The sequence below is a fragment of the Lactuca sativa genome, chromosome 5, assembly GCF_002870075.4.
Source record: "Lactuca sativa cultivar Salinas chromosome 5, Lsat_Salinas_v11, whole genome shotgun sequence".
In the NCBI taxonomy this organism is placed as follows: Eukaryota; Viridiplantae; Streptophyta; class Magnoliopsida; order Asterales; family Asteraceae; genus Lactuca; species Lactuca sativa.
In genome coordinates this window covers 149,004,639-149,076,727 of record NC_056627.2, presented here as the reverse complement: position 1 = coordinate 149,076,727, position 72,089 = coordinate 149,004,639, and positions in this window count along the sequence as shown.

The window sequence follows — 72,089 nt, the reverse complement described above, 5'->3', positions numbered from 1 at the left end:
CCACCACACTATATAAAGGAGGTCTTGGTTCTTGAAATGATACTAGTTGACACTTGTTGAGGTGAGGGCAATTTCAAGATAGTAGTGACTATTCTCTCAAAGTTCCAAGTTTGTGGTGATTTGTGACTTTCATTTGAGGCATCCACACTATTGGTGCTAGGCTCTAAAACTCCAAGCAATCAACATCAACTACAAGGTAAGTATGTCTTCTAGCTTTATTTGATTCATGTTCCCCATGCCATGCTAGTTAGGATATAAACCTTGGAAAATAATTATTTGCATGTATCTTAGACAAACATAGATCCAAGGTTTATTAGGGTTGCATGTACACTTAGGAAGTGTTAGAATGCTCAAAACCCATCATGAGGTACCTCATGGATCAGCCGAATTTGAATATGAGGCAGCGTCGGTGGTTGGACATGGTAAAGGATTATGATTGCGAGATCCTCTACCATCCGGGGAAGGCCAATGTGGTGGCTGATGCGCTTAGCCGCAAGGCGGCGCCAATCAGGGACGTTTGCATGAGGATGACTGTGGTGACTACCCTGTTGGAGCGAATTCGGGAGGCTCAATAGGAGGCTATCAAGGAGGAGCATCGGAAGAGCGAGCGTGTGGTGGGTCAGGTTTCCTCCTTTGATTATGATAGCCGAGGACTATTGACACTACACCATAGGGTGTGGGTGCCGTATCATGGAGGTGTGCACCAGATTTTGATGGAGAAGGCGCACAAGACCCGATTCTCTATTCATCCCAGGGCGACGAAGATGTATAGGGATCTTCGTCTAGATTATTGGTGGCCCTGCATGCAGCGGGATGTGGCATGGTACGTTGAGCGCTGCTTGACCTGCAGGAAGGTCAAGGCCGAACATCAGAGGCCGCATGGCAAGATGCATCCGTTGGATATTCCACTGTGGAAATGGGAAGATATCACGATGGATTTTATCACGAAGCTTCCCAGGACCGCGCGTGGAGTGGATTCGATTTGGGTCATCGTGGATCGATTGACCAAGACTGCTCACTTTATCCCGATTCAGGAGAGCTTATCGGCCGAGAAATTGGCCGACATCTATATCAGGGAGGTCGTGCCGCAGCACGGGGTGCCAGTATCGGTTATCTCGGACAGGGATGTGCGTTTTACTTCCAGATTTTGGAAGAGATTTCATGAAGAGTTGGGCACTCGTTTGCATTTTAGCACCGCCTTTCACCTGCTGACGGATGGTTAGAGCAAGCGGACCATCCAGACTCTGGAGGATAGGTTGCGGGCGTGCGTGCTAGACTTCGGTGGTAGCTGGGATACCTATCTTCCCCTGGCCGAGTTCTCCTACAACAACAGCTATCACGCGAGTATCGACCGCCCTCCCTTCGAGATGTTGTACGGACGGAGGTGCAGGACCCCGATATGCTGGAGTGAAGTTGGCCAGAGAGTCATGGGGAGCACCGAGGTGGTGCTCAAGATGACCGAGAGGATCCAGCAGGTTCGGAGCAGGCTTCAGACTGCTCAGAGTTGACAGAAGAGTTACGCCGACAAGCGTCGATCTGACTTGGAGTTCCAAGTCGGGGATATGGTCCTCTTGAAGGTGTCGCCTTGGAAAGGCGTCATTCGATTCAGGAAGCGGGGCAAGTTGGGCCCGCGATTCATCGGACCATTCAGGGTCGTAGCCCGGGTGGGCAAGGTGGCGTATAGGTTGGATCTGCCAGCCGAGCTCAGCCAGATCCACAGCACTTTCCATGTTTCCCAGCTGCGAAGGTGCCTAGTGGACGATTCAACGGTTGTGCCGTTCGAGGACATTCAGGTTGATGATAGCCTGAATTACATTGAGTGCCTAGTCGCAATCCTCGATAGGAAGTCGAAGGATTTGGGAACAAGATGGTGGAGCTAGTGAAGGTGCAATGGCAGCACCGCAAGGGTTTGGAATGGACTTGGGAGCCAGTGGACGGGATGATGGAGCATTATCCCGAGCTGTTTCAGGATCGAGCAGCAGACTTCGAGGACGAAGTCTAAAATAAGTGGGGAGATTTGTAGCACCTCGTTCCTGGTACGTAAATATTATTTGAGTATTTCTCTTCTTTTAGCCTTGGACTCGGCGAGTCACAGGTTCGACTCGCCGAGTAGATGCGGGACCCGGGACCCGTTTAAGTTGTCGACTCGGCGAGTCCATATCCTGGACTCGGCGAGTCACAGCTGTTGGGTGAAACCCTAAGTTTCAGGGGTTTGCACCCTATTTAAACAACATATCCGCCCCAACCTCGCCCCCATTCACCCTCAGAGCCCTGTATCTCTCTCTAGCCTTGCTTCCTTGTGAAGTTTGAAGTGTTTTTGTGGTGTTCTTGAAGTTGTTGAGGAAAAAGAAGAGGGAATCAAGAAGAGGAGAAGGAGGTCAAGCATCTCTGTGTCATTCCAACGTTTCCCCTAAGGTATAGCTCGTTTCCCCTCTGTTTTTAAGCTTATTGTCCCTTATAGCTCCATTAAAGTCCTTTTTAAGCCATTTCCAAGATTGTGCATGCTTGAGGGTTTGTAATAAGTTGATTAGCCTCTAGATCTAGGCAAGATTGAGCTCCAGGAGCTCAGATCTGTTAGCTTTATGGTCCCATGTTGCTTGTCCACCCTAGATCTACCCTTTTGAGGCATTTTGAGCCCTAAAATCCATATTGGTGAATATCTACACGTAAAGTTGGAAACTTTACGTGTGATTCGTGTCCTAGAAGTCCAGATCTGTGAATGGAATGGACTGGAATCGAGCAAATCTGTGTATTTAGTGGGTGCATGGCAACGACTCGGCGAGTCGTTCATGTGACTCGGCGAGTCTGTTCGCGAGTCTCCGAGTTTGTCCCCTTTTCGTAGTGTCGAGTGAGCAGTGAGTCACGGGGTGTGACTCAGTGAGTCGGAAGCTGAACTCATCTATGGAGGTACTCGGCGAGTCAATGCCCTGACTCGGCGAGTTCAAGGCAATCTCCTTAGATCAAGAACAGACTCGGCGAGTTGTTCATACAACTCGGCGAGTCGCAACATAAGTGTTCCTTGGATGAAGATGGACTCGGCGAGTTGTTCATACAACTCGGCGTGTCTTAGCATAAGTGTTCATCGGATGAAGATGAACTGGACGAGTTGTTCATACAACTCGGCGAGTAGGATGAAGGACTTGAATATCAGTTTAGAAGGTGAACTCGTCGAGTCGTCGCCTAACTCGACGAGTAGGAACGGGATTCAGGGCAATCGTTTGGGTAGGGACTCGGCGAGTTGGAAAGCCAACTCGGCGAGTCAGGTCAACTGAAAGTTGACTCTGACTTTGTTTGATGACATGATCAGGGGTAAAATGGTCATTTTACCCAAAGGACAGTTAGCAGTGTTTGATTGAGTATGTTGTGGGAATTGCAGCCGGAGGATTTCCGGAGCAGCAGCAGCAGCAGTAGACAGTCAATTCCCGATCAGATCAGCAACTACATCGAGGTGAGTTACCTTCTAGTAGCGGTGGGTCTACGGCCACAATGTCGGCCCACCAGTAGGAGTTATATGTAGATGTTTTTCTCTGTGATATTCATCTAGGAATTTCTACTACCTGTGTTATGTTATGTGCTAGTATGATATGATGCTATGTGCTAGTGACAGTAGGGGGAGATAGTCCCCGAGGTATCCGGTCAAGAGGACCGAAGGGGAGGCCAGCACCCAGATATGCTAGGCAGTATCCGGTTGAGAGGACCGAAGGGGAGGCCAGCACCCAGATATGCTAGGCAGTATCCGGTCAAGAGGACCGAAGGGGAGGCCAGCACCCAGATATGCTAGGCAATGTCCGGTCGAGAGGGCCGAAAGGGTAGGTCGGGCACCCAGATATGCCTGACAATATATGTATGTTATGAGATTATATGGTATGTGGTATGGTGGGGGAACTCACTAAGCTTTGTGCTTACAGTTTTCAGTTTTGGTTTCAGGTACCTCCTCAGCTAGGGGAAAGGAGCCGGCGCGGTAGCAGCATGTCACACACACACTCTCTGGTTTCCGTATTTACGAGATTCTCTGGGATTTATACTCTGATATTTTGATTGGTTGTATGATTTGGCTTTTAGACATGGTTTACGTTGTGTCATGGTTTGATCAAACAATGTTTTAATTATTAATGTTTTCTAAAGTAATGTTTTAAAACGAAATTTTTGGACGTGAAAATTGGGTCATTACAAGTTGGTATCAGAGCCCTGGTTTGAGGGATTCGGACACACCTTCGGGGATGTCTGAACTCAAATCGAGGGATTTAAAGATTTTCTAAAAGAAAATGTTTTCAAAAAAAAATTGAGGAAAGAGTTTCGAGAAAGAACGAAGTGTGTGATGTGCGCGACCGGCCGAGCTCAAGTAAGTATTCCCCAAAGTACCCATACAAGTTTATGTTATGTTTATCAGCTTTTGTAGAACAGCATGCTAGAATAGGACTAAGGATCTAGGAGTGATGCCTTATGTGCCTGCTTTATGTGTTTCAATTGTATGAGAATTGCATGCTAGTTATTGAGTAGACAACAAGTAGGATAGCCTGACTAGGTTATACCTGATAGTATGAGCTTAGCAATTTATGCTAGTGCAGTTCCTGAATGCAGATAGAGTTGATTGAGATTGTTACCCTTGTCTGAAGGCTGCTTGCTTCGTGCTACGTGGGACTCTGAATAATGGGAGTTAGCCATTAGGCGAATGCGTCACGTCACATGTGATCAGGGTTGAATAATCTTAAAGTGCCGGATTTGATCCTACTGCGCAACTCTTGTTTGAGTCCAACCGTTGTAGGAACGAGTCGGGTACTCGAAGGATTATCTGAGCCTTGTCACATGTGATGGTATTCGGGTAATGGCTAATTGGCATTACAAGGAGGCCTGCAGCAGCTGAGGAGTGGATAGAGTAGAATCATAGATTTCCCTAGGGCAAACCTAGGATGAGTATAGCAGTGATCAGCAGTAGTGAAAGGGATCTGGTGGAGTCGAGGCATTCCTTGAAGAAGGTACAGATAGATGTGGAAGGTAGTATGGGCCCGTACTACTGAAAGCAGAGGATCCGTACCCGAACCAAGGAAGGCCAAGATAAGACAAGGGAACTTGTAAGTAGCAGTGATCCGTCAGGAAGTATCAATATCTCTAATGTTTGTTGTGATGTATTGCAGAATGGTGGTACTTCGATCGAGGCCAGTAAATGGCGGTTTAGGAGAGGGGTCAGGTTCGGGATCAGGTTCCGAGCCGGTTGATGAGGGACTACGCGAGTTCATCGTGTCAGAAATCACCAGAGGCATCCTTGAGTCGACCCCCATTCTCTTTGGGTCGATCAAGGAAGGGATCATGGAGTTGATGGAGGATCGCCTTCGGGCATTCCGGAGTGATATGGCATCTAGCCAGTCGGGATCTCGCACACTGTCCTTCAAGGACTTCAGGGGCAGTGATGCGCCGGATTTCCATGGGGTGAAGGACCCCATTGCTGCCAGGCGATGGATTGCAGACATCGAGTCTGCACAGTTGACTAGCTTCTGCCCCGAGGGGTCGAAGGTGAGGTATGCAGCAGGGTGTTTACGGGACTGAGCCCAGGATTGGTGGGAGTCAGTGGGTGACTCGTTGGGAGCCTCAGCTATCGAGGCTGTGACCTGGTCGGACTTTGTGACCACGTTCAGGGCAAAGTTTGCGCCGGCTGTCGAGCTTCAGCAGCTGTCCAGGAAGTTTCTAGACATGAGACAAACGACAGAGACTGTGGCGGAGATCACCGCCAAGTTCCGGGAGAGGGCTTTGTTGGTGCCCTAGTATGCTGGTGACGAGGATATGAGGAGGACTCGTTATCATGATATGCTACGAGCTGACATCCGGGAGCATGTTAGCTTTTCGGCTTGCCCTATCCTGGACTCCATGATTGCCAGGGCGAGGGAAAGGGAGATAGATTTGGAGCACATCCAGAAACGGAAGGCAGAATAGGGTCACTCAGGAGGGGCTTTGGGGAAGAAGCCCAAGGGATCAGATGCGGGGCCGAAAGGCCAACAGGGACGGGGACGCTGCAGGAAATGCGGCAAGGCGCACGAGGGAGCGTGCAGGATGGGATCATCAGGCTGCTATAAGTGCGGCAAGTCTGGACACATCAGCAGGGATTGCACTGCTCCGGCAGCAGTTATTCAGACATCAGAGTTGCTATGTTTCCACTACAACCAGAGGGGCCACAAGAAGGCCAATTGCCCCCATTTGACAGTTTCAGCGCCGGTGAAGGCGCCAGCTCCAGCGACCCTGCGGATCACGGATGGCCGGCAGAACAAGGCAAAGGCTCTAGTGGTGAGGAGCCGAGAGTTTCAGCGGACTACCGAGGAGGCATGCGCCGCACCCGATGTGGTGACGGGTATGATTCTTTCCCTCTATCTTATTTTTATGATGTTATGTTATTGATATGTGCTCCGTATGTATATGTATGCATTAGGATCGTTCCATGTGAACGGCCTTCCGGTTCAGGTGTTGTTCGACTCGGGTGCGTGCCGATCATTTGTTTCCCTTGCGCTTAGCAAGAAGTTTCATGAGTCATCGGGTGAGTTAGATTGCCCTTTGGAGGTGGAGATTGCTGATGATCGATCGGTGCGAGCATTGATGGTATTTCGAGATTGCGTGCTGTGTTTGTTTTAGGAGCACTACTTGGTAGATTTGGTTCCCATTTCGTTGCGTGGGAAGAAGGTGATTATAGGCATGGATTGGATGAGCCCTAATGGGGCGGTGATAGATTGTGCACAGCAACTAGTGCGGGACAGGACCCCAGGCGGGGGAGAGGTAGTAATTCATGGCGAGAGGCCGCAGTATGAACCCGCAATATGTTCAGCGGCGAGGGCGAGGCGCTACCTTCAGTAGGGATGCACAGGATATGCCGCGTATGTGATGGATACCCGGGAGGCGGGTAAGGCGACAGTGAGCGAGGTTCCGGTGGTTCGAGACTTTGCAGATGTTTTCCCGGAGGAGCTTCCTGGGATACCTCCGGAGCAACAGGTGGAGTTCAGGATTGACCTTATTCCTGGTGTGGCTCCGATAGCCAAGGCGCCGTATCGGTTGGCTCCTCCCGAGATGCAGGAGTTGTCTACGCAGCTGCAGGAGCTGCTAGACAAGGGATTTATTCGTCCGAGCAGTTCGCCCTGGGGAGCCCCGATTCTGTTTGTGAAGAAGAAGGACGGGTCGCATCGGATGTGTATAGATTACCAGGAGCTGAACAAGGTGACGGTGAAGAACCGTTACCTGCTCCCGAGGATTGATGACCTCTTTGACTAACTTCAGGGAGCATCTTGGTTCTCCAAGATTGATTTGCGTTCGGGTTATCATCAGATGAGGGTCAGGGAGGAGGATATGCAGAAGACCGCGTTTCAGAAGCGCTATGTCCATTATGAGTTTGTGGTGATGCCGTTTGGGCTCACCAATGCTCCTGCCACGTTCATGGACCTCATGAACCGCGTATGCAGACCGATGCTGGATCGGTCTGTGATAGTCTTTATCGATGACATGTTGGTTTATTCCAAGACTCGGGAGGAACATGAGGAGCATCTGAGAGAGGTGTTGGAGACCCTGAGGAGGGAGAGCTTGTATGCCAAGTTCTCCAAGTGTGAGTTTTGGTTGCGCGAGGTGCAATTTCTCGGACACCTTGTCAACCAGGACGGGATTCTGGTCAATCCGGCCAAGGTCGAGGCCGTGATGAGATGGGAGGTTCCGAAGTATCCATATGAGATTCGGAGTTTCCTGGAATTAGCAGGCTACTATCGGAGATTTATTCAGGATTTCTCCAAGATAGTCGTACCCCTGACGCGGCTGACAAAGAAAGTCGTGGTCTTTCGGTGGGGACCCAAGCAGCAGGCTGCGTTTGAGACGCTGAGACAGAGACTGTGCGAGGCGCCGATCTTAGCCCTGCCAGAGGGCATAGAGGATTTTGTGGTATACTGCGATGCGTCCATTCCTGGGTTGGGTGCGGTACTGATGCAGAGAGGGCATGTCATTGCCTACGCTTCGAGGCAGCTCAAGCCTCACGAGGCGAACTACCCGACGCATGATTTGGAGTTGGGGGCGGTGGTTTTTGCCCTCAAGATTTGGCGGCATTACCTCTACGGGGTTCGATGTACCATCTACACGGACCACAAGAGTTTGAGGTACCTCATGGATCAGCTGAATCTGAATATGAGGCAGCGTCGGTGGTTGGACGTGGTAAAGGATTATGATTGCGATATCCTCTACCATCTGGGGAAGGCCAATGTGGTGGCTGACGCGCTTAGCCGCAAGGCGGCGCCGATCAGGGACGTTTGCATGTGGATGACTGTGGTGACTCCCCTGTTGGAGCGAATTCGGGAGGCTCAACAGGAGGCTATCAAGGAGGAGCATCGGAAGAGCGAGCATGAGGTGGGTCAGGTTTCCTCCTTTGATTATGATAGCCAAGGACTATTGACACTACACCATAGGGTGTGGGTGCCGTATCACGGAGGCGTGCGCTAGATTTTGATGGAGGAGGCGCACAAGTCCCGATTCTCTATTCATCCCGGGGCGACGAAGATGTATAGGGATCTTCATCTAGATTTTGATGGAGGAGGCGCACAATTCCCGTTTCGAGCCCCAAACTAGTAAGTAATCTATCCTAACTTGTTGTGTAGCTTAGTTAACATGCAAATACGTGTTTAAGACATCAAATAGGGGCAAAATTATGTGTTTACGGCCCAAGAACACTCTTGGACCGTGAAGACCCTTAAGTGGGGTTTTTAAGCCCCAAAACCCCTCTAAACTACCCCTAGGGCTTAGACATGACTTGTAGACTTACACCTTCGAGCTTAGAATGCCAAAACCTTACCATATGAAGAGTAAACATGAGTTTACGGCCCAAGAACACTAATGGACCATAAACCCCTCTTCATAGGCCGTGAACACCCTTTAAGGTGTTAGAAATTCCCTCAAACACCTCCTATGGCCTTGGTAAACGTCTAGGAGCAACCCCCATTGAAGTAAAGGCATTACACACCAAAGAATCATTGGACATAGGATTTTAAGGCCATAAACCCCCCAAGGATTGGTCCATGGGCCATAAACTCCCAAAGAGTGCCCAAATGATGCACTAACTTCTTCATTTGACTCGGAAAAATGCATAGAACTTTATTCTCTACCATTTAAGACCTTAATACACCAAAGGAATGTGCATATAGGAGCCTACAGCCGTAAACTCCTTGTTTAGGGCTGTAAACTCCTTAAATGGTCCATTTAGAGCCTTAAGCCCCTTCATATGCCTTATATTTGGACCTAGCCTAATTCTATGAGAGATATAAGACCGTTTAGCATCCTAGAATACCCCCACCATGAGTTTACGGCTGTAAACTCATGGGGAGTTGGTCTTAGGTCCGTGAACTCTATAAAGAGTTTACTCTTGAAGAGTAAACTCCCTATCTAAGCTATACACTCCCTTAGATGTTACCCAGGACACTCCTAGCACTTAACCAAAGTGTTTTCCGCACTTTAGGATGCGTATACTTGTTTAATTAGTATCATATTTACTAATTGTATGTAAACATATGTCATCATATGTTAATAGGTCACTAATTGTGCTCAAGTCTTTATTTGACACCGAGCACCCAACCGACACCTTCACCGGATCCACTTACAACAGGTGAGTTCATACCCCTGAATTAACCTTTAAAATGTTTTTACATGCTTTTATGGGGAGGAATACAATTTAAAACATGCCAGTTATCATATCAATCACATGTGATTGATAACCCGCATGCACAAGGATTTATTACACTATCAACTATTTTACCAAGTATGATACTGTAAATGGTTTTCTTTTTCCAAAACGTCTTTACTTGTTCAAATGTTTTCTCAAATTGTCTATCGCGCTGTATGTTTTACTTCAAATTCAGTTACAGCAGCATTTTAAACCAAGGTTTTCTTTACTTATATTGTTTTATCAAAGTTATAACCAAAACTTGTTTATGAAAGATTTTCAAGGGTTTCTAAAGGTTTTCAAACTTATTTTACCAAAAGAATAATAAGTCATGATTTTCTTAAGTAAAAAGGGGTTTCCAAAGTTTTCATCAAAGTTTTCTTCCATGTTTTTATACTCGTACTTCGTTAGATACTACTGCTTCGTTATACTTCTACTTAGTTAATGCTCCTACTTAGTTAAATGCTACTACTTTCTTAATGCTTTTACTTCATGATACGCTTCTACTTATTAACGCTTCTACTTTGCGATACGCTTCTACTTATTAACGCTTCTACTTCGTGATACGCTTCTACTTATTAACGCTTCTACTTTGTGATGCGCTTCTACTTGTTAACGCTTCTACTTCGTGAAACACTTCAACTTCGTTAAACACTTCAACTTCGTTAAATGTTTCTACTTAGTTAAATATATGTCTGTACTTGTATAGTTATATAAATAATGTTTAAAGGACTTAGGAAGGCTAATTCGCCCTATTTCCTTTTCCTCGTTTGGATGTGGTCTGGTTGGATCGGATATCCGTCCGAAGGTCATTTGATCATTAATTATATATTATGTATGCATGTATAGACATATAGGTTTACATCGATCAGTTCAGTTATGAGTCTCTACTGTTAGTCCAACTCTTACATCATAATACACTGTTCAAGATGCATCTTCAAGACATGACCTACTTCGTTGTCGAGTTGGTAACCAGAGTCTCTTGTAGGGAAAGCGGACATTGTGTGTATAGATCTATACGGGATTGACACCCCCGCACCTTGACTGCTAGCTACAGTCCACGGCCTACCAAGCCAAGGGGTGACCAATGTCATATTTACACCGACGCTTGCAGGGCGTCAAGTACTTTAGTGTCGATTAGTATAGTTACGAGTATCTCCATGTTTACCTTATAATTCATGGCCTTAAGGTAACAATGTTTAACACTATATGCTGGAAACACACTCTTAGAATTACTCTTGTTTAGACCTTGCTAGCTGTATCTTTCATTTGATATTGTCTGGGGTCTGTGTTCATTGTTTTAGACCTTGCTAGCTGTATCTTTCATTTGATACTGTCTGGGGTCTGTGTTCACTATTTTAGACCTTGCTAGCTGTATCTTTCATTTGATATTGTCTGGGGTCTGTGTTTCTTTGTTTTAGACCTTGCTAGCCGTATCATACATTGATACCGTCTGGGGTCTGTGTCTCCTTTTGTTAGACTGAGCCTGGCGTGTCGTTCATTCGATACTCTCCTGGAGTCAATGATTTCTTTTCCTTAGTCAGCAGTATCTTCTGCTGAGGCATATGTTATTTTCCCTTAGTACTTTTACTAGTAATAATCTCCTACTTTCTTTAAAGTCAAATACTGTATTTTGGTAATGATAATATTTCAGGGAAATTCTCCTTAAAACATAACACTGTCGGGTCTTAGTAGAAGACTGCTTTTATTTAGAAAATATAGGATTTTCTGGAAAGGACTCTAATACACCGTTGATTCTAAACTACTACTTTTTATAAAGTTATTTGAATAAAATGACACTAAATACTTATGAACTCAGTAGCATTTATAAAAATGCTGATACTCGTTTTCAAATAACTTGTATTCTCAGGTCAGCTATGGACAGGTACATCCCAGGAGCTTTTGGTGAAGACAGTTAGTATCAAACTGCACCTATATTATTACTTGTATTACTGTAATGTCTCTATGAAATGTAACTTATGTAAAACTATTACTATTAATGCAATGGTTGTTGTACTTTGATTACTATACTGCATATGTTGTGATACTTGACATGACGTCATCCACCCCAGAACGTTTCTGCCGTTCCGGTTTTGGGGTGTGACAGTTCATGGTTATGCGTATATGGTATGTGGTAGGTTGGGGAAGTCACTAAGCTTCGTGCCTATGGTTTTCAGTTTTGCTTTCAGGTACTTCCGGTAGTGGAGGGAAGAGCTCGGGATGATCGCATGGCACACACCAAAAAGGTTTTAGCCTGGGATGTTTTACTCTGATAAATAGAATATGTTTTGAAATGATATGTTGATTTGATATATAAACCTTTAGTTTGGTTGAAATGATTCGACACTTATGGTTTTATTAATGTTTAAAAAGAAATTTTGGTCATGATTTTTGGTATGTTACAAGTTGGTATCAGAGCCTTGGTTTGAGGGATTCGGGCACACTCTCGGGTGTGTCTGAACTCAAATTGAGGACTTGGTATGAAAATTTCCAAAAGTGAATCATTTTTATAAAAGAGCTTGGGAAAAAGGAAAAACTTTTGAGAAAAGAAAAGAACCCTGAAAAATGAAAGAAACTTTGAAAAAAGAGAAAAGGGTGTGATGCATGCAATTAGCCGAGCTCAAGTAAGTTCTCCCAAATTACCCATACAAGTTTATGTTATGTTATGATTATGTGATCAACATGCTAGACGTAGGGCTAAGGATCTAGGAGGATGCCTTATATGCTTTTTATATGTGTTTATGGAGCTGCATGCTAGTATCGATTAGACAGTGGTAGGATAGCCTGTTTAGATTATGCTTGATTATATGAGCTTAGAATCGCATGCTAGTACAGATTCTTGTTATGTGGATATAATTCCTTGATTATGTTCGGGCTATATTTCCCTTTTTTTAGAATGCTACTTGCTTTGTTCTTTTTGGGACTCTGAGTGATGGGATTTAGCCATTAGGTGAATATGTCAAGTCACATGTGATCAGGGTTGAATAATCTCAAAGTGATGGATTTGGCCCTATTGCACAGCTCTTGCCTGAGTCTAACCGTTGTAGGGACGAGTTCTTTACTTGAAGGATTATTTGAGCCTCGTCACATGTGATGGTATTCAGGTAGTGGCTAATTGGCATTATGAGGATGCCTTCAGTAGCTGAGGACTAGGTTCAAGTTAGAGGATTACCCTAGGGCAAGCCTAGGATGAGAGTAGTGTTGGGAGCAGTAGTAGTAGTAAGGGACTTGGTGGAGTCGAGGCAATTCTTGAGGAAAGTACGGATATATGTGGAAGGTAATATGGGCCCGTACTACTGAAAGCAGAGGATCTGTACTCATTTTGAAAAGGGTTAAGATAAAACCGGGGATCTTGTAGTGTGTGTGTGTGACCCTCAGTAGTGATGAGTATGTTGATGATAGTTATGTTATGTTGTAGAATGGTGACATTGCGTAAGAGACCAGTGGGCGGTTCGAGCGTCGGAGAGGGATCAGGCTCGGGTTCAGGAACTGAGCAGCTCAAGGAGCGGATGAGGGAGTTTGTATCAGCTGAGATTACGCGCAGTATTCTAGACCAGACTCTTGTGATCTTTTTTTCGGTCAAGGAGGGCATACTGGAGATTTTGGATGAGAGGCTTGGAGCCTTCCGCGCTTAGATGATGGTTATGATGGGGGCGCATACATTGACATTCCGAGAGTTCAGAGCTTGCAGAGCTCCAGATTACCATGGGGACAGGGACCCCATTGCTAGCAGCAAATGGTTGGCAGATGTCGCCAATGCTTTTCGCACTAGCCGGTGTCCCGAGGGGGACAAGGTCCGACTCGCCTCTTGTCTCCTGAAGGACAGAGCGTGTGATTGGTGGGAGGAGGTTGGACATGCTATTCGAGATGATACCGTGTTGGACGCGATGAATTGGACTGACTTCTGGGATAGGTTCAGGAGTTTGCACCTTTTATTGAGGTATAACAAGTAGCACGGGAGTTTTAGGACCTCCAGTAGACTACTGAGACAGTGGCGGAGATCACCGCCATGTTCAGAGAGAGAGAACCCTCTTGGTTCCACAGTATGTGGCAGATGAGGAGATGAAGAAGGCTCGGTACCACGAGATGCTGAGGAGCGACATCAGGCAGCTTGTGAGCCGGTCCAGTTGCAAGACACTGGAGGATATGATTGCTTGAGCCAAAGAAAGAGAGATTGATTTGGAGATAGAAAAGAAGAGGAAGCCAGCAGAGGTTCAGATATCTATGGGATTAGGCAAGAGGCCCAAGGCATCAGATTCCAAATCGAGAGGTCCTCAGGACCGGGGCCGCTATGGCAGGTGTGGCAGGACGCACGAGGGTGCGTGTAGAGGTGGCAGCGGTGGTGATTCTGGTTGCTTCAAGTGCGGCCGGATTGGTCATTTTAGCAGGGATTGTACTGCTACCACCACCCAGGGTTCAGACTTGATATGTTTCCGATGCAGTCTGAGCGTATCAGTTGGTTTCGGAGGAGGTGCGAGCAGCCCCTGATGTGTCAGGTGCGTATCTTTCTTTTTCTTTGTCAGCTTATGTTATGATTTTATTGTTATGGTTCTGCATTGGTATTGGTAAAGGTATTTCTAAATTTATGGTCTGCTTGTGATTGATTTATATGCCATCTGCATACCCTAGATTTTATAATGATAGTTGGAGGTCATTCCCTTCTAGAGCAGGTTACTTAGGATGCAGTAACTGTAGCATGCGCGTGTGGGACTCGGTAGTCTCTTGCTAGTTTTCTGGGGAAGGAATCATTTGGGAATTGGTCGTTTGGATCACCAGCAATGGTAGGCATGGATTGGCAACATATTGGCCATAGGATTATAATGAGAATTGGAAATTCTTTCCAAGCTGTGACACATGACAAGCTAGTTGAATCAAAGTGGTGGAGCCATCCAAGTAGTCAGGAACAGAAGTAGGCGTGGAGCTAGGTTGAGTTTGCAATTTGGGTAAGGAATAAAGTAGCTGGAGTGGCGGTTGAATAGAGGAGCACGAGAAATGGGAGTTTGGGAAACTTCCCGACGTTGAGTCTGTGTCTGCACGATTGGTTAATGGCTGGTTGGGAACCAGGTTGGAGAGTTTGGGGAAGGCGAGAGTCTGGGCAGAATTTAAGACTGGGGGATAGCTGCAGCATTCCCCTAGCAGTGATGCAGTGAGGGGAGTGTTGTAAGATTACGGGTAAGTCGTAGCACTCAGTAGCAGTTAGTTAGCGGAGGGTAGGCAGGGCCCGTATCTCCTAGTTAGAATGATAGAAATCAGAGAAGGATAGCAAGCTGAGTCCAGAGGAGGAATGAGCCTGCATAGTCCTAGATAGGCGAGACGCGGGAGAGGCCTCTTCGAAGCGTAGTTTGGGTGAGACCCGTAGGCGAGGCCCATGTAATTATAGCAGTAGGTGGGACTTGGTAGAGACCTTAGGTTCAGGGTAGGGGATCGTGCATCCCAGACCTTCTAGAGCCAGAGCGGCCTGGTAGATATAGCGGTTCAGGTAATTGAAGTTTTTTTCGGAAGTCGCTGAGAGCGGCTAAGGGATTGTTCTTGCATTCAGTATCCGGTGAGAGTCTAGTATTCCGGATATTGGTAGAATGGTTGGGACCAAGGTGGTCTTGGTTTCATTCAGAGGCGGATGAAATCAAGTAGGATTTCGATCAGGGGTAGTAATAAGAGAAGTCGTGCGTAGGACAGCTAGGTGATCAGAAGATGGCCAACACTGGGAGTGGCTGAGATTGCAGTTCAACTGAAGGTCTATTCTTGTTAGGAGATGTGAAAGGGTTGTGGTTACAGAAAGCTACCCTGGGAAGGCTAGTGACAGCGCAGGGAGAGGGGTGAGCCTTTTAGATGTCGAGTGTTGATGCTCAGAAAGTACCGGAAGTATTACCGGAGGAGTAAGAGTGTTGTACTCGGAAGTTGTAAAGATTGGATTATTCTCCGGATGGTGTTTTCAAGGATTGGACCAAGTAGGCAAGGTATGCGACGATTAGGAATGTCGTGAGAGGTTACGGGGTTGCGAGTCGAAGCGTACTTCAAGGGTGAAGTCTAGTTTAAGTGGGGGAGAGTTGTAACACCCCAAATTCAGAAGGTAAAGAAAGGAAAGAAAACCCCATGGTCAAAAGGTCTACTTGTCGAGTCCATGGATGAACTCGATGAGTGAGAGCAGATTCTTACGTCGCCGATTAAGTGACCTACTCGACGAGTCGATAGACTGACTCGGCAAGTCTGGCCTGGGTTTGGAAACCCTAATTTCGGGACTTGGTGTGACAACCTAAATTTATTTCCGTTACGTAATCCCGTTCTCACTAACGGAATTCGTCACTTTATGAAAAGTTCTGTAATATTTGGATTCGTCAATAAATAAATATCCATTTATTTATATTCCATGTCATTACTAATTGGGATAAGTAAATATAACTAGTTAAATGTTAATCCCGTTTAACAAAATATAGTTCTATTACTTTTCAACCACTTCACCCGGGTAAAAAGTTTTAACCCCGTTAAACTTTAGCATCAGGTAGTCATGTACCGGGTGCAATACCCGAGGCATATATAAAGGAAGTGAGTATCACTTTACACTCTTTTTACCACCCACACACACTCTCTCTCTCTACTTTCTCTCTCTAGACCCGATTCCGACTCCAAAAACTGCGAATTCCGGCTTCTTAACGTAAGATTTTCTTTCCTAACTTGTTCTAATCATACATCAAAGTGTTTATAACTAGGAAATCATAAGAATGAGGAGTAAACAAGGAGTTTACGGCCTAAGAAACTCCTTAGGCCGTAAACACCCCAAAACTTGGCCAAACCCCAATTTTTCCTTCCTTTAAGCTTGTATACTAATTAAGGGATATACCTAGATTAGTTTGGACATCAAAACCTAAGTTTTTAGAGCCTAAAAGAGGGTTTACGGCCCAAGCTTATGCTTAGGCCGTAAACACCCAATTTCCATGTTAAAATGCCCCAAAAACTCATCTAAGGCATGCTAGAATTTAGTTATGATTTTAGGAAGTGCTTAGGACAATTTAACAACACATTTTGAGGGACAAAATGGAGTTTACGGCCCAAGCATAAGCTAGGACCGTAAACTCCCCAAAACATAACCAAATGAAGGGTTTAAACCCCCAAATTGGTCCAAGGGATTCACTAGAAATATAAGGGATTGAGTTAGGGCCTTAACATCCATTTTTGGGAGGAGAACAAGAGTTCACGGCCAAGCCTAGGGGCTTACGGCCGTAAACTCCCAAGGAGTGGCCTTTGGGCCGTAAACTCCAAGGGAGTAAACTATTGGACTCCCCCGTAACCCCTATTTGGCCTTGTACGATCCCCGAGAACCACTTCTAAGCCCTAAGACCCCGAATCAATGCTTGAATATCTAAATGTTTTAATAAAAAGCATAAAATGTCTAATTTCTTGTAAAACACACATTTCATATGATATTAGGGTCTTAAAAGGTGTACAAGTCCTTATTTGGTACAAAACGCTCAACCGACACTTTCACCCGATTTACCTGATTTACTCGGTTTCAGGTGAGTTCATACCCCTTAAATGAACCTTTCAAATGTTTTTATATGTTTTAAGGGGGGGGGGGGCGGATACAAGTCAATCATACATGTTTATAAAAATTAATCACATGTGATTCACTATTCGTAGCTCAAATCACATGTGATTTACCACTATGCTTTATAAAAGAACTTTGCGTTTTCAAAACTATTTTGGATAAATAAACAATTTTCTAAATGTTCTTTTTGGACAAGATTTTTATTAAATAAATTTTCTTATAAGATGTAACCACACTAATATATTTATATAAGTAAGACTTGAAGGACTTAGGACCGATAGCTCGCCTTATTTCCTGTTCTTGTTTGATTGTGGGCTTAGGGTAGTTGTTATCCGTCCGACTGTCGTTGATTTCTTAGTTATATATCATGTATATTGGTGTTGGATACGAGTATTTTCATTCCATTCGATGCCTAATCTACTAAATTGACAAGAACCATACACACTAAGTTAACTATAATAGGTATAGTTACGGCCACTACTACTCGCTACTGTCACTACTCTACATACTATAATACACACTATTACGAGACTATACATGAATGAGAGAACACACTACGAACTATATAAAAGACTACTACACTATAATACAAGAGGATGCACTAATCAGGAAGATACACACTAATTCACTACAAGATACTCTACTCGCTACATACTATGCCCAGAGTTTTCTGATAGAAAAACGACGCTACAAGTATAGATCTATACGGGGCAGACACTATTACATCCCGACTGTTAACTTCAGTCCAAGCTGTGCAAGCCCAGGGATGACGCTACTTCACTACACTGTGCATGACCAGGAAGGTCATGGGGTTCTCTATTACTCCCACTATCAGTCGCATACAAGGAATACACTAACTCCACACTCAAATACTAAAACTAAAGTATAAGTGAATATCCCGAAGTAAATAAGTATCTATTACTAATGGGAGCCTACACCACTATTACTGTAACAAGCATATCTTTTCCTATCACACTACCTATTGGAGATTCACTAATATACTTTTACAACAAACGGTTTTCACTGATGAAAATTTCATACAACTTAAGGGTTTTCATTTACGAAGTAATTTCTGGAAAATATAGGATTTTCTAGGGTTTTCTACTACTTATTAATGTAAATTACAGCTTTTCACACTATATGTTCTAATGCATTTTATACAAAAACTCACACTAAACTCTTATGAACTCACCAGATTTATGCTGATACTCGTTTTCAAAATCACTTGTATCCTCAGGTCAAAGATAGACAGGTACAGGTGCGGCATTTTGGAGAAGGTGGAGCATACAAGATCCATCTCTTATTTTTGTATTACTTTTGGTGTTTGTTGAACATTACAGAACACACTTGTAATTAAACTCACTATGTAAATGAAATGGTTGCATGTTTCTTGTTTTTACTATTATGCAATTGTGATAATATTGTACATGACGTCCTCCACCCCGAAACGTATTCCGCCGTTATCGGTTTTGGGGTGTGACAGATTGGTATCAGAGCATTGTTTATAGTGAATCAAGTATATCAACCTATAAAAGATATACGAACTATAAACACTTCGGGACTAAAACACTCTGACCAAGAATATATACTGTTAAGTATCTAAAAGATTTAACTAAGTATATATATACACACATCTCTATAAAACACGGAAGTCAGTATCACACTAGAACAGAACAAAAGTATTAAGATTGTTGGGCATCACAATACGGCTTAGAGACATATAGTCACATTTGGGGGGATGTAGCCTGATCAACTACGTTTTCCTGGGAGTGACTAGCATGTGCCTAAGCTTAGTTGTGGTGTTGCAACAAGTCTAAAACTTACCAACACTACCACAATAACGTTACCCTAAGAATACTATAGGAGTATTCTGTATCTCTAAAACATACATATGTGATAACTAAAAGGGTCGTTACTGGTAGGAAAATAGTTGCTAAGTGGACACACCACGGTTACATGTGACTAGGGCGCTATAGACTCAGAATCTGTAGCCTTTGCTTCATTTCCTGTTCTTGTTTGATTGGGCATCTGGAGTTAGGGTTGCTTATTCGAAGGACTATCTTGCTTCGGTTACATGTAATTGGTATGCACTACGCAAGTATTGGGTCGACTAGTAACGATTCATCTTATAAGTATCTTAGAGTAGTACGTCTATTAATCTTTCTATTCCCCTTTCTCGTGTAGATAGCATGGCTGGCTTCCACCATCCCGGTGATCCGTACTATCCAAACCAGGGCAATGGAGGATGGCTCGATGAAGAGTCAGATGATGAGCACCCGATCCCTTTGGATGATCATCATGCTGAAGGCTTCTCGGATAGCTCCAACTCCGAACCAGAAGTTAACAACCAACCTCCTGAAGCTCCGAACCCCAACCCCCGTCCGACATTTCAGGGTCCCACTCCTATGTGGGCCATATCCTTGCATCGATGGAGCGAGGAGCAGGGCCAACCTTTACCTTACAATAAAAACCGAAGCTCCTACAACATAAGCGAAGGAGGATCCGCGGATCGGGTTCTGCCCATCATGATCCGAAGGATTGCCAGGAAGGTCGAGCAGGGTCAAGCAGCTATTGGTCGAGTTGTAGAAGTGGATGCCAACTCAAATCTCAACACTGTTCGCATCCTCTAACTCGAAGAAGCCATGGACAAGACAAGGAGGACCAACGAGGCTCTGCAGCAACAACTAGCTACATCCTGAGCCGAAGTTAGGGAACTCCAAGCACGTCAAAGGACTCATGAACGACACCTTCAGGAAGTTATGCGTTAGCTAGCGGATCTGAGGGTTCGCCCAACAAGTAACCGTCGCCAGTAGAAGACGTCTAGTACCTCACTCTTTTGTTTAAAGGACTAGCCTTTCCTCTTTATGTTCCATAGATCTCTTGTATGTAATCATTCCTAGCTTAAAAGTACCTTAACTAGACCTCTAAACTGCCAACATTATCCTGATGGTTGATGTAAGACCTACTGTTAGGTCAATTTTCATGAACTTGTATTACATCATTTATACCAGTATATTGGCAGTTGACTACTCTATTGCTATCACTCTCATTCTGATCTTGGATTATGTTGATTTAATCCATGAAACACTCTATTCATATTCGCAATAGACTCTTACTATTGCTATCATTTCTATGGTCTTCTAGTGAAAGATGCCTCCACGAAAGCGTTCAAGCAGAGGAAGACCAGCAACTCAAACCCCTCCTCCACCACCTCCTCCTCCGCAGTTCGATCCAGTGCTGTTCCAAACGGCTGTAACAGCAGCCATGACTCAAATGAACTTCGGTGATGCGAGCGGTGGTAACTCTAGATTTGGTGAAGTCCACCAAAGAGTGCAGGGATGCACTTATAAGGACTTCATGAACTGTAAACCTACCTTCTTCGATGAACTGGGGGAATTCTAGCATTATCCCAATGGTTCGAAAGAACCGAAGTTGTATTCGAAATGTGCTCTTGCCCCGAAGAGAGGAAAATCAAGTTCGCTATTGCCACCCTCACTAACAGGGCTTTGACATGGTGGAACGGCCATGTTAGTGCACTCTCCTTTGTCATAGCCAATGCCATGGGCTGGGACACACTAAAAGATCTCATGAGAAGGGAGTACTGCCCTAGGGGCGAAATCCAAAAACTTGAGGAGGAACTTTGGAACCTCAAGATGGTAGGGACCGACATAATGGCTTACACGGCCAGGTTCTGCGACTTGATGGCTATGTGTCCCAACATGATCCCATCCGAAAGCAAGAAGATTGAACGATACATTTGGGGTTTAATGCCCCCATATCGAAGAAATGTTCTAGCCTCACGCCCTACCACCTTCGACAGCGCCAAGGAATTGGCCCAAAGTCTGATCAACCATGAAGTCTCTTCCACTCCAGCAACAGCAACCACAACTACCGCTGCACCACCCGATTCATCTGACAGAAAAAGGAAGCGATGGGACAAGAAGAAAGGCAAGAAAACTCAAACCTCCTCCAAGGACCAGCAAATTGTGGCAGTCCATGCTGCCACTACTCCAGCCACTCCTGCACCGCTAAAAGCTTATAGTGGGAATCTGCCCAAGTGTCCCAAGTGCCCTTTCCACCAAAACGGCCCTTGCCGTGAATTGCAGTGTTCCAACTGCGGTCGGAAGGGCCATACTATGCGATTCTGCAAGGCCCCTCCCAAACCTATCTCGCAAGTTTCCAGTTCGGGAGTGACCCCGACATGTTATGGCTGCGGTAAAGCTGGTCATTTCAAGAAGAACTGTCCGAAGGCTGCGAATGCTGGGGGAACTGGTAGGCTACTCGCTATTGGTCACAATGAGGCGGTAGCGGATCCCACAGTAGTCACGGGTACGTTTCTTCTCAACAACTCTTATGTCTGTGTCTTATTCGATAGTGGTGCAGAAAGAAGCTTCATAAATGAAAACTTTAAACACTTACTCAAACAATCCCCTCAACCACTAAAAGAAACATTCGTCGTAGAAATGGCTAGCGGGAAGACCGAAAGCTCTAACGAAATCTACATAGGTTGTACCCTCACGTTAGACGATCACTCATTTTCAATCGATCTCAAACCAGTCTCTATCAAGAGTTTCGATGTCATTGTCGGTATGGACTGGATGAGTCTTCATCGTGCCGATATCCTATGCTTCGACAAAGCCATTCGCCTAAATCTTCCGAACCACGAAACTCTATTGATCTATGGAGATAAACCCGGTACGAGCCTTCGTATCATCTCCAGTATTCAGGCTCAGAAATACTTGCGTAAGGAATACCGCGCCTTTCTTGCTCACGTTGTCGACACTAACCAGAAAACGAAAGATCCGAAGGAAATCCCCGTTGTATGCGATTTCGCCGATGTCTTTTCGGAGGACCTTCCAGGTCTACCTCCCAAACATCAGGTCGAGTTCAGAATCGACCTAGTCCCAGGAGCTACGCCTGTAGCTAAGTCGCCCTATCGTTTAGCGCCTGCCGAGATGCAAGAACTATCCGGTCAACTTAAAGAGCTGCTTAGCAAGGGCTTCATAAGACCGAGCTTCTCACCCTGGGGAGCTCCGGTCTTGTTCGTAAAGAAGAAAGACGGATCGTTTCGTATGTGCATCGATTATAGGGAACTCAATAAACTCATGGTAAAAAATCGCTATCCTCTCCCTCGTATCGACGACCTATTCGACCAACTGCAAGTAGAGAGTTACTTCTCCAAGATTGATCTTAGGTTTGGGTATCACCAGTTACGGGTACTTGAGGAAGATGTTCCGAAAACAGCTTTCCGAACCCGATACGGGCACTTCGAGTTCGTAGTGATGCCCTTTGGACTAACTAATGCCCCCGCAGTATTCATGGACTTGATGAATAGGGTATGTCGTCCATATCTAGATCAGTTCGTCATCGTCTTTATTGACGATATACTCGTCTACTCTCGGAGCGAGGAAGAACACAGGGATCATTTACGACGAGTCCTGGAAACCCTACGGTCAGAGAAGTTATATACGAAGTTCTCTAAGTGAGAATTTTGGATCCGAAGAGTTGAATTCTTAGGACACGTGGTTAGTGAAGAAGGAATCCACGTGGATCCCTCCAAAATTAAAGCTATTGAGAACTGGTCAACACCGAAGACGCCTATAGAAATTCGTCAATTTCTAGGCCTTGTTGGCTACTACCGCAGATTCATCCAAAACTTCTCTCGGATTGCGAAGCCTCTCACCATGTTGACACAGAAGGGCGTATCATTCGATTGGGAAGAGAAACAGGAGAAGGCATTCCAGACTCTGAAGCGAGCCCTATGCACCGCACCAGTATTATCCCTTCCCGAAGGGACAAAAGATTTTGTTGTATACTGCGATGCATCAAATCAGGGGCTCGGTTGTGTCTTGATGCAACGAGGTAAAGTCATCGCTTATGCCTCAAGACAGCTAAAGACACATGAGGTGAACTACACTACTAACGACCTCGAGTTAGGAGCGGTCGTCTTCGCACTAAAAATCTGGAGACACTACCTGTATGGAACGAAGAGCGTAGTGTACACTGATCATAAAAGCCTCCAGCACATACTAAACCCGAAAGAGCTCAATATGAGACAACGACGATGGGTCGAACTACTCAACGATTATGACTGCGAAATTCGATATCACCCGGGGAAAGCCAACGTGGTAGCAGACGCCCTGAGTAGGAAAGAGTATTCTGGTCGAAGAACCAAGTCATTAACAATGACTATCCATTCGCATCTATCCACAAAGGTTAGGGAGGCTCAGCTTGAAGCCTTAAAGCCTGAGAATGTGACGGGTGAATCCCTGCGCGGAATGGATAAGATTTTTGAGGTCAAGGGTGACGGAGCCTACTACCTCATGGACCAAATCTGGACTCCACGCCATGGAGGTTTCAGAGACTTGGTCATGAAGGAAGCACACAACACTCGATACTCCGTCCACCCAGGTTCGGATAAGATGTATCTAGATCTCAAAAAGCTATACTAGTGGCCTAACATGAAGGCAGAGATTGCTACCTTCGTGAGTAAGTGCCTTACTTGCGCGAAGGTCAAGGTCGAATACCAGAAGCCATCAGGACTCCTCCAACAACCGGAGATACCGAAATGGAAGTGGGAACGGATCACAATGGACTTCATAACCAAGCTGCCCAAGAAAACGGGTGGGTTGGATACCATTTGGGTCGTCGTCGATAGACTGACCAAGTCTGCACACTTCCTACCCATCAAAGAAACGGACAAGATGGAGAAACTCACAAGAACCTACATTAAGGAAATAGTACGTCTGCATGGCGTCCCTATATCAATTATCTCAGATAGAGATAGTAGGTTTACCTCGAGATTTTGGCAATCTCTACAAAAAGCACTAGGGACGAAGCTGGATATGAGCACAGCCTACCATCTGCAGACTGATGGGCAAAGTGAGAGAACGATCCAAACTTTAGAAGATATGCTGCGAGCTTGTGTGATCGACTTCAGTAAATCGTGGGATACACACCTACCTCTTGTGGAGTTTTCCTACAGTAATACTTATCATACGAGCATCTAGGAAGCTCCATTCGAAGCCCTCTACGGCCAGAAGTGCAGATCCCCTATGTGCTGGGCTAAGGTGGGTGACACTCAATTAGCTAAAGGATGAGTTCCTGACAGCGCTCTCACTGGTCCGGAGATCATTCGAGAACCGACCGAGAAGATTGTGCAGATTCGTGAACGATTAAAAGCCGCTAGGGATCGACAGAAAAGCTACGCAGATAAACGAAGAAAACCCTTGGAATTCCAGGTGGGAGATCGAGTCCTTTTGAAGGTCTCGCCCTGGAAAGGCACGATACGCTTCGGAAAGCATGGAAAGCTGAACCCAAGGTACATAGGGACTTTTGAGATTCTCGCTAGAATCGGCCCTGTAGCCTACAAACTCAACTTACCCCACGATCTAAGCAACATACATGGTTGCTGTTACAGCCGCAGTCACAGCCGTTTGGAACAGCACTGGATCGAACTGCGAAGGAGGAGGTGGTGGAGGAGGGATTTGAGTTGCTGGTCTTCCTCTGCTTGGACGCTTTCGTCGAGGCATCTTTCACTGGAAGACCATAGAAATCATAGCAATAGTAAGAGTCTATTGCGAATATGAATAGGAGGTAGTGGAGGAGGGGTTTGGTTGTATGTATGTGTGTAGCAGGCGAGGCCTGGAGACAGACGGGGCCTAAGAGAGACAGATCTGCATACCGAGTGGGGCTCGGTGCCAGGCGGGGCCCGATGCTGGGCAAGGCCCGATGCAGCGGGCGGGGGCCCAGTACGTGGTTATGTGTTCATGGTTATGAGTATATGGTATGTGGTAGGTTTGGGAACTCACTAAGCTTCGTGCTTACGGTTTTCATTTTTGTTTTCAGATACTTCCGGTAGCGGAGGGAAGAGCTCGGGATGATCGCATGGCACACACCAAGAAGTTTTAGCCTGTGATGTTTTACTCTGATAAATAGAATATATTTTGAAATGATATGTTGATTTGATATATATACTTTAGTTTGGTTGAAATGATTCGACACTTATGGTTTTATTAATGATTAAAAATAAATTTTTGGTCATGATTTTTGGTATGTTACAAGTTTGTATCAGAGCCTTGGTTTGAGGGATTCGGGCACACTCTCGGGTGTGTTTGAGCTCAAACTGAGGACTTGGTATGAAATTTTTTAAAGAGAATCATTTTTATAAAAGATCTTGCGAAAAAGAAAAGAATTTTGAGAAAAGAAAAGAACCCTGAAACATGTCGACATGTAACAAATAAATACATATATAGATAACCAGACAGTATCATAGGCAATACTACAGATCTACCAGAAACTAGAATGCATATCTAACTCATACTCAGCATATCAATAACTACTAGGGTATCAATCCAATGGGCCGGCCTTGGTGCCTTCGACCCCTAAGTATAGTGAGGAAAACTCACCTCGATTGCAGAAGATTCCTAGAAGAATCCATAGCTGCTGCCCCGCCGACTTCCTAAGCAATTAATACCAGAACCAGATAAAATCTTAGTTAATAGGCCAAAACCCTCAAGTTTGGCCCAAGGTCAAAATTGGTCGAAAGTCAACATTCAAAGGAAGTCAAAGTCAACAAGTCAAACTTCAAGCTGAGTACGCCCAGCGTACTCAGCTCGTACGCCCAACGTACTCAGCTTATACGCATGGCGTACTTACCAACCAGAATCGGGACCCCATACGGGTACGCGCAACGTACTCGAAGGTATGCCCGGCGTACCCGTCCAAATGGCACTTTTCCATTAAGTGCTTAATCTCTTAAGTCCTTTCATCTAACACGCAGATCTAGTCCTCAACATCATTCTAAGTCAGAAAGTTTCCACCTTTATGACTTTCCATGTCTAGAAAAGGTCCAAAAGCTAAATCCTTAACTTATCAATCCGTTAAGACATCATGACACTCTCATGGAAGGTATAGAAGGATCAAGATTACATTTTTATGGATCCTAAAAGCTCCATAATGTATAAATTTCCCGACTTTATCCATTAGAATGGTCCAAACCACCAAGATCTAGCCTTTAAGAATCAAATGGGACCAAAAGTGCATATTTTTCAACTTAATCCATTAAGTCCAAGTCTCCAACCTTCAGATCAGAATCACAATGATGTTTAGATGGATAAAGTTTCCAACTTTATCCTTAACAAGGTCATAATCTTTCAAGATCTAAACTTTATGCACTAAAATGACCAAGAGCTCATAACATCCAAAACTAGCTAGATCTAACAAATGCATCATCAAGATTCAAACTTTATACCTCTAGAAGATAGATCAAGGTGGACAAAGTCCAGATCTATAAGCTCCAATGCAACCAACACTTCTACAAGAAGTTCCTTCTTCTCTAAGGTGCACCATGCATACTCTAAAGCACTCAACATCACCGTATTTTAGTTCAAAAGGCTCATCTATGGTTAGGGTTTTATGAAAGGGGTGTTGGAGGGGTGGAGGCTGATAATGGAGTGGGTTTGGAGGAGTTAAGGATCTTGAATAGGTCTTAAACCACAAAAATAGGGTTTAGGCACTAATTGCGTACGCCCAGCGTACTCAGCTTGGCCCAAAACCACCCAAACTTCAAATGGTCATAACTTCTTCGTTATAACTCTGATTTGACGTTCTTTATATCCACAAAAAGGTAACGAGAAGCCCTACACTTCTATCAATTTTATTTAGCCTGAAAACCAACCGAACTAAAATCAAAAATTTATAAAAGGCCCGAACCAATGCCCTTACCAATACCATTGGGCTCTAAAGTACAACCCAAACCCTTTCATCACATAACCAACATCACCGACATCCAAATGGGTATAAACCTTTCTTCCCAAAGTCCCTAAGCCTTATGATAACTGATGATCGGTCACGGCCCCGAACAATGAAGTAATTCGAAGTTGAGTGTTACAAGGAACAAACTAAAAAATACAAAATCAAACTTCCTTGTCATATGATTTTGGACGTACTTCTATATCCAACACTCATAGTCGTAGGAATGAGTTATTGTTTTTAACAACTGAAATTGCATAAAAAATAAAAAAGTCAGAGGGAAGCTAGGAACAGTTTAGAGATACAAATCAAAATAGAGTAAAAACTAGCACCATTTGCTTTAAACTTTGTAAAATGTCACTTTGACTCCCTCGATTTTGAACTATATAAAATGTCACTTTATCCCCTCGACTTTCTAAATTTTATTTTTACCCCATAAAATATATAATCTGATTTTTCTTGCTAATTTTTGTTCCTTAACTTAAAAAAAAACTAATTTATGACGTGTTCATTTTATCTTTTATGTATATGTGTAACATTCCAAATATTCATGACTAAAAATTTCATTTTAAACCATTAAATAAAACGATAGTTATTAAAGCATTCCATCAAAACATGATTCAAAGTATTTCAAAACATTATTATCAGAGTTTCCAAATCAAAACATCAGAGTAAACATCCCAGGCTAAACATCATGGTGTGTGCAATGCAGTCATCCCGAGCTCTTTTCTTTGCAACTGGAAGTACCTGAAACCAAAAACTGAAAACTGTAAGCACGAAGCTTAGTGAGTTCCCCATACTACCACATACCATACACATAATCAAATATAATGGGCCACCGCCCCTATATCGGGCCCCACCCGACATTGAACAGTGTCCAACATCAGGCCCCGCCTGGCATCGAGCCCCGCTCGGTATACATATTTGTTTCTCCCAGGCCCCACCTGTCACTAAGCCTCACCCACTATACACATACAAACAATATCATATAATTATGCTAGCACATAAAGAATCATACATAGTACTACATGTTCCAGTCCTAAGGCCTTGACTATTATGGGCTTCGCCCCTACTCTGCTAATGAGGAGATATAGAACCCCGTCCACACTCAGCTAGTGATGAGATACGAGACCCCGCCCACACTTACCTCCCTACCAGGTACATACAAGTATCACAAAGACAACAAGTATAACTAAACATGCATACATTCCTCGGGTACCACCCGACATCGAACCGTAGTCCAGAAACATACATATAAACATTCCTCGGGCCCAACCCGGCATCAGACCATAATTCAGAAGCATACAAACATTCCTCGAGACCCAAGCCCAAGCCATAAAATCAATAAAAGCCCATCAATGGCCCAATTTTCCGAATTGGGCCCAAACCCTTACATGGGACAACCCTAAGAACCCATTCCGTACTTCAAAAACCTCCAAGTGTCAACCTTATTCAAATTCAAGTCAAGTTCAAAGTCAACATCCAAGTCAAAGTCAAAGTCAACGCTCCGAGTTGACTCAACTCGTCGAGTTATTCCTTCAACTCATCTAGTTCCCGTAGACCACAAAATCATGGTATCTCGCATAAACTACTCGAGTTTTCACCAAACTCGTCGAGTTCCTCCATTTCAACATAATCGGGCCACATAGAATCAACTCGTTGAGTTCCTCCATGAACTCGTCGAGTTCTTCAGTCTGAATCCCCTTCTTAACGCATTAAGCCTTTATTCATCAGATCTTAACCCAATACTCTAGATCTAGACTGAAAATACCTTTTACAAGGGTAAAGTTTCCAACTTTACCCATTAATCCCTTCCTAAAGAGAATAAGCTCAAACCCTAACCCAAAATGGGCCAAAGACTTAATCCAAACCACCAAAACTACAAGGTAGACCATGAGTTCATAGATTTGGACCATAAGAACCAGGATATCACATAAAGTCTCCAGCTTTCTCTACATGCATGGCTATTATAAGCTCAAAAGGGAAAAATGGTGGTCTAAAGGTTGCATGGGACTTCCACGTCCATAAAGTTGGCACCTTTATGCCATGAAAGTCCTTCAAGACTCTAGATCTGAAGTGTTTTCCATTTGGGACGTCAAACTCTCAAGGACCATACCATTTGGACCCAAAACAAACTAAAGGTGCTAAGTAGGAGATATAATCAACTATTAGGCAAGTTTGAGACTTGATTACCAAAAAGTAACGAAAATGGAGTGAGGTTTTTGGATCTAGCAACTCTTCCTTGCTCCTTCAAACTTTTCTTCCTTCCAAGAGCTTCAAACACCCATAAGAACACTCAAAATGGATCATAATCACTCAAAAATAGCTTAGGGTTTCGAGCTTTAGGGTTATGATAGTGGAGGCTGGAAATGAGGCCAAAACCTTAGAGCTTAAGATGTTTAAATAGGGTGCAAATCCTGGAAACTAGGGTTTCCCAAACCCCATCCAACTCGTCAAGTTGATTCTCAAAAACACGCACCCAAGATTTCCAACATGTCGAGTTCTCCCCCTTGGACTCGACGAGTTGGCCTTATAGATGTTGATTTCCTTTTCCTTATTTGGCCTTCTAGATTCCGGGTGTTACAACTCTCCCCCAATTAAACTAGATTTCGTCCTCGAAATCGCTCCTTACTAACACTCCAAATGAAAACCACAAACTGGAGACATCCAACCTTGAGTCTCCGAAAGAACCCACTTTTACCTCCCCGAAACCGGAAATTCGCATTAGTCTGACTTACTGACAGACCACCCACGTTGAGCCTTACTAAGCTTAGTCCTGCTCGAATGACCGACCAAAAGCACACTTCCAATCCTTATTATCTCGATGCTACCATCAGCAACAAAATCACTGACCGTAACGACTGTGAATACTTATACTTGACAGAAGGCTCAGATAATCCTTCGAGTATAAGATTCATCCCTGCAACGATTAGACTCATATGAGAGCTGCGCAGCAAGGCCAAATCAATTACTCTGAGATTATTTAATCTAACTATAAGTGACTTATCACTTTCAATCGGCAAGCTAATCCACACATAAAAATCCTCACATCGCTACTTCTGCCTAAACATCATGTTGCCTCTTATCCACTTTCTGAATGATCCGAGACCTCCCAGGTCCCAAATTATCTACCAACTATCTGGAATACCGGATTCCCGCCTGGTTGCTAAGCCAATGAACACCCTCCTAGTCACTCCCCTTGACTTCCGAAGAAAACTTCGGCTATCGAAAGTGCCCTATCCACATTGTCACTCTTGGCTCTATAAATCCTAGGATCCCCGATCCTATACCTTGCCCCAATGGTCTCTACCAGGTTCCATCTGCATTGCTATAAGAACAGGGGCCTCGCCCATGGGTGTCACCACAACCATATCATGGAGCGGCCTTGCCTACAGCTCCCACCTATCTAGGGCTACACCGGTCCAACTCCACCTTGAATCCCATCGACCTATCCTTTCCTGATTCCGATCCTGCTGTGGCCTTTCCACGATCCTACAAACTGACCCACCCTGGCCTAACTTATCTGAAAGAATCTTTGAATGCTACCGCTCATTCCGCAGTCTGACAACACTCTCTCATACTATCTGATCTCATGAAGAATGCTACAGCTGCCCTGCAGTCTTACAACACTTTCCATGCTATCTAGTTTTTGGTGAATGCTACGGCTATCCAGCAGTCTTATAACACTTCTCACGCTACCTCAACCTCTGACCATGGTCTCACCATTGATTACCAATCCAAACACGTCCAAAGTCGAGCACACACATGACCTACATCCCGACTGAACTTGCATCTTGACGGGGATTCCCCAGCCTGGTTTCCCAATGCCAGCTATCAAACACCAAGAAGACACGAACCCAACATTTGGGAAGTTTCTCGAACTCCCAACTCACACTCTCCTCAATCCAAAAAGCCATTTGGGCCACCTTCCTCCCTAGCAGGAATGCGAAGCTCATCCTGTTTTCGTACCTACTTCTGTTCCTGGATACCTGAACGATCCTCCCCTACTTTGATTCAACTAACATCTTACAGTACACAAGACTGGAAGGATTCCTGATCCTTCTTACCATCCAATGATCAATCTGCTGGAAACCAACGCTTACCACTATTAGTGTTCTAAAACTAACCAACACTAAAGTAGTACAACTCTTGAAGACTAACGGAACACCTCCCAAGATCCAATCACACTTGCTATAGCTACCGCATCCTGGGAACCCACTATATAAGGAGACGATCTCGAACCACTACCCTAAGTTTCATGGTATGCAGATGGCATATAACCCAAACATAAGCAGAAAATATAACTCCAAGATACCCTAAGTTTCTTGTGACCCTGTTGACTACAATGAAAACAGATCAAGTCTGATCCCTGGGTGGTGGTAGCAGTACAATCCCTACTATAATGATTGATCCGGCCACACTTGTTGCAGCCATAATCACCACCACTGCCACTCCTGCACGCACTCTCGTGTGTCCTGCCGCACTTGCCACAGCGTGTCATACCCCAAAACCAAGAACGGCGGAAACGTTCTGGGAATGCAAAGTAGTAAACAAGCAACAACATCATCCATTGCATTAATAGTATAATTTTAAATACAAGTGTGTTCTTTCATAGTATACAACAACATAATGAATAATCAAAATAAAAGACGAGTCTGGACTGCTCCATCTTCACAAAACTTGGCCGTCGTACCTGTCTATTTGTGACCTGAGAATACAAGTTATTTTGAAAGCGAGTATCATCCAAAAAGCTGGTGAATTCATAAGTATTAATGTGTCTTTGATTTGTAAAACTTGTAATGAAAGACTTGAAATTTGTTTTGAAGGAAAGTTTGTATAAGTATGAAAATGTTTGTAAGTAGTTGAAAACATTTGAAAAACCCTAGAAATCCCTATGATTCCTATTAGTATAAAAGAAATCTTCTACCAAGACCTAACTATTTTGAAAGTAGTCTTCTACCAAGACTCAACTGTTTTGAAAGTAGTCTTCTACCAAGATCCGACTGTTTTGAAAGTAGCATTCTACCAAGACTCGACTGTACGACTAATATTATTATTATCTAACCTACCTCATCGATTATGTGAATATGACACATAGTAAAGGTATTAATAATATATTGGCTGGAGTTTTATATCCTATTGTAATTGTCGTGAGTACAGTAGTATTTGTAACAAGTGACTACTTTTGTATTATTTTGCCTTAATTGAGGGTTAAGGAATAATGTGATGGCTAGATCCCAGGCTAGACGCTCCCCTATCAAAGAGATTTTGGGACCCACACGTGACCCCTGCATGATTGCAATCCGCAAACATCCATATTACTATGATCATGTATACCCAATATAACTATCACAATGCGTTAGTGATTCATTGGTATAGTTAGATCCTGAAATCGTTCCATGCTATAGCACCTAGTTATGTCTGTTCTATTGTCGTATATGTAAACGTACTCATGTAAGCGCATCTATGTAAACGTACTCATGTAAGCGTATCTATGTAAACGTACTCATGTAAGCGTATCTATGTAAACGTACTCATGTAAACGTATATATGTAAGCGTATTCATGTAAGCGTATCTATGTAAACGTATATATGTAAGCGTATTCATGTAAGCGTATCTATGTAAGCGTATCTAAGTACGTGTATATATGTAAGCATAATCATGTAACATGTAATGTATTAGTATAGAATCATGAATGAACTGACTCTTGTGTGATTCCTTGTACTTGGAATGGTAAGTAGTATCTCCTAACTATACCTATAATAGTTACTAATAATGTATGTGTATAACCTGAAGTATGCCTTTGCTATCCAAAGGTACTGAACTGACTGAGGAAAACTTTTATGTATACATATGTATACATGATATATAACTAATATTTAGATGACATTCGGATGGATAACCGATACCCCATAGCCACATCCCAACGAGGAAAAGGAAATAGAGTGAGTTAGCCTTCCTAGGTCCTTTAAACATTACTTATATAACTATACATATATGGGCATGCATTTGATAATATAAAAACATAAAAGAAGTTTTGTAAAACCTTTGAAAAAGATTAATTTCTAAGAAAAGATCGACTTGATGTCAGTTTATAAAACAGTTTGAAAGTATTTGTTGGATAAGACAGTTTAAGTATAAAGAAACCTTTGTTTGAAACACAATTGTAAAAGAGTTTGAAATGAAACCTACAGTGTATAATAAACAGTTTAATAAAGAGTTTTAAACATATAAAATGTTTATGAAAATCATTTGAAGAAATCCGTTTGGTAAAACAGTTAACGTATAGTAAATCCATTTTGCATGTTAGTTATTAATCACATGTGATTGATATACTAACTAGCATGATTCAACTTGTATTCCCCCCACCCATAAAGCATTTAAAAACATTTAGAAACATTTAAAAGGTTAATTAAAGGGGTATGAACTCACCTACAGTGAGTGGATCAGATGGAAGTGTCGGTAGGGTGCTTGGTGTCAAGTGAAGACTTGTACACACTCAATGACCCTATTAACATATGAATACATATGTGTATATATATATATATATATATATATATATATATATATATATATATATATATAATTAGTGATTATAACACTAATTAAACATGTATAAACATCCTAATGCGAGGAAAACACTTTGGTTAAGTGCTAGGAGGCTATCGGGTTGCAACAAAGGAGTGCAATGCCTTATACAGGAGTTTATGGTCAAGGGACCAAGTTTGTTGGAGTTTACGGCCCAGGGGAGTTTACTCTTGGCCGTAAACTCTCAATTGGGTCACTAAATGATGCTCAAAGCTATTACAACTTAAGTGGTTAAGTGCTTCAAAGCTTAAACAAGAGGTTGGCTGGGTTTAAGGTCCAAGAATGGCCTTGTATGGTGTTTATGGCCCTGGGACCACTTCCCCATGAGTTTACAACCGTAAACTCATGGTATGAAGTACCAAATCATGTATTGGAGTCCCTAGTTCAATGGTGTAAGATTTTATGCTAATATCCAAGGCTTATTAAGGTGTTAGGGTGTCATTTGCACCCTTAAAAGGGGTTTACGGCCCAAGAACATGTCTTGGCCGTAAAATCCCTGAATCATGTGATTTATTATGTTTTCTAAGCCCTAAATAAGTTAAAACTAGTGTATAATGAGTTGGATCAAGAGTACTTACGATTTAGGAACTTGAATGGTCGGTTATGGTCAAGAACACTAGTGTGTGTTCTTGGTGAACTTGAAGATCTACAAAATGGAATGATTTCACGGATGAAATCATGTAAGATTACTAGTTCATGCAAGATATCAACTAGTTAAGACAATAAGCTTATGAGATTTGAAGATCAAGGACGAATACCGGGATGATACTTGAGAGGATTTCAGCAAAAAGGAAGGAAGGAATGAACAAATGACATCCTCTTCATCATATAAGCAAGAGTTTACGACCCACATGGAGTTTACGGCCGTAAACTCCCATGTGTTGGCCGTGAACTCCTTGTAGGGGTGTTTAAGGTCATTTCTTTGAGCTATAACTTCAGCCGATAAACCCCGACATCTATTCCTTAAGTGTATAAGGCTCAGAATGCTAAAATAAACTCCTAATTGTGCTAAAAGATAACAGCAATGAGTTTGACTCTTAATGAAGTGTTAGACTGAACTGGATGGAAAATTTCAGGTTGTCACACAGCGGCTCCAGTCCTGATGAGTCCTCACTCTAGAGTCCGATATCTTGGGCCTCTTGCCGGATCCCGCAGATGTCTGAACCTCATCTGGCTTCCTCTTCCTATCTACCTCTAAGTCGATCTCCCTCTCCCTGGCTCAAGCGATCATGTCCTCCAGCATCTTGCAGCTGGACCGGCTCACAAAGTTCCTGATGTCGCTCCTCAGCTCTCATGGTATCGAGCCTTCTTCATCTCCTCGTCTGCCACATACTGCAGGACAAGAAGGGCCCTCTCCCTAAACATGGCAGTGATCTCAACCACCGTCCTTGTAGTCTGCTGGAGGTCCTAGAACTCTCGTGCTAGCTGCTGCACCTCAATCACTGGTGCAAACTCGGACCTGAACCTGGCCTAGAAGTTACTCCACATCATCGCATCAATAACGGCATCGTCTCAAATAGCATGTCCAACCTCCCACCAACCACGTGCTCTGTCCTTCAGAAGGCAGGTGGCAAGTCGAACCTTGTACCCCTCGGGACACCGGCTAGTACAAAAAGCGTTAGCGACATCTGCAAATCATCGACTGCTAGAAATGGGGTCCTTAACCCCATGATATTCTGGAGCTCCACAAGCTCTGAACTCCCGGAATGTCAATGTGCACGCTCCAATCATGGTCGCCACCTCAATGCGGAACGTAGTCAGCCTCTCATCAAGAATCTCGAAGATACCCTCCTTGACCGTACGGAAGATCACAGGAGTTTGGTCAATGATATTGCGCGTAATCTTAAATGAAATAAACTCTATCATCTGATCATCAAGCTGCCTGGATCCAGAGCCTGAGCCTGATCCCTCGCCAACACCAGAACTGCCAATTGGTCTACCACGTAGCGTCACCATGCTGCAACATATCATAACAACCATCAGAATACTCATCACTATCGAGGGATCACACACACTACAAGTTCCCTGGTTTTATCTCGGCCCTCCTTGACTCGAGTACGGATCCTTTGCTTTCAGTAGTACGGGCCCATACTACCTTCCACATCTATATGTACTTTCCTCAAGAATTGCCTTCACTCCACCAAGTCCCTTTCACTACTACTGCTCCCAGCACTAATCTCATCATAGACGTGCCCTAGGGTAATCCTAAATCCACCCAGTCCTCAGTTACTGAAGGATTTCCCATTAATGTAAACTAGCTACCTCATGAATATAGCCAGATGCAACAGAGATCAGATAATCCTTCGAGTAAAAGACTCAATCATAGAACGGTTGGACTCAAACAAGAGTTGCGCAATAGGGCCAAGTCCATCACTCTGAGATTATTCAGTCCATAAGACATGTGACTTAACATATTCACTTAGTAGCTATCTCACATTACTAAGAGTCCCACAAAGCACAAAGCAAGCAACATTCAGACAATGGAAAGTCTAACTAACATACTCCAATCAAACCATTCTAGCCTCTAATCAATAATCTGTACTAGCATGCAATTTGAAGGCTCATACAATCAGGCATAACCTAGACAGGCCATCCTACCACTGGTTGATCAATTGTAGCATGCAAATCTACAAGCTCATATAAGCATACAAAAGCATCTCTCCTAGATCCTTTGCTCTAATCTAGCATGTGAATTACATAATCACAATTCATATCATAACATAAACATGTATGGGTAATTTGGTAGAACTTACTTGAGCTCGACTGATTGCATGCACCACAACCTTTTCTCTTTTTGAAATCCTTTTTATAGAAATGATTTTCTTTTGAAAATTTTCATACTATGTCCCCAGTTTGAGTTTGAAGGGCCATGTAAATGGTTTGGGCTAGGCTTTCTATGTGATTTGTATTGGTCTGGAGTCTGTAATTGCATATTTTGAGTCTTCTGTACTTTGTCCTGTTTACAACCGTAAACACCTTTACGGCCGTAAACGTGTTTACGGCCGCAAACCCTGTTTGTGGTCCAGGCGTGTATATAAGGTGTTGGAGTCCGTCATTTGTATGGTGGGTTGCCAGAGAGTTTACGGCAAGCCTTGAGTTGTACCAGATGATTTACGTGTTTAATCGTGTGCAAGCTCATTTATTATCCATCTTATTGTTATTCTCGTCTTGTGATTGTTTGATTACTAGTGAATGATCCAGAATCGGACCTAACAATTGGTATCAGAGCATAAACTGGTATCAAAAAGTCATTTGATCGAGATTTTGTGTGTTCAAGTTGTCATTTTCACTGTTTCATCATCAGCTTCTACGTTTTAGGCTTTGGAGGACCGAATTTCATCTGAAAATCGACTTTTGAAGGTTGTTTGAGAGTTTACTGCCCAACCGTAAACTCTGTTTACGGTCGTAAAAGAAGACACTCATAAACTGTAAACTCTTAATATTCATAGACCGTAATCAGGATCAAAGAACAACAAACTCATAAACCGTAAACACCAAGAACCATGAACTTGTACCGTAAACCCAGTTTACGGCCGCAAACTTGTTGACCGTAAACTCAGTTTACAGCCGTAAACCACTTCAATTTCTTTTCCTTTCTAAACCGTAAACTCCTTTGGAACTGTTAAATCACTTTAATTTCAAATGGATTCTCAAACTCATTTTCAAGAACTTGATGCTGTTATGGGCACTACTACATGCATTCCAAGGTTAATGTCTGCTGAAGGTTTTCCCGAATGGAAGTACAGAATAGAGAAATACATCAAAATGAAAGATTTCAAGATCTGGAAAAGCATTCTGAGAGGTCCTGTCAAAGTCACTGTGACAGTTGGAGGTCAAGTGATTAACAAGGCTATTGAAAAACTACACTGATGAGGAATTTGAACTGGTTGAGGAACACGAAAGAGCATTAGCTACTTTAACCATGGCATTATCTCCTGATATTGCTCAAGGTTTTCATGAGTACACTTCAGCTAAAGCTCTATGGGAAGATCTTATTGAAGTCTATGAGGGAAATGAAGATATGAAAGAGAATCGGCAGGACATGCTGAGACAGAAATTCAACATGTTTAACTACATTCCAGGGGAGACTCTTGAAGCACAATTGCAAAGTTTCACTGCTCTCACAACAGACATGAACATTTCAGGGATTTTCTTGACCAAGTCAGAAATCAACAAGAAACTTCTAAATGCACTTCCTAGATCATGGGATATGAATGTTGCTGTGATTAAGAAAACCAAGGACCTGAATCGCCTTACTCTTGCAGAAATCATGGCTGTCATCAAAGCCTGTGACATTGATGACAAGCAGAGGGAAATCAACCATGTGAATTCATATTCTACTGCAAATCTTGGAGTTTCATCTAACAATGCTCTATCATCTTTCATGACTTCCTCAGGTCAAGCTTTCTCAGTTCAACAACCTCAGACTCAAACCTTTAATGCTGCACCATCCATCTCTCAGGGCCAGAAAATGCTCACCTAGCTCAACTTGATGATGTTGCTTCAAAGAATGATGATGCTGATCCCGAGGCAGAGATGATGGAACTACAGTTTGCCCTAATGGTATCTACCTCTTCCAAGCCCAAGAAAAGCAAGGTAAATCTACTGTCCTTTTCTTTTGCCTGCAAAGAATATGTTAAACTTCTTCGTGATGAAATTCAAACCTTACGTAAGCAAGTAGAGGACCTTAGATATTAGGGTTATCAACTTAGGAAGGGACAAAAACCACTTAAGGCCCAAACTAGAAGCCAAAAAAAAGAGTTTAGAAAAATTCAGTCAGAATTCAGTGAAAAGTATGAAATTTATGACTATACTAAGAGACAACTTGATGTTGTAACAAAAGAACTTGACGATTTGAAAATTAAAAGTGGAAAAATTGATGTTAGTTTCAAAAATTATTCTGCGTCAAGTAAAACAGTCGAGTCTTTATATGAAACACAATTAAAATTCAAAGAAAATCAAAATAAGGGTCTAGGGTATGATCGTGTTCCTCCACTTTTCAATCATAACTACACATCCATACCCTTGACACAGGACGAAACTGACAGGGAGCCACATCTTCCATATGGCAAACCAACTGATTTTTCTCAAGAGGTTTTATTAACATTGAAAGTACTAATGTTTCTACTTCCTCTACAGATCAATCATTAGATAAGGCCAAGCGTGAAGCTGGAGAATCTGTTTCTGTGTTTAAATCTGATATTTCTTTTATGAACAAATTTGATTGTGTTTCTGATGTTAAGACTGAGAATGTTTCATGTGTTGGTTTATCATCTGATGCTGTTGAGTTTAATTTTTTTGATATGTTTGATGAATTGTTTGGTAATTCTGATGTTTGTGATTCTCATGAAGATTCATCACCTCCACAAGTCAAAACGACTGAGACACCTTCACTTATCTCAAAATCTTTTCCTCATGCATGTTCTTTTGAGAAGAGTAAGAGTGTCTGTAAAGAAAATAAATCTGAAAAATGTAATATAAGTTCAAATAATAAACAAATTTGTTTTAATTGTGGTGTCGGTGGTCACATAGCTCGGAACTGTCAAAATAGGATCTTTGTGAATTACTTGTCACCAAGAGGAGAGAATGAGTCTCATCCTCAAAATGATAATTGGAAAGGTGATAGACGCAGAAAATGGGTTGTTTTACAAAAGAATAAAAAGGTTTTTGCTGATAAAACTCACAATTGTTTGCCAAAACCAAACAAGTCTGCGTCAAGACCGGCTTCTTCAAAAAACAGCCCTGGATTTTCAACCTCCTCTGGTGGAAAATCCAGAGGCTCAAAGCAAACCTTTAAGAAATCAATTTCAAAATCAACTAATATTTTGGAAAAATCTAAATGTCAATGGAGGCCCAAATCCCTTTCTAATTCATCATTAAAATCCTCTGAAGAAAGTAGGAAGGAAGATCCGAATTTGAAAATACTAAAGAATGATTCAAAGAAACCAAAAGGGAAGCCCAGGTTTGTGATGACCTGGGTTCCTAAGTCTAAATGATTTTGCTCATTTTGCAGGGACAGTTACGGAGGAATATCGTCCGTTCTTGGTACGTCGATAGCGGCTGCTCCTGGCATATGACTGGAGACATCTCCTAGCTGAGGGAAATTCAATCTTTTAATGGGGGTTATGTTTCCTTTGCGGGCGGAGATGGTGGAAAGATCACACATCATGGAACTGTTATGAATGGAGTGCTCATCTTCGAAAACGTCAACTACGCTCCCGAGTTAAAGCACAGTTTGTTGAGTGTTTCTCAAATATGTGACAAAGGCTACTCTACCCATTTTACTGACAAAGAATGCATGATTCTCAAGCCCGACATTGTCATCCCAGAAGAGTGGATTCTAGTCAAATCGAAATGGGATGGGAATGCCTACATTATTGAAATGAACAGTAACCTACCTGAACAAGTCACGTGTCTATTCTCAAAGGTCTCCGAACACAATGCAATGATGTGGCATCGAAGACTTGGTCATGCCAACGAGAAAAACCTGAATCGTCTTGCGAAAAATGAGATGGTCCGAGGCATTCCTGTCAGAGACTTTATCACATTTAAAAAATGTGTTTCCTGTGCTCAAGGAAAACATGATCGGAAACCATATCTGCCCAAGCAAATCAGCTCAAGTAGCCAAGTGCTCCTATTATTGCATATGCACTTATTTGGTCCATTCAACGTCCTGAGCATCAACAAAAGCTCGTACTGTCTTGCTGTGATTGATGATTTCTCTCGATTTACGTGGGTCTTCTTCTTATCTAACAAAGCGGGGGTTGCTGATCTGATAAAGAAGTTTGTTGTGATGATTGAGAAGCAAACCAGTAAACAAGTGAAGGCGCTTCGTACTGATAATGGAACTGAGTTCAAGAATGCTGTTCTTGACCACTTTTGCGCAGAAAACGGAATAGTGCATCAATACAGCTCTGCTCACACGCCTAAACAAAATGGCGTTGTTGAAAGGAGGAACATAACATTGAAAGACGCCGCAAGGACAATGCTTTGTGATTCCAAACTAACTGTCTTCTTTTGCGCCAAGGCGATTAACACTGCTTGCTATGAGCAGAATCGTGTTCTAATCAACAAAGCACAGATGAAGACACCGTACGAAATTCTTTATGGGCACAAGCCTTCTATAAGCCATTTATGTGTATTTGGCTGCCCTTGCACCCTTCTACACTTAGATTCCAACCCTAAATTCAATGCCAAAGCTGATAACTGTTACTATGTGAGGTATGTTGCGCCCACCACGAATAGGGTTTACAACAAAAGGACTAAGCAGATCGTTGAATCTTATGACGTGCGCTGGCTGGAGGAGAATGAAACAGACGCTAGAGTGGGTCTCGACTGGTTATTTGATTACACATCCCTTTTTAGATCTCTCAATGTGTCTTCGAATAATTCAAGTGGATCCTCCTCTGGTTTGAAGAGTGTTCCTGAAGACGAAGATGAAGAGGTTGTTTACAGACCCCCAACGGTTGAAATGGAATCTTCTGCTCCACTTGGGGGGGAGTTCTCTGCTCAACCTGAGGGGGAGTCATCTGTGCAACCAACTAGTCCAGCGTCTGAGATTCCAACTGAAACTCCTAATGTTGAAGTTACACCTCTAACACCCATTGAGAGAGAGTTCATGTCTAGAGATGCTTCCGCTATCAATCCAACATTTACGGAACTCCTCCTTCCTGAAGAAATTACAAATGAGTTTGTAGCAGAGTCCTCTAATTGGATTCAGTCAGCAGATGATGGAGGTTTCAACATTCATACTCTTCCTGTTTCTCTTAATGATATCAGTCATGACATATCCTCCAGAATTCAACGCGATCATCCGATCGAAAAAGTCATTGGCCAGCTGGGTGATGGAGTTAAAACCAGAAGTCATAGTGGAGACGTAAATGAATGTCTTTACTCTTGCTTTATATCTCAATTAGAACCCAAAAACATTGAAATGGCTTTAAATGATCCCAGCTGGGTAGATGCGATGCATGAAGCTAAATTAGTTTGAAAAGCTGGGGGTTTGGAAACTGGTTGAGTTACCAAAGGGCAAACGGTCTCTTGACACGCATTGGGTCTATCGTAGTAAGCAAGATGATTATGGGGTAATCGTTCGAAATAAAGCACGATTGGTGGTCCGAGGGTTTCGACAAATCGAGGGTCTTGATTATACTGAGGTGTATGCTCCCGTGGCTCGTCTGGAGGCTATTCGAATCTTTCTCGCGTATGCTTCTTATAAGAATTTCACGGTCTACCAGATGGATGTCAAGACTGCCTTCCTGTACGGTAAGGTGAAGGAAGAAATTTATGTTGATCAACCCCCTGGGTTTGTTAACTCAAAGTTCCCCAATCATGTCTACAAGTTGGAAAAGGCGTTGTATGGGTTACATCAAGCTCCTCGAGCGTGGTATGCAACTCTAACAAAGCACTTGCTCGAACATGGCTACTCTCACGGTACTATTGATCAAACTTTATTCATCAAGCATGTGGGTGATGATCAGATACTGGTTCAGATCTATGTTCATGACATCATCTTCGGGTCCACATGTCCAAAGCTTTGCAAAGAGTTTGAAGGCGTGATGAAGAAGTGATTTGAGATGAGTTCTCTAGGTGAAATGACCGTGTTTCTGGGGCTTCAGGTCAATCAGAATTCAACCGGAATCCTGCTACATCAAGCAAAGTATGTTGAAGATATTCTTGAGAAGTTTGGATTTTCAGACGCGAAGCCTGCTTCAACTCTCATGGCTGAAATACCCCTGTTGATTCTCGATATTGATGGTGAATCCGTAGATTAAACTCACTACAGATCGATGATCGGTTCCTTGATGTATCTCACTGCAAGTCGTCCCGAAATCATGTTTGCAGTGTGTCAATGCGCTCGCTATCAGGCTAATCCTAAACTTTCACATCTTATTGCTGTCAAAAGGATTTTTCGGTATAACAAAGGCAGTCCAAAACTGGGTCTTTGATATCCGAAAAATTCTTATTTTGATTTATATGCTTTTGCTGACAGTAATTATGGAGGATGTGAGCTTGACAGGAAATCAACATCAGGAGGGTGTCAGTTCCTTGGTGATAGACTGGTATCGTGGCAATGCAAGAAACAACATACGGTATCTACTTCCACAGCAGAAGCGGAATACATTGCTGCATCAGCGTGTTGCTCTCAAGTTATGTGGATCCAACATCAGCTATTGGATTACGGTTTGAACTATCTAGAAACCCTAATTCACTGTGATAATGAGGCCGCTATTCAAATAACTAAAAATCGTGTCCAACATCCCAAAACCAAGCACATTGACATCAAAATTCATTTCATCATAGATTGTTATGAGCGCTCGCTCATCTGGCTAGAACAGGTACCCACTGCTAATAATGTGGCGGATCTGTTCACTAAGCCATTTAACAAAGCTCGATTCGATGTGCTTGTGGGATTTTTGAAAATGATTCGTTTTGAGGATTAATTTTTTGTTTTAGGATAGGTTAAATTTGCGCATTTACTTTCGTTTTTATTCCATGCACAAATTTAGGGGGAGAAATAAATCAAAACAAAAATTAGAAAAATCCAAAAACATTAAAAATTTAGAAAAAATCAAAAAATCCAAAAACATTAAAATTTTAGAAAAATCCAAAAACATTAAAAATTAAAAAAAAAAATCTAAAAATCCAAAAACATTAGAAAATCAGAAAATTAAAAAAAAAAAAAAAAAAAAGAGAGGTTGAATGTGCTTGTGGGAAATGGTCTGGGAAGCGAAATTAGCAGGTGATAACGGGCAATTTGAATCTGCGTAACGTACCTAAGTTGAAGGGTCTACGCTCTGTATTCGATGCGCTGGTAGGCACAAAACACATTAATTCTAACTAGGTAAAATTGAACTTAAGGAATTCAAGACTTGACAAAATTAACCTAGTTAGATCCATTTAGCCTGACAATACGACACTCAGATAGGTTGAGCAGGGAGATATATATGGGAATCTACTCGTCACATTAAATGAACCCGTATTTGGAACCGTGGTTTAACTTTTCCTCGATGTGCGGATTCTGTCCTTAATTCTGGTATTGATGGGGCGATTGGTAAATTCCGATAAGTTAGGCCTGTAGAAAATTGTTTTCTTTCTCTTCCTATCTGTCAGTCATATGTTGCACCCTTTACGTGATTGGAAGAGATCCGACTTGGATTGCAACATATGCAACTCTATTTCTCTGCATGTTAAATTTATGAAATTCTTCTTATCTGTTAGCCATATGTTGTCTCCTTTGTGTGACTAACAATCCGACCTGGTACACAGCATATGCATCCTTCTACTTCTCAACCCCTTTAAAAACTATAAGTGATAATAATCTGAATCTATCTTCTCTCTTAATGAGTGTCTGCTCACCCGATGTAAGGAGTACTCTGGAAGTTCTTGATTACTGGGGCATATCTGGAAGCGGGAAACATGTTCCAGTACAATAGAAAATTGGACACTCAAAGATTGTCTATAGATCTCGTTGCTCAATTTAGGTGGACAACAATATCCCTGGTCGTCGTCAGATAAATGGTCATTAAGTAATATATTTAGTTGATATAATCCTCAAAAAGTTTTATTTTTGAAATTCTGTTTGGAAATTGGACTGACAATCTATCAGTGTATGCAATTTTGAAAAGTCAAAGTGGTATAAAAGGGGGGAGTTTACTCCGGTAAACTCTCTTACCGCCTCCGTCATTCAGAAACTGTAAACTGCTCCTATTCTCTCTCTAATCTTTGAAAGTCAGGTGCGAGTTTTCTCAAAATCGTTTAATCCACGTCAAAGGTATGTCAATTCCGACCCTAAACTTGTAATTTTTGTTCGAATCGACTTAAAATCATAGGAGTAATTTGTGTTTGAAGTCTGTCGAAGTTTACGGTGTTAGAATGTTCATAGACCGTAAACTCATACACCGTAAACTCATAGGCCGTAAACCCCATTTTGACCTTACGACCGTAAACGGTCCTTTGGTCTTACGACCGTAAACTCGGTTTGGCCTTACGGCCGTAAACCCTGTTTACGGTCCGTTGACCTATTTTGACCGTAAACTACTCTTAACCTCTGTTGATCGTAAACCCTTGTTGACTTGTTTATTGGGCAAATTTAAGTAAACTTTGAGCATTTCAATTTTAGATACCATGTTTTCTTACTTGGCTTGTTTAGTGCAGATAATGGCATATCTTAAGACAGCTGAGATGCACAACCTTGCAATTGTGTTGGATGATCCACCAGTGCCTCACAGAGACTTCATGTCCATGATGTACCGTCTTCGAGAATGCTGCTTGGCTTATGCGATCATAGTGAATCCTGTCATCTATGAAAGTCTTATTCAAGAGTTCTGGAAAACAGCCAAGGTGACCAAGAAGAATAAAGAAATGATCATTGAAGCTGTAGTGCAAAACTACAAAATCAAAATTTCGGAGCAATATATCAGAAGCACCTTGATGATCCTTGATGATCTGATTACCCAGTTGAAGCTGAAGCTAAAGAAATTCCAAGAATTCTTGAAAGGATGGGATACAAGGGTTCCTATCCTCCAACTGTGAAAAAGCTTCTGCCTCCCTACTGGGGCTTCTTGGCTCATGTGTTCATCAGTTGTGTGTCAGGAAGGAGATCAGGAGTAGATGAGATCTCAATCAGAAACACAGGAGCCATTGTGTCCTTGGCAACCGGCAACAAATTCAACTTCTCAAAATATGTCTTTGATGAGTTTCTAGTGCACATTGGTGCATTGACTCGGGGAAACAGAGATGCATTTCTAATGTATCCCTGATTCATTCAAGCTTTCATTGATGATCAATTCCCTGACATGGTCAAATCTGGTGATAAGATGGACACAAAGTCATTAGGCCCTCACACTGTTGGTCTTATCAAACAAAATCGAAAGGGCAACGTGGTGTTTCAAGGTCTACATCCCTTGGTGAAGTTTGGACAATTTGCAGAAATCAATGAGTCTTCCGAATCCCATGGAACTTCTGAGAAGACTCTATCTGAGCCAACTTCATCAGAAAAGGTGTCTTCTGAAGCTATCATCACTGTTTCAGATCACGAAGATGATGAGACTCCAGCTCCAAAGACTCAAGTCAATGATGAACAGGAATTGCAATCTGTTCAAGTTCAGAGTGACTACAATGAGGGAACGAGAAAAGATGACAAAGAAGATGAGGATGTTGACCTTACGAGATTTGATAGAGATGATATCCCAATGAACTTTAATAGCAATGATGTCTTTCTGTCTGAAGTAAACCTCGATAACTTGCTTGACAATGTCAATGAAGTAGTTCATGTGACTACTGAGACAAGGGTAGAAGAAGATGTTTTCGTGGCTGCACCTCCTGTTTCCAATCCAGAGGCGGAAATAGCAATTCCTATGGTAACAGTATCAGGGATTCCTCCCCTTGACACTGGTTTACCTACATCCACGCCAATGGAAGATGATTTCACCACCACTTAGGCCACTCCTCCTCCGAACAAACGTCGCAGACTCGTCCTGAGACTAGCAACGCAGAGTACGACGGCCCAATGTGCTACAGCTCCTCCAACAATCATGCCAGTCATTGTCTCAGCTGAACCTATCAGTGAAGGCCCCAGTACTGTATTTGAAGCTGGTGGTTCCTCATTTCAAGCAGATCTCTCACCTCCAAGGCCAAACAAAGACGATGCCTCGGTCAAGTTAGCCCATTTGTTACCTGAAGAACAATTTTCTACACCACTTCCTCGTGGCAAGGGAATTTTTATCGGACGTGACAACACGAGAGATGACTCCCCTTTACTCCATGGATTTCAAAGTCAGGTTGACGCCATCAAACAGAAAAACGTTGAACTTGATCAAAGGAATATTGAGCAAGTCATAAAGGTCGCAGACCTTCAATTTGAAAATACTGAGCTCAGTATCCAGGTGGCCGAGCTTAATGAAGATAATGCTCTGAAGACAAAGCAAATTGCTGATCTTTAGACACAATATGGTCGTCTGGCTACAGATTTCCTGGAGTTGCAAAAGAAGCTTGAAGGCAGGTTTGGTGATGATTTTAGGTCAAATGTTGATGAACCACATGTCAATCCCCCCATTCCAGACGCTCCTGGTGTTGATGCTCCCAGTGTTGATGCTCCCATTTCCTCTCAAACAATCATATCCCCCATCGTTGTAGATCATTTTGAAGTGGATCCTGAACTGGCTTCCAGAGCAGCAAAGGCCAAAGGTGCTAAAAAGAAGAAAGTTGCTGCTGAATCGGCCGAGAAAAACAAGTGGCTATTCAAAAGAAATGTGGATCATAAGTCACCTTGGGATAGGCCTCACATAACTTTCAATGACCTAAGCACTCAAACTTTCAGAGATGTCTATGGTGATAAGTCAGGAATCGTGTCGTGGGGATTCCATGATATTCAGAAAATGTTTATTGTGAGAAGGAAGAGCGGAAACAAGGAACTATATAAGGATGCTTATGATTTTAACTCTTTCACTAAGGTTGATCTCATTGAGTTATCCAAAGCTCCCTTTTTCAAATCCTTCAGGAAATCCCACAGCTAGCCAATTCAAATCATTCTTGGAAGATCAGGTGGCCAAGGGTTTTCTGTCGATGAAAACTGCGGAATCCTATGTTGAAGTCCACAAACGTGTTTTTGATCCCAAAACAAGTGAGCCTATCCGAGCAGTGATGTGGCCAGCTACTGCTCAAGTCAAACATATCCCGGTCCCTCAAAACTGTCCTGATGGATCTCTACACTCTATGTATTATTGGGTGTATGATGATGCATCAGATGCTGCTGTTATCAAGCTCAAAGAAGATTGCATCCGCTTGTATGACAAAAGGGATCTACTCCAGTTTGGCGAGCGGGACATTCATCAGCTTGCAAGCCATCAGATTATTGTCACTGATGAGTTGTTTGAACCTGCTGCAAAGGAATACACAAGGATGGTGGCTACAATTATCGACAAGAGAATATGGAATAGAGCTATGGGGAGATGCGATGTGCTGGTTGTTGACAAAGACTAAATCCAAGCCTGCTCCAAACCAAGGGGGAGATTGAAGGGCCATGTAAATGGTTTGGGCTAGGCTTTCTATGTGATTTGTATTGGTCTGGAGTCTGTAATTGCATATTTTGAGTCTTCTGTACTTTGTCCTGTTTACAACCGTAAACGTGTTTACGGCCGCAAACCCTGTTTGCGGTCCGGGCGTGTATATAAGGTGTTGGATTCGGTCATTCTTATGGTGGGTTGCTAGAGATTTTACGGCAAGCCTTGAGTTGTACCAGACGATTTACGTGTTTAATTTGTGCAAGCTCATTTATTATCCATCTTATTGTTATTCTCATCTTGTGATTGTTTGATTACTAGTTAATGATCTAAAATCGGACCTAAAAGAGTTTAGACACACCCGAGAGTGTGTCTGAATCCCTCAAACCAAGGCTTTTACTCCAACTTGTAAAATCCCAAAAATTATTGACTAAAAATTTCATTTTAAACCATTAAATAAAACCATAGTTATTAAACCATTCCATGAAAACATGATTCAAAGTATTTCAAAACATTATTATCAGAGTTTCTAAATCAAAACATCAGAGTAAACATCCCAGGCTAAACATCATGGTGTGTGCAATGCAGTTATCCCGAGCTCTTCTCTTTGCAACTGGAAGTAACTGAAACCAAAAACTAAAAACCATAAGCACAAAGCGTAGTGACTTCCCCATACTACCACATACCATACACATAATCACATATATTGGGCCCCTACCTGGCATCAGACAGTGTCTGGCATCAGGCCCCGCCAGGCATCAAGCCCCGCTCAGTATACAGATCTGTTTCTCCCAGGCCTCACCTGTCACTGGACCCCGCCCTCCATACACATACAAACAATATCATATAAGCATGCTAGCACATAAAGAATCATACACAATACTACATGTTCCAGTCCTAAGGCCTCGCCTATCATATTAGCTATACTCATGCCGACTCCCTAAGCTATCCATTCCAAATATCGACCAATTAGCAATTAGGTTCCAAATCACATTCCATAATCCTTACATGGGGTGAAATGACCATTTCACCCCTGGTCCATCAAGACTCACAATCGAGACCAAGCCCAATCCATAAAATCCATAAAAGCCTATCAATGGCCTAATTTTCTAAATTGGGCCCAAACCCTTACATGAGACAACCCTTAGAACCCATTTCGTAGTTCATAACCCTCCAAGGGTCAACCTTGGTTAAAGTAAGGTCAAATTAAACATCCAAGTCAATGTCAAAGTCAATGCTCCGAGTTGACTCAACTCGTCAAGTTCCCGTAAACCACAAAATCGTGGTATCTCGCATCAACTCCTCTAGTTTTCCCTAAACTTGTCGAGTTCCTCCATTTCAACAGAATCGGGAAACTTCAAATCAACTCGTCAAGTTCCTCCAAGAACTCGTCAAGTTCTTCAGTCTGAATCCCCTTCTTAATGCATTAAGCCTTTATTCTTCAGATCTGAACCCAATACTCTAGATCTAGACTGGAAATACCTTTTACAAGGGTAAAGTTTCCAACTTTACCCATTAATCCCTTCCTAAAGAGAATAAGCTCAAACTCTAACCCAAAATGGGCCAAAGTCTTAATCCAAACACCAAAACTACAAGGTAGACCATGAGGTCATAGATCTGGACCATAAGAACCAGGATATCACGTGAAGTCTCCAACTTTCTCTAAATGCATGGCCATTATAAGCTCAAAAGGCAAAAATGGTGGTCGAAAGGTTGCATGGGACTTCCATGGCATTAAATTTGGCACCTTTATGCCATGAAAGTCTTTCAAGACTCTAGACATGAAGTGTTTTCCATTTGGGACGTCCAACTCTCAAGGACCATGTCATTTGGACCAAAAACAAGCAAAGGGTACTAAGAAGGAGATTTAATCAACTATTAGGCCAGTTTGAGACTTGATCACCAGAAAGTGACGAAAATGGAGTGAGGTTTCTAGATCTAGCAACTCTTACTTGCTCCTTCAAACTTTCCTTCCTTCCAGGAGCTTCAAACACCCACAAGAACACTCAAAATGGCTCACAATCACTCAAAAATAGTTTAGGGTTTTGAGAGTTAGGGTTATGACAGTGGAGGCTGGAAATGAGGCCAAAACCTTAGAGCTTAAGTTGTTTAAATAGGGTGCAAATCTCAAAAATTAGGGGTTGCCAAACCCTGTCCAACTCGTCATGTTGATTCTCAAAAACACACGTCGAGTTCTCCTCCTTGGACTCGACGAGTTGGCCTTACAGATGGTGATTTCTTTTTCCTTATTTGGCCTTCTAGATTCCGGGTGTTACAATATGTGAGTATAAATTTTAGGCGGTAAACATCTCAATGCAAATTTACAACTTTCATTCGTTATTTTTATTAAAATATTAGTTTTTCTCAACGTAATTTAGAACTTTCATTGTTAATTGAAAAAAAAAAATAGTACTTGCTTTTCTCAACATATTTTTTTACATATTCCTGCTTCTTTTTATGTACGCTTCCTAAGCATGAGTTAGTTTCGAGTTTCGTTACGTTTCGAAATAAATTTGTGTACGATTTTGTACTTATTTTTATGAACGTTTCCTACATATGAATTAGATCGTATATAATACGTAACCTTTCGAAAATATAAATTGGAGTTTGTAAGTGGTACCGAAATTGTATATTTATCTACCAATAAATACAATGATATTTAACTTTTATCAATACAATCGTCAAAATTCAACTAATAAAACGGGTTTCCCCGCTACAACACACGAAGGGCTGGTTAGTAGCTCTATATTAAAAGGTAATGTCGGTAGATGTTTCCACCAACACTTACCACCCATCTACTTTATTAAAATACTTTGTAAAATGATATTTTTAACCCCTTCATTTTTGAAAATTTCATGTTGATCCCTCCAGTTCACCACTTCATTTTGTTAACTTTCTTGTTTATCCCATGCAGCAAGCATTATTTAATTTTCCTTAATAACTTTTATTCGTTAACTTAAAAAAAACTAATTTTTAAGTGTTTATGTTTATGTATGTGTTGGTATAAATTCAGGTTAGTCAACGTTTCAACGTAAATTTAGAATTTTCGTTCGTTATTTAAAAAATAGACTTGCTTTTTTATTTTTGTGTTGGTATAAATTCAAGTTTGTCTATGTTTCGACTTAGTTTTTTTAACAATTTCGTGCTTGTTTTTGTGTAGGCTTCCTATGTATGAGTTAGGTCATATATAATACATTTTCGATTATTTGAACTTTCGTTTGGTAGTTTTTAAAAAAAATTTACTTACTTATTTTTATCTACGTGCCGGTATAAATTTCAGTTTCTTTACGTTTTCATGCTTATTTTTTATGTATGTTTCCTACGTAAGAATTTGGTCACATATAATATGTTTTCATTCGATGGTATATATTGAAATTAGTCAATGACACCGACCTGATATATTTTATCTAGCAATAAAAACAACACCTAACTTTTCTCAATACAATCATCAAAATTCTGCTTACAAAATGGATTTACGCCGTCACTAAATTTTTGGCCCCGTTTGATAGACATCTTTCTAGGTCCAAACAGATCTTTTTGGCTGAACAGACCGGAAAGACTGTTTAATTTGCATAAAAAATAGGGTCTTTCTCGGTAATATATGTCTTTCCCATAAAGCCACAAATCCATATCTTTCTGTCTGAATGGGACGGAAAGAAAATTGTGCCCCAAACCTCGCCTATTTCTTTCTTGAATTATAATTTTTTTTTTATAAATTTTTAACACCCTGTTCCAGGTATTTTTTTCTTACCTATTATTTTGACCTTTCTATCCCCAAATTGGATTTTGTCTTGTCACGACGTGACCTAGGGTGTGTCACAACGTGATGACAGCCGGAAGGAAATTCGTGTTTTAAAAGAGGTTACGACATAACATGGTATATGTCACGACGTGACAGCTCATGCATGCAAAACCACATATTTACGGAGGTTGAGCGTTGTTTAAGAGAAGTAAGGGCTAGTGTTTGCACACCCTCTGCCTCCATCACCTCCCTTTCACCCCCCCCCCCCACACACACACACATAAACTCTAGCCTCCTTTTGATCCTTTAAGTGTTGTTGGTGCCATTTTGGAGTTAGAAGAAAAAGAACAAGAAGCCTTGGTATCAAGATCTTCCTTCTGCAGCTGATCGTAGAAAGTGGTATGGTGGTTGCTCTAGAAAAAACTAGGAAGAGATTTAGTGCTGGGAGCCTTATCTTGATAAGGGTTAATTGTATAGATAAAGATTGACTTGGCAGATTCAAGGAACTGCTTGAGGAAAGTACGGATAGATATGGAAGGTATTATGGGCCCTTACTACTGGAAGCAGCGGATTCATACTTGAGTCAAGGAGAACTGTGATGAAACCAGTAATCTTATAGAGTATGAGACCCCTCAATATATATTTTGTTGTGTATTCTGATGGTTTATATGGTTTATTTTCAGTACGGTGACTCTTCGAGGCATACCTGTTGGTAGTTCTTGTGTTGGTGAGGGCTTGGGCTCAGGTTCTGGAGTCAGGCAGTTGGATGGTTAGACACGAGAGTTCGTTTTGTCTGAGATTACATGTTGCATACTCAAGTACACTCTTGTGATATTCAATACGATCAAGGAGGGTATTGTGGATCTGTTAGATGAGTGTTTGGGCTCTTTCCGTTCTGAGATGGTGGCCTTGATAGGCGTAAGTTCTTTGACCTGCAAGGAGTTCCGAGCATGTGGGGCTCTGGACTACTACGAGGAGAAGGACCCGGAGTGAGTAGAAGATGGTTAGCTGATGTTGCTAATGCATTATGCACCAACATTTTTCCCGATAGGGCAAAGGTCAAACTTGCTTCCTGTCTTCTGAAAGACAAATCCCTGGACTAGTGGGAAGAGGTAGGGCATTCCTTGGGAGGCAAGGCGATTGAGTCCATGTCATGGGATGATTTTGTGACTAGGTTTAGGGCTGAGTTTGCACCAGTGATCAAGGTGCACTAGTTGGCGCGAGAGTTTCAGGATCTCCTCCAGACTACTGAGACAACGGCTGAGATCACCGCGATGTTTCGGGAGAGGGCACTTTTGGTTCTGCAGTATGTAGCAGACGAGGAGATAAAGAAGGCGACGTATCACGAGATGTTGATGAGAGATATCCAATAATTTGTGAGTCAATTCGGTTGCAATACACTGGATGATATGATCGTGAGAGCCAGAGAGAGAGATTGATATCGAGATAGAGAGGAAGAGGAAGCCGGATTAGGCTCAGGTTTCAGGGGGATCGGGCAAGAGACCCAAGGTTCAGGATTCGAGATTGAGAGGCCAGCAGAGCCATAGCCGCTATGGAAAGTGCGGCAAGACGCACGAGGGACTGTGCAAGGTAGGTGGTTCAGGCTGCTTCAAGGGCGGCTGAACGGGTCATTTTAGCAGGGGTTGTACTGCTACTACCACCACGACATGATCTTATCTGATTTTCTGTCATTGTAATTAGAGGGACCACAAGAAGGCCCATTGTTCGAGTTTTGCTGCAGCAGGGCTGCTGTCAGCAACCGCTCCTGTGACTCTACGGATCACTGACGGCCGCCAGGACAAGGCGGATGCATCGGTGGTGAAGAGCAAGGCTTTTCGGTTGATGACCGAGGAGGCTCGCGTGGCACTTGATGTGGTAACGAGTATTTATATTCTCCTTATCTCTTTATTTATATTGAATTGCTTGCTTATATTCATGTGTTTTGTTCTAGGATCATTCCTCGTGAACGATATTTCTGCTTTGGTATTGTTTGATTAGGGGACTACCCAATCCTTTGTATCACTTGTGCTTAGCATGAGGTTTGCTAGAGCTCACGGGGAGCTGGATTGTCCTTTAGATATCGAGATTACATATGATCGATCTATCTGGGTAGCGAGGGTTCATCGGGGTTGTACTATTCAGATGTTTAGCGAGCAGTATCTCATCAATTTGGTTCCCATTCCTTTGTGTGGGAACAAGGTTATCGTGGGTATGGATTGGTTGATCCCTAACAGGGAAATGATCGATTGTGAGCAGCAGTTTGTTTGGATTTGAACCCCAATTGGGGGAGAGTTAGTGGTTCAGGGAGAAAGAGCTCGACATGGGCCGATTTTCTGTTGAACGAGGGTCAGACGCTATATTTAGTAAGGTTGTTCCGGATTTGTCGCCTATGTTATGGATACCCGAGATAAGGGTAAGGCGACTATAGAGGATGTTCTAATTATGTGGGAGTATCCGGATGTGTTTCCATAGGATTTTCCTGGGGTACATCCGAAGAGGCAGTTTGCATTCATGATTGATCTGGTTCTAGGTGCGGATCCGATAGCAAAAGTACCATATCGGTTGGCTCCTCCCGAGATGCAGGAGTTGTTTACACAGCTGCAAGAACTGTTAGACAAGGGATTCATTCGACTGAGAAGTTCGCCATGGGGAGCACCGATCTTCTGATGATTGATGATCTATTCAACCAGCTTCAGGGTGCATCTTGGTTTTCCAAGATTGATTTGCATTCGGTTTATCATCAGATCAAGGTTAGAGATGAGGATGTGCAGAAGACGGCCTTTTGGACTCGTTAACACTTTCCATGTGTCTCAGTTACGGAAGTGTGTGTTGGAAAACGAGGTAGTGGTATCGTTGGATGATATTCAGGTCGATGAGCACCTAAACTATGTTGAGAGACCGGTGGCTATCCTGGAAAGGAATATGAAGGTCTTGTGCAACAAGCAGATACCTTTGATAAAGGTGCAGAGGCAGCATCAGAGAGGCTCCGAATGGACCTGGGAGCCAGAGGCAGAGATGCGGGAGCATTATCCAGAATTATTCACAGCGGTTGACTTCAAGGATGAAGTCTGATTCAAGTGGGGGAGAATTTTAACACCTAGATCAAATACATATTATCTTTAATATTGTAAAGTTAAAATTTCCAATATGTGCCATGATCACGACGTGAGGAATGCCTTCTCACGTTGTGAAGATTGTTTCGGACTCGTGCATCATTTTAAGGCTGAAGACGTGAACAATATTATGCTCACAACGTGAGGGAAGCTGGCAATCTAAAACCCTAAGTTTTTGATATTTAAGGGAATAAGAGGGTTAGGGTTTCTCACCCTCAGCCTCTCTCACTCTTTAAACCTCCAAAAACCCTAATCTTACTCGTCCTTAAGACCCTTTGTCATTTAGGGTGCATTCTAGCTTGTGGAAGAAGAAAAGAAGAAGAAGGAAGTGCTCTAGTGTTTGTGTGGGCAAAGAACCATCAGCATCAGCATCATCATCATCATCATCATCATCATCATCATCATCATCATCATCATCATCTTTTCATGTTTTTGGACCCCTGTAAGTATCAAAGGCTCAAACTTTATTGCTTATCATGGATAGATCTTGAGTTTTGTCCATCTTATTGATGTTATTTCATGCTTGAGTGGAGTAAATCCATAAAGTTGGCAACTTTATGGATTCTAAGAGTCTCTGGAGCATTATATGTTGGGTTTTGAGCAATCTAACACTTCCTAAGTATGCATGCAACCCTAATAAACCTTGGATCTATGTTTTCTTCTAAAATACATGCAAATAATAATTTCCAAGGTTTCTTCCTAACTAGCATAGCATAAGGATGATGAATCATAAAAGTACTAGTAGAAATACATACCTTTTGATGATGGTTGATTGTTTGGAGTTTGAGAGCCAAGCACCAATAGAGTGAATGCCTCAAATGGAATCACAAATCACCACAAACACTTGGAAAACTTTGAGAGAGTGTATACACACATAGAAAATCGGCCACACACACAAAACCACACTAGTGTCACTAGTGGCTATTTCATGCAACATAAGCATGCTTATATAGTGTACATGATTAGGGTGAAACCCTAATAACCCATGACCTTTCCTTTTCCAAGGAGACATGGGTTAAAAGCTCCATGGATCATCCATGGACTTTCATATTAGCTTAGCCCATTAACAAATGAGTATTCGCCCACACTATTAAAAATATAATAGCCCATAATTTAATCAGTCTTCTTTTTAATCTCTAAATTAATTCATAATTAATTTAAGACTAAAACTAATTAAATAACATGACTTCATATTAATATATTATAACTTATAATATATTAATAAATCGTAAGTATACAATTCTCATAAAATTATCCATAAATCGTTTGGGTGAAGTGCAACCTAAATGGACCATGCCGGGTCGGGTCCAGTATGTACCAAATAAGTTATGGACTTAGACACCTTATCCAACAGACTCCCACTTGGATAAGTCTAATAACTATATTTGCGTATGTTACTTCAGGAACCAACCAGCAATCGTAGCTCTCGAAAACTCTGTTGAACTACGAAGCGCCATTTTAGATAAGTGATCATATAATCCTCTGTTCTCATGATATCAGACAGACAAATACATGGAACAACGTCGTACTTATTGTCCAGCAGTTTGTTTCCCGATTTCCGATTTGTTTGACAATGAACTTAATCGAACACATCAATTTAGTTCTGACCGGCCAGTACATAGGTCACAACAAAATCATCGAGGGGCCCAGATATCGCTTCTATTTCTAGAAGGAACAGATAAACTTCGACTCATATGCTTGTTCTACTACTTGTTGAATTGTACATAAAGGCACGTTTTATTACATCAAGTTACTGATGCGTTTACGTGCAATCAATGCACAACCAACTCATAGGTAACAATTCATATCTCTAGGTTTGAAGATTTATATGATATTACCGTCTCACGATCACTCGAGATAAATTCCATGAAGTGATACAAGTGAGCATGGGTTTATTCCAATACTCATAACTTATGAGCACTCATGAATGTTGTAGCAACCATTGCTATGACTAAACCCATTTAGCCATCTACAAACTCGATTCATGACAGTCTTGATTCATACCTACTTCCAACATATGAACGACTGTGGAGTGTTTAAATAACTTAGTCATTCGGAAAGAATAACCTAGCTATTTTGGAAGTCAAAACATGCAAAGTAAAACACAATAATAATCGAATCCAATATGGTCTCAGAACCCTTTTGAATATAAATATAACCACCTTTTATTTATCACCATATTGATTACACATTATTCATTGTATAATGTTTCAAACAATCAACTTAAGACTTGAATAAAACAACAGTCGTCCCATGCTCCTAGCATGTACACTTTGTTTTTCTAAACAATAGTTATGCCATACTCCAAGTATGCACACTATGTTTGTCTATGATCCTTACATTGTGATGTAGATCAATTGAACATGATTCCATTGATACTCATTTGACAATCCCAAATCCTTATTGTAGATGTGAGAATCCCCGATTCCTATCATTTACCAAAAAGTCTGTTAGATTTTAAAATTTTATGCAATGTTCCTCTTGTAATGATTATGCGCAAAGTCACGAAAACCTTGTCACCAGTCATTACAGAGTATTCCAAAGAAGGTCAACCTCTATGGAACGGAAGTCTCATATTCAAAGTACATTGCTTTGAACATCCTTCTTGCATTAAAGTTTTCTAATCTTACATAGATTGAATAACTTCCACCTATGGAGACATTTCCATAGTCCCATTTTGACTATCACTTCCGAACAAGAGTTACTTCTTTTCAGAATATGTCAATATGGTCCTTTCCGACAACTTACATCATACTTCCAACTGTCCCTGAGCAACCAATGTTTGGTGAACCTCAGATTTGTCCTCGACAATTGCTTAATCACTTTAGTCATATCCAGTTCTAGACTTTTCCCTTCTTAATGCCTTAAGCATTTGGAAAATTTAGAAAAGATGAATATTATAGCACATGCAATCGATCCTATATCTGAAGCATATGGGACACGATTCATGATGTTTGACATAAAGACATGATACTAGACCAGTATTTTGCTACAATATTTTTTATTTGCCATGTTTTCAAAATTTAACTATGAAGAGGGATGTCGTAATCATAATCAAATTTTGAAAACGCAATATATATAGAATTTCTTCAAGTTGAACCATTCCAACATAAAATTCATATATATATATATATATATATATATATATATATATATATATATATATATATATATATATTCTTGACTAAAGATGATTAAAATCTCAATCTAAGCTTTAGAATTGAAACGAAGTATAATTTCCTCTCCCTTAATTATAGCAAGACAACTTTTCAACCCCTACAACTTCACGAATTGAAACTTTGTTTTCTATAATTAACATTGCTAACTTGCAACACTAAACGTAATAATCATGCTCCCACTAACATGATGATTATCAGCATAACACTTATGCTCCCACTAGCTCTGACATATTTCTAGAAATCTGCTGGACTTCTGAAATTTAGATTCATACACCCTTTCTTAGATAGCTCACATGTGTGTCTAAGCAATTTCAAGAACTATGAAAAGGGATGCCGTAATCATAGTCTCAATTTCTTAGACCTTTGCCATTTCTCACAAGTCCATGTTAGTGTGCCGGTTAACCACACACGCTCCACTAACGACTTTTGAAAATGCAAATAACACAATTAATATCTACGTAAAATCTACTTAGTGAAAGCGTTTCCTCACCATCATTTTCATGAATCGGAGAGAAACCTTATGACACTTAGATTTTATAGTGTATGAGTTCCTATCCATGTGAATTTGTCAAAACCATAATCACAAGATAAGGTTAGTGACAAATTCAGCCTTACATGGATTAAACTTGTTCAATCTTAGTTTCTTGTCACCTTGGTAGCACAAGGCCCACCAATGCTTCCAAGTTGAACTCTGATAACTCACATGCAAAATCAACTTATTTGAAGTAGGTACAGAAATAAGAATTATGTCAACACGATAGGTTGCAAACCTTAAGTCGTGTGCTAGTGATAAATTACAGGTTTTACTCTTGATTAAATCTTGAAACTCTTTCAGGATCTTTAAGGCTCCCACTGTCCCCTTGACGTATAAGTTTCCCCAGTCAAGAACCATTCCTTGACAAAACAAATATTCAAGGGATAGTGCGGATTCTTATCAAGACTAACACTTCACACAATTGGTCTTAGTTGGTCTTTGTCTCATCCAAGACATCATAACTTACCAATCTCAAATGTACAAGAGTAGAAAACATTTTACTCTTACATTTGACTAGTGTTAATAAATCTTCCTTTATGTCACTCAAAGTTACAATCTTGGAGTATGAATCTAAGATTTGTTTTGGAACGAAGTATGACTCATCTTCTTGATTTTAACCAATCCAACAATTCATGACCTCTCTTCTTAGCCATAACAATGCACTAAGACGTCCTTAGAGTATGAATTTGTGATATGGTTTCATAATCATTAAGATGATCATGAAATACGATACTAAAGTACTCTCCCATCCTTTCAGATTTGAGAAACTTTTATCTTTCCACCTAATTTTATTCTTCTCATTTGTTTTGTCATACATTGTAACCTTTCCAATGTTACAGAATTATACTTAACCTTATAAGTATAATCATATTTACTAATCTTCAGTAAATCATGACAAATCAATCTTTGTGGTGGACCTTGACCAGCGCACACCCAGTGTACCTAATTCCTTAGTCCTTCAATTGACTCACATATACATGTGATCAAAGAATTAGTCTTAATTTTCAAAGATGAAAATTCTCATTCAGCATACAATACAACTTGTATGATTTCGAGTTTCTATCCAATTGAAACTTGGGTGATGAAAAACTTTCTTCATTTGGTAAATTCAGACACTACCATAAATGAAAGAATCAAATCCACTTTCCAATATTGCTATTACTGGAAACAGATAAGCAACAATTTTCCACAGATGCCATTGTAAGGATATTTTTAAAATAAATAAAATTAAAACCCCTTTTTTTCTTTTTTTCTTTTTAAACTTTGCGGAAAAACTTATCCTTACAATCCACATGAAAACCTTGTTGTTATCTATTCATAAGCAATATATTTAAGCTACAACTCAAAATTCTGATTACCGAACCATGCGATCAAAACCCACCTTCGCAATCAGAATCAACACATACTTACTTTAAGCTTCCTATCTTTTCTTTGATTCTTAAAAACATCAGCATGTGACCCGTTCACATTATGTAATAAGAATCTCCAAATAGGAACCTAATAGAGTTAGACAGTGGACTTTACCCGAAGTAGAGTCAAACCTCTTGACTTGATCAACCTTATGACCTTCAGGTGAATAGGGAAGCTTCGCAACCAATGCCCCTTCCTTTGGCAACAAAACACATGGACCCTTTGGTAATGGCACATGAGACTATCTCAGACTTAGCCTTTCTCTTTACCATTTGGTCAACCGAGTTGACTATAGCCGATCCTTTTCCATTGGGAAGAGAAATGCCATTCTAGATATCCAATGCTACCATTGTCAATGTCCATTTAAGACTTGGGAAGTTGTTCTTTTAATCAAATTTGCTTTACTGGTGTTCCAAATCATTGTTGATTCCACAACACCAAGCAAATAGATAACATCATGGAGCGTCATGTCATAGTATGTCTCATAGTTGTTGGGTTTTGAGCATTCTAACACTCCTAAGTGTACATGCAACCCTAAATACCTTGGATCTATGTTTTCTCTATTATACATGCAAATAAGAACTTCCAAGGTATTATCCTAATCTAGCATACAAATCAATGAATGTAACAAAATAGAATACATACCTTTTGAGGTAGCTTGATGTCTTCAAGCTCTAAGAGCTTAGCCCCAATAGTGTGGAAGCCTCAAGTGGAATCACAATCAGCAAAACACTTAGAATAGCTTGAGAGAATTCTACAACTCATGAAATCGGCTAGCCCTTTCACTATACACTCTAGTGGCCGATTTTGGTCAAGAATAAGAAGCTTATATAGTTAGGGTTACACCATGAAAATCCTAATTGACATGGCCTTTCATTTCCATGATCCATGGGTACAAATACACCATGGAGCATCCATGGACCATCCTATGGGTTTTAGCCCAACTTGATTATCCATGGAGCATTAGCCCACTATACAAGTATGGATGATTTACACAATCAACCCATATATTTAATTATTCTTCTTTTGATCACTTAATTAATCCTAGATTAATTCTTGATCAATACTAATTAAATAATCTTATTATTCTTATTATTAATATACTAGAACTTATAATATATTAATAACCATAAGTGTCTTATTTCTCTCATTATAGTCTATCCAAGTGCATGATGGTATGCAACCCAAATGGACCATGCCGGGTCGGGTCAAGTCTTACCAATTATAGTTATGGACTTAGACATTAATCCAACAGTCTCCCACTTGGATAAGTCTAAAACTATTATTGCATATGACTTCAGGCACCAACCGGCAATCGTAGCTCTCAAAAGCTTCTGTCGAACTCTGACCTTGTAGATGAACTCTGACCTTTGTCAGTGACTTGTCCATTAGATAAGGGATCATATATTCCTCCATTCTAGATATCATATGGACTGAGACATGGATTATAATCATTCTCTCTGTCCATTTGTTGTTTCCCGATTTCCGATTTATGACGACTGACTAATTGAACAAATCAAATCAGTCCTGGCCCGGCCGAGCACTTCCATTTGTCATCATCAAATCATCGAGGGACCCACAGATATCGCTTTTATCCCGAAGGTAAAAGGAACGGATAAACTTCGACTCATATGGCTTGTTCTACTATTTGTTGAATCATACACAAAGGCACGTTTTATAACACCGAGTTACCGTATGCGTTTACGTGCAATCAATGTACTATCAACTCATAGTAACAACTCATATCTCTAGGTTTGAAGAATATAAGATATTATCGTCTCATGATCACTCGTGATAAAATCCATGAAGTGATTCCAATGAGCGCGGGTTGAATCCAATACTCAGAACTTATGAGCACTCATGATTGTTGTAGCCTTGTCCAACACCTTAGACCTCTACAACCCATCATGACAGTCTTAATTCATATCTACTTCCAACATATGACCGACTGTGGATGGTTTGAATAACTTAGTCATTCCGGAAGAATAACCCAGTTTATTCGGGAAGTCAAAACATGCAAAATGAAACACAATAATAATTGAATCCAATATGGTATCAACCCTTTGAACATAAATAAAACACCTTTTATTTATCACCATATGATTACACATTATTCATTGTATACTGTTTCAGCTATCAACTTTATTCTTGAATTTAAAACAATAGTTGTCCCATGCTCCAAGCATGTACACTATGTTTTCTTAAACACTAGTCATGCCACACACCAAGTATGCATACTATGTTTGTCTATGATCTTTACTTTGTGAACTAGATCAACATAACTTCAATGATTCTCTTTTCACACTCCCAAATCCTTACTGCAAATGCAAGAATTCCAAATTCATGCCATTTACTGAAATCTGTTAGATTCTAAACTTATATGCATTGATCCTCTTGTAATGATTATGCACAAAGTCATAAAGACTTGACAACAAACATTACAGAGTATTCCAAAGGAGATCAGCTCCTTGGAAACATCCTTCTTGCATTAAGTTTCCTTAATCTTACACAGATTGAAAATTCTAACTTTGAAACATTTCCAGAATCCATTTTGACTATCACTTCTGAACAAGAGTTGCCTCCTTCCAGATTATGTCAATATGGTCCTTCCAGAATTATCACTATACTTCCAACTGTCCTTGAGCAACCAATCTTTGGTAAACCTTAGATTGTTCTCGACAATTGTTTAATCCTTTTAGTCATATCCAGTTCTAAACCTTTTCCCTTCTTAATGCCCCAGGCATTTGGAAAATTTTAGAAAGGATGAATATAGCACATGTAATCAATCCTATATCCGAAGCATATGGGACACGATTCATGATGTCTCACATAAAGACTAAACCAGTCTTTTGCTATAATGTTTCCATTTCTATTTGCCAAGTTCTCATAATTCAGATTATGAAAAGGGATGCCGTAATCATAATAGAATTTTAGAAAACGCAAATAATGGACTCATATACAGAATTTCCTTATGTTGAGCCATTCCAACATGAAATTCATATATATATATATATATATATATATATATATATATATATATATATATATATATATATATATATATATATATATATATATATATCCTTGACTAAATGATTAAAACCTCACGATCTAAGCATGTAGATTTGAGATGAAGTATAATTTCCTCTCCCTTAATTATAGCATAACAACTCTTTCCAAATTGAAACTTTTGTTTTCTATAATTAACATTGCTAACTTGCAATACTTATCATAATTATCATGCTCCCACTAACATGATGATTATTAGCATAACACTTATGCTCCCACTAGCTTTGACATGTACCCAGAAATCAGCTGGACTTCTAGAAATCAATACTTCATTGACTTTCTTACCAAAGTTCAGATTTCTGATACTAGATTGTTTTGATAAGACTTTATCAAAATCATACACCTTCCCTTAGATAGCACACTTGTGAGTCTAAACAATTATGAAGAGGGATGCCGTAATCATAATGTTTAGACCTTTTTGCCACTTCTCACAAGTCCATGTTAGTGTGCCGGTTAACCACACGCGCTCCACTAACGACTTTGAGAATGCAAATATCACAATTGCTATCTAGCTAAAATCTACTTAGTGAAAGTGTTTCCTCACCATCATTTTCATGAATCGGAGAGAAACCTTATGACACTTAGATTTAATGGTGTATGTGTTCTTATCCATGTGAATTGTCAAAACCATAATCACAAGACAAAGATAATGACAAATCCAAACTCATATGGACCGAACTCAATCTTAACTTCTTGCCACCTGGCAGCTCAAGGGCCTGCCATTGCTTCCAAGTTGTTGTGCAATAAATTGAGAACTCTAAGAACTCATATGCAAAACCAACTTTAACTGGAATGGGCACAGAATATGTCAACACGATAGGTTATGAACCTCAAGTTGTGTGCTAGTGAAGAACTTTAGGTTTTATTCTTGATTAGTTCTTGAGACTTTCAAGACTTTTAAGACTCCCACTGTCCTCTTGACCTATGAGACTCCCTTGTCAAATATCCAAGAGATAGTGTGGATTCTAATCAAGACAAACACTTCACACAATTGGACTAAGTTGGTCTTTGTTTTATCCAAAACATCACAACTTACCAATTTCAAATGTACAAGAGTAGAAAACTTTTACTCTTACATTTGACAAGTATTTTAACCTTCTTTTGAGACATGTCACTCAAGTTACAATCTTGGAGTATGACTCTAAGACTTGTATTGGAACGAAGTATGACTCATCTTCTTGATTTAACCACTTCAACAATTCAAGTTCCTCTTCTTAGTCATAAGAATGCACTAAGATTTCCTTAGAGAACTAATTGTGCTATGGTTTCTTAATCATTAAGATGATCACAAAACTGATACTAAAGTACTCTTCCATCTTTTCAGATTTGAGAAACTTTTATCCTTCTGCCATTTTGATTCTTCTTATTCGCTCTGCCATACATTGGAACCTTTTTCCAATGTCTTAGAGTTACACTTAAGCTTGTAAGTATAATCATATTTACTGAGCTTTAGTAAACTATGACAAATAGTCTTATCAATCTTTTGTGGTGGACTTGACCAGTGCACAAGACTATGTACTCGATCCCTTAGTCCATTACTTGACTCACACATCCATGTGACCGAGTAATTAATCTTAATTTTCCAATACTTGAAAGTTCTCATTCATCATGCTATACAACTTGCATGATTCCAAGTTCCGGTCCAAATGAAACTTGGGTGATGAGAATCTTTCCTTATTTGGTAAATCTAGACATTACCACAAATGAAAGAATCAATTTCATATTTCCACTCTTGCTCTTAATGGAATCACATAGCAACAATTTTTCCTCAAATGCCATTGTAAGGATATTTTAAAATAAATAAAATCAAAAATTTTTCTTTTATTTTAAACTTTGCGGAAAAACTTATCCTTACAATCCATATGAAAACTTGTTGTTATCTATTCCTTAAGCAATATCTCATAACTCCTAAGAAGTAGCTCAAGAATCCGATCTTCAAACTATGCGATAGAAATCCATCTACGCCATCAGATTCAGCATATTCTTTCTTTAAGTTTCTTCACTTTTCTTTGATTCTTAAAACATCACCATGTGACCCAGTCACATCATGTATCAAGAATCTCAGAATAGAAACTTAACAGAGTTAGATAGTGGACTTTACCTGAAGTAGAGTCAAACTTATTGACTTTAACATCCTTAGGTAAATTTTGGCAGCTTCGCAACCAATGCCCCTTTCTTTGGCAATACAAACATATGGACCCTTTGATAATGGTACACGAGACTATCACAGACTTAGCTTTTCTCTTTACCATTTGGTCAACCGAGTTGACTATGGCCGATCCCTTTCCATTGGGAAGAGAATGCTTTTCTGGATTTCCTGTGTCACTATTGTCAATGTCCATCAAGTTTTAAGGAAGTTGACCTTAGATAAGATCATTAAGGGTCTTGTCATAGTCTTTTTCATAGGTGTCCCAAAGGAACTCACTATGTGACTTAGAAAGTGATTGAACCACCAACTTTCTCAAGACTTTGACACCCAACTCTCCCGGCTTGTCAATATGTGACTACATCTCCAAGATGTGATCACACCTAGACCTTGCCTTGCCAATAGGTCTTGAGTGATCTTAAACTTTTCAAGAACTTGTGGGTTAGGGAGATTAGTTGGAGGAGGAGAAAGAAGTATGATATCCATGGGACATCATCTTCATTAGGAAACCATGTTTCAAGAGATTTAGGAAGATCATAGGTGTCTAAACCAGACAACTTTTGGGAGATATTCAAGATAGTTGATTTAAAGTCCTTAATATGACACCCAATATGAAATATTAAGGCTAGGACCCAACAAACTATTTTATAACTTAGAAGAGGTATGCCGTAATCCAAGCTATAAAATATTTGAAGGTAGGTGAATGACGATTCACCAATTTCCACCAAGATAAACAAAATGTATTATTAGGTTTTAATTGGTTTTGAAACTCCTAGATCTTTGAGATTCATTGAACTGTTCAAAGGCATGTTTCAATCTCGAGTGTGCCCTTCAGGTTTTGTGACTGGGTGCCGAGGATCACAAAACAAGGTGTGAAGTAACCATGCAAATCACTTGGTACCCTTAATAAATTACCCCTCAATCGATGTGCCGGTTAACCACACACGCTCCATCGATACTATGATAAATATTAAGTCACCCTTTACCTACCTTGTTAAGTCCAAGTTAGTGTGCCGGTTAACCACACACGCTCCACTAACGACTTAGACAAAGTGTAAAGTGTAATTTCATGGGTTAGCACCTTATTCACATTTTTCCTAAGTAACTAAGATTGGGTATTATTAAGAGTTTAGTTACTTAGTATTTATCATTAATACTTTTTAATGAAGGGAGAATTATAGTCCTGTCAAACCCGTTCGGCTAACGACCCTCCACCAGTCAAGCAAGCGGTGTGTGAGAGTGGACACCCATTAAGTTGCCATTTTATAGGCAACAACCTTATACCTACCTTATAGACCGGCTTCGTGAATGAGGCGTACTAGCGGTAAGACTGACTTTACTCTTATACATATATATATTATTAACTTATAATATTATAAAGTATAAGGGTTGAATTTTAACTTTTAAAATTCTAAGGGCTAACTTGGAATTAAAGTATTCATAAGGAAAACTTTTCAAATTCCAAAACTTGAGGGCAAGTTTTGAAACTATTCAAAACTAATTAATTCCATAACTTATGTGTTTAAAGTAGTTTTAATCCAAAAACTCTTCAAGTTCCATAACTTGAGGACAAGTTATGGAAGACTTTAAACTAATAAAAGAAGTAACTTTTTCTTTATTTTATAACTTATGGATTTAATTATGGTTACATATTTTTCTTTAATGAAGTGACTCTTGAACTTCCATAACTTGAGGACAAGTTATGGAGTCATAAAAAATTATTCAATGACACAAGACTCTTCATTTTGTAACCATTGCCAACTTTTATGAGTTTTATGAGTCTTTAATGTGACTCTTCATGTAACTTGAGGACAAGTTATACAAACACATTTTATACTCAACTCTTAGATTAAAATGGATTGAAAACAACTATTTCAATTAACTTTTCTATTAATCTAAGCAACTCATAAGTACAAGATAATCAAATCAAACTTTTTCATGTAATTAGTCTAAACCTTAAACTAATACAAAACATGAATCTATTGACAATTATCTTTGAAAATGGATTAGCATGAACATTACCACATCAAAAAACAAGTTTATAAGTTCAAAAACAACTTAGGGTAATGTTCCTAGTCCATTTCTAGCCAAAAAACCTCGAATATATGCTGTCTGGGGCTCCTACTCGGCGAGTGGCATCAACCTACTCGGCGAGTAGGATGATTTTACTCATGGACTCGGCGAGTTCAATAGTGGACTCGGCGAGTCCAGTGCCCAGAAAGCCAGAAAATCGAGTTTTTCAGCAATTTGCATCAAGTATAAGAGAAAGCAAGCCTAGGCTCTGATACCACTGTTGGGTTTTGAGCATTCTAACACTCCTAAGTGTACATGCAACCCTAAATACCTTGGATCTATGTTTTCTCTATTATACATGCAAATAAGAACTTCCAAGGTATTATCCTAATCTAGCATACAAATCAATGAATGTAACAAGATAGAATACATACCTTTTGATGTAGCTTGATGTCTTCAAGCTCTAAGAGATTAGCCCCAATAGTGTGGAAGCCTCAAGTGGAATCACAATCACCAAAACACTTAGAATAGCTTGAGAGAATTCTACAACTCATGAAATCGGCTAGCCCTTTCACTATACACTCTAGTGGCCGATTTTGGTCAAGAATAAGAAGCATATATAGTTAGGGTTACACCATGTAAACCCTAATTGACATGGCCTTTCATTTCCATGATCCATGGGTACAAATACACCATGGAGCATCCATGGACCATCCTATGGGTTTTAGCCCAACTTGATTATCCATGGAGCATTAGCCCACTATACAAGTATGGATGATTTACACAATCAATCCATATATTTAATTAGTCTTCTTTTGATCACTTAATTAATCCTAGATTAATTCTTGATCAATACTAATTAAATAATCTTATTATTCTTATTATTAATATACTAGAACTTATAATATATTAATAACCATAAGTGTCTTATTTCTCTCATTATAGTCTATCCAAGTGCATGATGGTATGCAACCCAAATGGACCATGCCGGGTCGGGTCAAGTCTTACCAATTATAGTTATGGACTTAGACATTAATCCAACAATAGTAGTCCCAAAGAGACTCACTATGTTACTAAGAAAGTGATTGAACATCCAACTTTCACGAGACTTTGACACCCAACTCTCCCGGCTTGTCAATATGTGACTTTATCTCCAAGATGTGAGCACACATAGACTATGCTTGCCAATAGGGATTGAGTGACTTTAAACTTTTCAAGAACTTGTGGGTGGGGGAGAATAATTGGAGGAGGTGGAGGAAGTGAAGCATGATGTTGAGGGACACCATCTTCAAGAGATTTGGGAAGATCATAATTGTCTGAACCAGACATCTATATTGGGAGAAAATCAAGTTAGTTGATTCAAAGTCCTTAATATAACACCCAATATGAAATATTAAGGCTAGGACCCAACACAATATTTTATAATTTGGAAGAGGGATGTCGTAATCCAAGCTATAAAATATTTGAAGGTAGGCGAATGACGATTCACCAATTTCCACCATGAAAAACGAAATAATTTATTAGGTTTTAATTGGATTTGAAATTCCTAGATCTTTTGAGACTCATTGAACTTTTCAATGGCATGTTTCAATCTCGAGTGTGCCCTCTCAAATTTTGTGACTGGGATGCCGAGGATCACAAAACAAGGTGTGAATAACCATACTAATTCACTTGGTACCCTTAATATTATCACCCAATCAATGTGCCGGTTAACCACACACGCTCCATTGATCTATGACAAACATTAAGTCACCCTTCGTGATCCTTACTAGTCCAAGTTAGTGTGCCGGTTAACCACACACGCTCTACCAACGACTTGGTAAGGTACAAAGTGTGAATTCCATGGGCTAGCACCAAATTCACATTTTTCCTAAAGTAACTAAGATTGGGAATTAAATAAAACATTTAGTTACTTTATAATATTCATCATACTTAATGATAATTTATAAGTCCTTGTCTTACTCATTCGGCTAACGACCTTCACCAGTCAAGCAAGCAGTGGGTGAGAGTGGACACCCATTAAGTTGCCATTTTATAGGCAACAACCTTATACCCACCTTATAGACCGGCTTCATGAATGAGGCCTACTAACGGTAAAACGACTTGTTCTTATACATATATATATAATAATTAACCATTAATCTTATAATAGTATAAGGGTAGAATTTTAACTTTTAAAACTTCTAGGGTATGGAATTAAAGTTTGTGTGAGACTTTACAAATTCCAAAACTTGAGGGCAAGTTTTGAACAATTCATAAACTTTTGGATATTCATAACTTATGAGTTTTAATTAAGTGTTTAATACTTTTAATGAAGAGTCTCTTGGAAATCCATAACTTGAGGACAAGTTATGGAGTCCATAAAAGCATTTATTAGAAAACTCTTCAAGAAAATGTAACCTACAACTTCTTAAAAAAAATATTTAAAAGAAAAACTCTTGGAATTCCATAACTTGAGGACAAATTAAGAATTCCATTAAAACACATTAAGATCAAGAATTAACTAACAAACAATTTGCAAATAATTCCTATGATCTAACAAAACTCATATAAACATGAACATCCACATCAACAATTTCAAGAATCATATGAACACATATCAACTTGAAATTTTGATTATAACTTTGAAATTGGTCCACCATCATCATTACCACATCAAAAACAGGTTTTATGAGTCCAAAACAGTTTAAGGTAATGATTCTAGACCAATTCCAGCACCAAAACTCGAAGATATGCTGTCTGGGGTTCCAACTCGTCGAGTGCATGAGCCAACTTGCCGAGTTGGATGAATTTTGTCTTGGACTCGTCGAGTCCCTTCATGGACTCGGCGAGTCTGCTGTGCAGACAGCATAAAATCTTCGATTTTCAGCAATTTGCATCAAGTATTCAAGAAAACAAGCCTAGGCTCTGATACCACTGTTGGGTTTTGAGCAATCTAACACTTCCTAAGTGTGCATGCAACCCTAATAAACCTTGGATCTATGTTTTCTTCGAAAATACATGCAAATAATAATTTCCAAGGTTTTTTCCTAACTAGCATAGCATAAGGATTATGAATCATAAAAGTAATAGTAGAAATACATACCTTTTGATGATGGTTGATTGTTTGGAGTTTGAGAGCCAAGCACCAATACTGTGAATGCCTCAAATGGAATCACAAATCACCAAAAACACTTGGAAAACTTTGAGAGAGTGTATACACACATAGAAAATCTGCCACGCACACAAAACCACACTAGTGTCACTAGTGGCTATTTCATGCAACATAATCATGCTTATATAGTGTACATGATTAGGGTGAAACCCTAATAACCCATGACCTTTCCTTTTCCAAGGAGACATGGGTTAAAAGCTCCATGGATCATCCATGGACTTTCATATTAGCTTAGCCCATTAACAAATGAGTATTAGCCCACACTATTAAAAATATAATAGCCCATAATTTAATCAGTCTTCTTTTTAATCTCTAAATTAATTCATAATTAATTTAAGACTAAAACTAATTAAATAACATGACTTCATATTAATATATTATAACTTATAATATATTAATAAACATATGTGTATAACTCTCATAAAATTATCCATAAATAGTTCGGGTGAAGTGCAACCCAAATGGACCATGCCGGGTCGGGTCAAGTATGTACCAAATAAGTTACGGACTTAGACACCTTATCCAACATTATATTGTTCAGATCTGGAAGTTGGTATGGATTTGAGGCATGCATGCAATATTGAAGCTCATTTCTTCCCTTTTTGACCTAGAAATGGATTATCATGTTTCGTGCATGCATGGCCATAAAAGAAACATTTTTATGGACCTTAGGGGTCCCCTTTAGCTTCTGGATGAAGTGGAATCGAAGGCTTAATGAAATAAGGACTTAAAATGGTGACCCTTAACCACAGACAGCGCTCACGACGTGAAATTTAAGATCTCACGACGTGAGATTCGAAGCGTCCCCATTTTTTTCTAGAACCCTTGGAGCTCACGATGTGAGAATGGGTGCTCACATCATGACGTTGGTTCAAATATTTTCTTGGACTGAGTTGACTAGTTAGGTCGAGTCGAGTAAGAATCGGATCGGATTCATTGTCACAACGTGACCTATGCGTGGCCACGACGTGAGGTGGGTTGACTTTGACTTAGTTTGACTTAAGGATATTTTGGGTATTTTAGATCATGTTTGAGATTTTGGGTCATTCTGATGATTAGGTGTCGGTTTGAGCTTAGATTCTGAATCAGAACCTCATCAGTTTGTGTTCATTTCTGAGGTGAGTTTTTATCTCTGTACTTGCGGCTCGAAGGCACCAAGGTCGGCCCATTGGATTAGATATCATGTTATGTGTGTTGGATAAGGTGTCTAAGTCCATAACTTATTTGGTATATACTTGACCCGACCCGGCATGGTCCATTTGGGTTGCACTTCACCCGAACTATTTATGGATAATTTTATGAGAGTTATACACATATGTTTATTAATATATTATAAGTTATAATATATTAATATGAAGTCATGTTATTTAACTAGTCTTAGTCTTAAATTGATTATGAATTAATTTAGAGATTAAAAGGAAGACTAATTAAATTATGGGCTATTGTATTTTATATGGTGTGGGCTAACACTCATTTGTTAATGGGCTAGGCTTATATGGAAGTCCATGGATGATCCATGGAGCTTTTAACCCATGGATCCTCGGAAAAGGAAAAGTCATGGGTTATTAGGGTTTACCCTAACCATGTACAATATATAAACATGCTTATGTTGCATGAAATAGCTACTAGTGTGTGTGCTTGTGTGTTGCCGATTTCTAGAGTGTGTGTATACTCTCTCATAGATTTTCCAAGTTTGTGGTGATTTGTGATTTCCATTTGAGGCATTCACATTATTGGTGCTTGGCTCTCAAACTCCAAGGAATCAACAATCAACAAAAGGTATGTAATCTCATCTAGTTCTTTTATGTTTAAAAGTTCCCCATGTCATGCTAGATAGGTTATAAACCTTGGAAAATATTATTTTGCATGTATTAGACAAACATAGATCCAAGGTTTATAGGGTTGCATGTACACTTAGGAAGTGTTAGAATGCTCAAAAACCAACAGTGGTATCAGAGCCTAGGCTTGTTTGTTTGATACTTGTTGCAAAATAGTGAAAAAAATCGATTTTCTTGTTCTCCGCACAGGGGACTCGCCGAGTCCATGGGGGGACTCGCCGAGTCCAAGTGTATCTTCAACCAAATCGGTGAGTCAGTTAGTGCACTCGGCGAGTTGGTCATGCAGAATGCAGAATTTTTGATTTTGCTGCTGGAAATGGACTAGAAACATAACC